At 39.4% G+C, this 51,596-nt stretch overlaps 2 protein-coding genes and 1 non-coding gene across 5 annotated transcripts; 2 read left to right on the top strand and 1 right to left on the bottom strand.

The window, feature by feature from the left end:
- Positions 1–1,298: 1,298 nt before the first annotated feature.
- DENND10 (DENN domain containing 10) lies at positions 1,299–14,006 on the bottom strand. Of its 3 annotated transcripts, none has more exons than XM_072870519.1 (9): positions 13,752–14,006; positions 10,209–10,405; positions 8,891–8,970; positions 7,173–7,321; positions 6,872–6,983; positions 6,404–6,504; positions 5,118–5,225; positions 4,426–4,520; positions 1,299–3,711 (listed from the first exon to the last, which is right to left on the bottom strand). In XM_072870519.1, exons 1-9 carry the CDS (start codon positions 13,780–13,782, stop codon positions 3,535–3,537), a joined length of 1,050 nt encoding a protein of 349 aa, XP_072726620.1. In that variant the 5' UTR covers positions 13,783–14,006; the 3' UTR covers positions 1,299–3,534. The 3 variants fall into 3 exon arrangements, with proteins under 3 accessions (XP_072726620.1, XP_072726619.1, XP_072726621.1); XM_072870518.1 differs by lacking the exon at positions 13,752–14,006 and adding an exon at positions 10,998–11,074; XM_072870520.1 differs by lacking the exon at positions 13,752–14,006 and adding an exon at positions 10,998–11,071 and having other exon boundaries at positions 10,209–10,484.
- Positions 13,992–50,317, top strand: EIF3A (eukaryotic translation initiation factor 3 subunit A). The gene is made up of 22 exons (XM_072870517.1): positions 13,992–14,141; positions 17,958–18,148; positions 18,353–18,489; positions 21,648–21,811; positions 23,103–23,302; positions 24,331–24,539; positions 25,559–25,730; positions 26,780–26,884; positions 27,694–27,792; positions 28,510–28,626; positions 29,730–29,915; positions 32,694–33,041; positions 33,594–33,698; positions 35,515–35,628; positions 35,933–36,055; positions 37,059–37,212; positions 38,261–38,445; positions 40,227–40,315; positions 44,645–45,486; positions 46,838–47,012; positions 47,477–47,646; positions 49,032–50,317. The coding sequence occupies exons 1-22, from the start codon at positions 14,093–14,095 to the stop codon at positions 49,271–49,273; spliced, it is 4,176 nt and encodes a 1,391-aa protein (XP_072726618.1). The 5' UTR covers positions 13,992–14,092; the 3' UTR covers positions 49,274–50,317.
- Positions 28,170–28,302, top strand: LOC140656249 (small nucleolar RNA SNORA19). The gene has a single exon (XR_012044034.1). It is a non-coding gene; the product is annotated as a small nucleolar RNA SNORA19 (small nucleolar RNA).
- Positions 50,318–51,596: the final 1,279 nt, after the last annotated feature.

The raw sequence follows: 51,596 nt of genomic DNA, 5'->3' as shown, positions 1-51,596 counted from the left end.
AGCTGCTGCCCTTTGGAGTCTCCTCCTGACTCTCACATCATTCGGCAGCTACAGGGAACAGCCTCACCTGACCAAAGATGCCTCCGACTCAGACTCCAGCCAGCCAGCTGCCTGGGAAGGGTGCAAGGCAGTACAAGGCAGCTGTGAACTTCATGGCTTGTTTTTTATCTAGAAGTTTAGCTGCTTCAAATGACACCTCACAACACCCTATTAACAAATTATCATTAGTCCTTTCAGTGGCTGGGGAACCGAAGCAGTCAGAGGTTGAAATCAGAAGCAGCCCATAGTTCTAAGACGGATGCTGTCAGATGGCCTGCATCAATTTTTTCCAGGTTACACAGCATTGTATTGCTCTCAATCAGAACATTCCCCCGACGCTTGCCTGTGGGGGAAACAAGGCAGACCAGCTCATACCAGGGACTAAAGCCCCAGGCATGAAAGCATTAAAAACAGAGTTAGCCTTAAGGGACTAGCCCCATTTACTCAGCAAAATTACAACTGAAGAGAGTGACTGTTTATACTGCTCCCCTTTGCAAGCCTTTGCTTTGTTCACTATCTACCTTCTGAAATCTGCAAACGTAGTGCAGATGTTATGCGACAGCTATCACACTGACTGGTTCATACGGGCAATGAGCAAGGCAGAGTGCTTGGGGAGTACCTTTTGCCTCAACCGAGGAAGGAGCAGTGCTACAATTTTCATTTGAATTCAAGGCTTTCAATTATTCTACGTGCTGCACGCCTTTTGGAGGCATGTCTCTTAGCAGGTTGACAGGAACAATCGTTCACCATTTTGTATTTATCCAAGAACAGAAAGGCAGTAAGATGAGAAGACAGGAATGACAATTTCATTTTACATGGTCTTTGCTTCTAGGAGGAGGAAGAAAGGATGTCATCTGACACTGCAAAACCAGCGACTGCACACACAGTCTGCTTGTACACATCCTGAGGAAAGGGAAGTGAGAAATAAGCAGAAATCTTTCCCTGTTCTGACTTTCCAGATTTTTCTATTTTATTCTAAACCTTTTTGAGAAGAAACAAGTGTCAAAAGTCATTAAGAAGATGCAAGAACATTAGGACAATCTTTTGAAAGTACTGAAGCTGATGGAGGCCAATACAACTTTCTCAGCACTGACAAAAAAAATCAGCACAGATGACAAAACTGTTTGAATGTGTAGTAGTACATTTCTGACCTAAACATCAAGCTGTAGCTTAATCCTGGTATTGCAAAACTAAGAGCCAAGGCCTGTGACTCAGTGGTCACAACCATTCAAGAATACATTTACATAAATTAAAGAGTAGACTGTTCAGGATTTTTTTAATAGACATAAGCATGCTGACTCCAGTTCCGTAAGTGCAAAATTATATTTCATTTGTTTCACACAAACGTCAGAATACAAGATCTAACACACCACCAAGATTTTCAACTTAAACATTTCCAAAACAGAAAGCAAAGTAAGCATTCAATATTTAGTTCATAACTGAGCTTCTCTGCTTTCTGTGGTTGTCTCTAACACCCATACTACCTTAATGATATACCTTAAGGCTTTTTGTTAATAAGAAACTATGTGAATTTCTTCACAGTTACAATGTGATGTTAAGACAGCTGACTGAAAGCATGTTCAGGTTTTTCTTGGGTGAAAGACTTCTGTTTCGGTGGACTTTGAAGTGGGTCCTGAATGGAATTTTCAGCATAATTTTGCAGTTCTGCTATTCCGACTGTTTTAAGAGTCCCAAAACAGAAGCAGCAATACTAAAGAACCATTAAGAAAAAACATTAATGGGCAAATGGGGGGGAAAAAAGCTGCAGAGCACTTACAGGTAAACAAAGGCAATTGCAGTATTTCTCTCAGAAGTTTAAAAAAAAAGCACACCTTCTGTGTTCAGAATTTAAACTGCTGAGTAAGTGTTTAAAATAGAATTTTACACCCCTGAAAATAGGGGATTATTCTGAAGCACTTTCATTTACTGACTGTAATAACTAGCCATTTTATACATAGATGCCACATTCCTTATCCACATCCTAAAATAGATTTCCTTAACGTATGATACACAGCAAAAGGACAACCCTTTTTCAAACCAATATTGCTTGCACATATTGATGAGCTCTACCAGTTTCAGAATAGCAAACATCCAATTATTTAACAATATAAATATTGATTACTAAAGTTTTAATAAGTATAAAATCTCTATGTAAAACGACATGCTACAGCCTATCTGTACAAAGGCCAGGAAAAACGTTACTTTTTCTTATAACAAAGTGCTACTGCAGAATTGACTGATTTGTTGTGGACAGTTCTGAAGAAATACAGATAATTTGGCTCAGAGTATTTCCCTATAAAGAATCTAAGTTCTTCTCAGAAGATCACAAAGCAGTTAGTTTCAGGCTGCTCAATGAAAAAAAAAAAAAAATCTCTTTAGTTATGGCTACGCAACCAAGCAAGTATGCAAATTTTAATTGTCTCTCAACTATTTCCCAGTTTTCACTATTACTTCAAAAGTTTCCCTCTACATTTAGTCTACACAGAGCACCATCAGATAGTACTCGTGTTACAGCTCAAGCAGTTTAAGAGGTTGATGCTCTACCTGTAGTACCTGGCCGTTTGAACATTTCTAGTCCATTAGGCTTTAACTCATCTGATTTTCTGTCAAATGGATCAGGAATGAATGGCCAGGTATCTTCTCAGCTGAGAACCCCAACTTCTTAAATGACTCCAGCTATAAAGCAGCACTTGTCTGTGACCCCCCTAGGAAGCCCCATTTTAAATATAGTAATCCTGTCCTCTTTTCCCTCCATCAGAGGCATGGGACAGAGCGAAAGGGGGAAAACCTGTAAGGCAAGAGTCCAAAAGAGGTGCTCAACTCCCACTTGAGCTTTAGAATACCTCTTCCTTTATATACTAAGGCTACCACGTCAGATTTTCCCAGACATCCTTTTTTACCTAGACACTTTCAAGTAGAAAGAAGAGAACTTGTCCATTTATTTGGCATTTCCAGGTATCAGGCAGTCCAGAGCAAGAGCCATATCTGACAGGCTGATATACCTGGAAGCCCAGAATGAGCACTCAGACCAACTGCGTGTTCAGTGTATCCCTGTGCAGAGACTAGCACATCCAAACTGCGTTGGTTTTACAGCACATGTGCTGCGGCCCGTGTTCCAGACCCCAGGAAGACAAGTCAGAACAAGAATAGAGTTGTCCGACATCTGGAACCTGCAGGACAAACGGCCACTATAATAATGTCTGGCACGGCCTGGACACACAGGCACATGCTACTTGTATATGCACCCACACTGTGATATGAAATACGGGTGCCATATATACAAAATTATAGTTGGGGAAGATAATGACACCAGGAATGTTCCCAAATATGCCTCCATATGGTCCACATCAAGCTTCGATATTCTGCATTATATCATGGTAAATATGACATTCACTCTTATACCTTTAATTTTTCCATATAAAATATCAGGTATTCCTATCTGTATGGCAAAGACAGTATTTTTGAGTTGGTCCATAACACTGAAGTGCATCAAAATCAGATTTTAAGCATTTGTTCAGCAGCTGCTAAATGAAAAAGAAAGTTTTCTGTAGCTGGTGGAAATCGCTTTTGTTTCAGGGCCTCAGAGTTAAGGGTTGGTTTTTCATTGCCATCAGAAACTTCAGTAAGTGAGGCTAAAGTAGCCAAGATTTCTTTTGTCTTCAGAGAAATATCCTTGAAGAACAGAAAAACAAGCAAGAATGAACACAGTCTTAGGTATTATAATGTTTTAACATACACTTATTTTTAAAAAAAAAAATCAATACAGAACAAAAAGAAAGTAATGATAAATGAATAGTTCATTTTAAATAAAGACCCCATTTATTTTAAGGCAAACTTGCAACAGCTCTTCAGTCTACTCTTGTACGATGTTGAATAAAGGGAGCACTGCCACTCCACAGGCTCCTCTCGCTGGCCTAACTGAGCTCTTTTGACTAAGTCGCTCAGTTGTGAAATGTCTAATAATCTATTAGATAGGGGAGGAAGTGAAAAAAACACCATCATCATAAAAATCAGGCTTTATAGCTGAGAAGCCATATCTCAGTAGGGCTTTCACAAAGGTAGTGACAATACTATTGACAAGGTATTCAGCAAAATAAATGCTTTGTAGAATAGAACTGGAAAACTAGTTTTACTGGAATTCTTATAATCAATACAATTTCTGAAGTTTCTTCAGCAATGTGGTTACCCAAGGGATAATATAAACCAATTATGTCATTCTTAAAAACCTGTATGAACAATAAAAATGCTAATTTGTAAAACAGCAGAGGGTACAAAAGATCAACTTATTCCAGGGACAATCTTCCTCCTACTCCTCCCTTCCACCAAGATTTAGTGATAGAAGTAATTTAACTAGATTTAAAAATAAAAATTAAAAAATATATTAACCTTAATGACTTGGCTGTCTGATTTATCTGGATCTTCTGCAGATTGAACAATTAGTTGTCCAATTTCTTTGTGAAGTTTTCCCATTGTCATTGCCTCTGAGTAAGGAGGAAAAAAAAAAAAAAGGCACACATTCACGTAAAATTACCATTTCTATGATATCTAGTAATGCATCTGAATAACAAGGCAAAACAAGAGGTCCTCTTCATGACTGCCATTTGAAATCTATCGGTAAAAGCAGCAACCTGAGTATCAACAGCCATGCCAGCACAGGCAAATTGTCTACCTCTAAAGCAGCCCCAAGCAGATGACAAGGAACAGCAAGATGACAAGCAACATACAAGCTTTCCTTTCAAATAGTCCCCAATCTCCAAGTACTTAGTGCAATGTTTTCCTAAAGACTCATGTGATACCTCTGCATTCAGCTGAATGTCTCTTCCATGCAATTGTCTAACACGGACGTCTTGAAATCTCAATTGTACATTTGTTGGAAGACGAAGCACGTCTTTCCAAATTCCAACTTTCACCAGTCTTCCAGGGTCTCAATAAAACTGAAAGCCAGAAGCTTACCTATTGACTTTTCAGAACCTGGATGGAAGAAGGATCAAGACTGTTCGACCTACAGCGAGGTTCAGCAATTACTATCAACTCTGGAATAAATGGCCTCTAAATCCAAAATATAAAAAGCAACCAACCTTTTACTACAGGGGAAATAGTGATCTCGCTATCTGCCAAATTCACATACACATCATAGAGGTCTGGTCTACTGCTCACTTCAGAGTCTGTAAATCCAGCAATGTAACCTAGAGAGCAGAATTTTGGCAAGATTACGATCTTCATAAACAAAACCAAAACAAAACCAAGAAATTGCGGAAAATCACAGTCCTAAAGTCTGTTCGAAGAGTATTTGACACAATACTCATTGGACCCAGGAGGTTGCTCTCTTGATATTATCAGTCATTTAACAAGCATGTCCAGCAGAATGCTTCACTTCTGAGGAGCTTAAAAATCAACTTCTAAAATTGCCTTGAACGTAGATGAGACGCTAACACTACATGCAATATAAAAAGGTTATCCATTTGAAATTTTAAACTCTCTTCCTACCTTGCTACTAAAATTATTCATTTGCAAATGAAAAAGTCGCTGAACTTCCTCTTTAAAAGAAATCTCCAGTCTGGAGTCCTTTGTCACTAAGTCAGTATTAGATTGGAACAGAGGAATAAAACCAGATTTTCTTATTTATAGCATGCCAGGTGAGCAAACTTGGAGCAGCTTTTCTCTGTGGAAGATGTGTAGTGAGCTGAAACAAGCACTGTTGGCAATGCAGTAGAAATGTTGAAGATGAGTAGTCTTCTTGCTCATTATTCTGTATAGAGAAGCCTCTTATTTGCCACATTATGCGTCACGCCAACCTTTGCATAAACTAAGGGCCTCTTCCTGGATTATGCATTAAGTACTACACGTACACAGCAATGTGTCACACAGATCAAACTCCTACACAGCTGGTACAGTCTACCCGTGATTAGGAGCTAGAGAGTTCACTGGCAGCAGTCAGAATAAAAATCTGGAACTTCAGTTAGGAACTGGAAAAAAAAAAAATCCTAAAAATTCAATTACTAGCTATGTGTAGAAGTTGGGAAAAAAAGTAGCTTATCTGAAGTGAGCTGCTTCCATGCAACAGTAAGACTTTCAATCCCTCTAATCACAACATGAAAAAAGTCCCAAAGCTACTTTGCATCTGTGATTTGGAGTAGACTGATGCGGATCCACCCAGAAACACCAGATTAACTAGTTCTCTTCGAACATACTTGTTTAGTTCATTTGCCTTTTCTAAAGAAAATTATGTTGTTTAACTTTGAACAATAGTATTAATAGCAAAGTAACCATTTTTTCCCCCAAAGAGCACTGGTGCAAGACCTTGCAGCAATAGAAACTGAAATTAAAATTTTCTGTATATTTTTGATTAATAAATTATCACTACCTGTGCAGGCTTTTAAGGCTTCCACTTCCCCCTCATTTAGATGTACATATGAATGAAGAATTGACCAGTCTTGTCGATGCCACACTAGAGCAGGCAAAGTCCTAGGGAAATTAAATTGGTACTTGACATACAGTAGATTTTTGCTTATACTAATTAAAGTTTCACAGTATGAAATGCATGTCATAAGAACGAACTAGTATGACTAGGTCTCATTTGGCATGCATATACATGAACTACAGAGATTTCTACCATCAGTACAAGCAGAGTTTATCACTCATTCTACAGTTACATTTCTCCGAGTTGACGAACATATGGCTAAAGCCTTAAGAGGGATTTAGCAGGATTTCAATAAACAGGTTTAAGAAAGATTTTTTTCCCATAGAATATGGGCATTTCTCTCAATGAAGGTTCAAAATTTGTTGGATTTTTGGAGGTGGGTGTGGAGGTAGGGATTGCAAAGTAAAGTACCTGGTAAACTCCTGGATAGCTTCTATTCTAGGATGGTACACTACAATTCTCTTCTTTAACATCAGTGCCGTATATAAGATAACTGTTTCCATTCCAAACTGAGATACTATATCTAGAAAAGAGGGGAAAATTATTTTATAGAAGATATACATGCTGATATTATCATTTGTTTTTTGAAGAAGCTTAATAATAACAGCACAGATAATACTGTTAACACTATTTACTTGAGTACACATGAAAACTGGATTGTATTTTATATTGTACAAAAGAAATCAGAATAGAGACTTCTGGATTAATTAACCTTTGATGGAACCAGCAAGGTAAGCCTTCCGAGCATCAAAATCCTTGCTGAGGAAAGATCCATTTTCTTCACTTTGGCAGATCCCCTTTGTAAGGACTGCAATGTAACTCTCCATCATTTTAACTGGACTTCCATGCTTCAAGTAGATTCTGTGTGAAAAGAAAAATGTCTGGTATTTTGATTGCAATCGGTACCCGCAGACATATGGAAAAAAAAAAAATCACAATATGACAAATAGCAATATTATTGGCAAGAATTCTTATTTTGGAAACCTGGTTGAGGTTTTAAATACTAAACTAGAAGTCTTTCAACATGCACACAAAAACATGTCTGTCTCTTAGGATAAAAGACTACCTTGTATTTTTGAGTTTCTTATTTTATGAAAGAACCAACATTTACCAACATAGAAACATAGCACAAAGGTGTAAGCAGGTGTCCAGACTAAGGATTCTTTGCAGACTTGGAAGGTACTTGCTTTATGAAAAAGCAACTACTACAGTAACTCCTGTTATTACATGCAGACCATGTAACTAGTTAGTTTTTCATTTTTTATCCAAGTATCATTAGACATTGTTCTGTACTCTTTGTTAAATGATGAAAGAAAAATATAAAGGTGTCCTTGATACTCATCAAAAAAACAAACACACACACACACCCCCCCCAACCCCCCAAAAAACCCAAAACAACCACACACCAACAAACCCCATGCACTTTTAGGTGTCTTTCAGACAGCAGAGAGACACCATAACCTATTTTACAGGATAAGGTACTTCAGGAATAGCACTGAAACTCTCAACTATCTGTTTTCCATATTAGCTATAGTACAAAGCTATGTCACATTTGAAACCCAATTATCATGTTTAGAGGAATCCATCCTGGATTTGAAAAGAAGTATTAGCTGACAAATCAGCATTAATATATCCACAGCAAATCTAAATATTTCATATATCAGTGAAAAAGAACAATCTCAGGTTTTCAATACCCTGCAGAACTGGTAAGCCTGACAGCATTCCCAAGTCTGTGACACAATAACCTCACAATTGCATCCAGTTAGCTGCAAAATCTCAGGGAATACTCTTAGTATCAAGAACCAGGACTTAACTAATTTGGGAACTGAAGGAAAAGCAAAGAAAGATGCAGAGAGAGATCATGAGAATTGGGATGTGGAGGAAAGTGAGTAAACCGGACAAGGGAAGGAGAAGATAGCAGTCTAGTTGGAAGAAGGGAGACGACAGAGCCACAAACCTCAAGAGGCAGAGGGCTTTCATTTTCCTAGAGGAAAAGCAAAAATGTCCCTGGGTGCTGTGCTTAGTTCAGAGAAGCTGCAAGAAGCATCCGTAGTAGAAATGTGGAGGGATGCAAGTTGTCCACCATACACATGGTGACCTTTGGCTATGCAGTTCTGACCTCCTCCCAAACGTTTATACTTTTTAAAAGTATGTTCTCAGAGAAAATGAGTGTGTGGGTGGGTGGTGGTGCGTGTCTGGAGAGGACACATTAAAACCAACTGGGCATCAGACATTCACCCAACACTTATTGCATGCACTCAAGATAAGCTCAAATCAAGGGTTTATATAATCTGATTGACAGTTTGTAAGACTGAGTTTCCAGCAGGTTGTTAGACCAAATGCAAATACAACACAATGGAATTTAATCTTTAGCCTTGGCAACATCTAAACATGCACACAGTACCACCTCAAAACAGCTTTTATACAGACCTACAGAGTATCCTCATGAAGGCTGCATATTTCTCTGGATTGAAGTCTTTGGCTGTCAGAACAATGGAGAAGTGGGTCACCTGGGTAAGACACATGCACAGAAAAATACACGGCTTATTTAATGACCCCATAGGAACAGTCTTTTTCACGTTACTGAACTCACTGCAGTACTCTGACAAGGTGTTTCAATTAAAAAAAAAAAAGTGAGTGGTAGCAGCAGATCCAAGTTACTAACTGCAGAAAAGGCCTGGTTAACGGATTTCTGATGTGACTCATTTCCATTGAGTCAGCTCTAGTACATACTATCTTTGCTTGATCTACTCTTATAGAGTTGCCTTCCTTTAATCTCATGAGATTATTTTAAAGGAGAGAAAGGCATTTTTCTTCCCCACAGCAGGTAAGAAACTTCCAGAATTTGTTGCCGAAGGAGGCTGTGGAGGCAGACAGCATTAACATATTTAGAAAGGGACTGGAAAAAAATTCACGGATAGCAGACCCACAAAGAGAAATACTCCTTAACTTCCTTAATCAAATGATTGTGGGCTGGGACAGCATGAGGCTGAAAGTCTGCAGACACTGGCCAGGCTCACGTGTCCTCCTTAAATCAGATCTCCCACCACCACTGTCAGAGACAGCACTGGGACACGTTATTTTTTTTTACACCTTTAAGGTTCAGAGGAGATGTAAGCTTGGAGCGAGGAAAGGCAAGCAACATTCTGCTGTGAGCATACAAAATTACCACATCATCTTTCTGCTTAACAATATAGCATGCAATATCAGAACTGAATAAACTTAACAGACAATTTAATGATCTTCATAACAGGGAAAGTATAGAAGCATATTTGCAGTCTTCCAGTTATCAATACAGTGGAGAAGAAATTACCTATATAACTCAACCCTTTGGAAAAAAAAAAGGCATCAAGTTGTATATGAACAAGATTTTGGACACTAAGAAAGACCCTCTGTAGAGCTTTTTTGACAAAAAAAAAAAAAGAGAGAGAGAGAGAAAAAAATTGCTGAACTTGAAATACAAAGTAACTACAAATAAAGGCATGAAATAGCACTTCCATTTTAATACAAAGAATCTAAGTTGGGTAATGAGTATCTCAATCCCTCTGCAATTCCATCCAATATATGTCTTGGTGAAAAACTAAACGTGTGGACTGCTGGGGAAGAGCCGCATCTGTGAGCACACAAAACCTCGAATCCTTTCCCTTCCTCATGGCACACAATGGGAAAACACTGCTTAAACTGCCAGAAGAAGCTCTGCAGAAGTCTTCCCTGCAGTCTACTGAAAAACCAGCCGGCCAAGTCCTACCTTTTTCAAGGCTGGAGAATCTTGAACTTCCACAGTTGTGATGTAGAACCACGACCTTTTATACTGGCCAAATACAAACGTATGAAGCAGTTTATTTTCATCTGTAAGGCAGCACTTTCGCAGCAATAGACTCCTCAGTTCAGCTGTTACGGACGGATAACACCAAACCCACAAAGCATCTCCGTTGGTGTCTTTTTCTATGGTGGAAAGATGTTCACTGTGAGAACGTCAAACAGCAGCAAGGAAGTAAATCGATGGGTTAATCAGGTTTGTTTCCTGGAATCAGATTAAAATTCCACCTTACCCTGAGCCTAGACATCCAGTTCTGCCGATACGGTTTAAGCCGTAGGGCAGCACTTGTGCTACAGGTTTTATTTTTTAGATGTTAAGAAATATCCACTCTTGACCTGCTTCACGAGGTCAAAAAAGCACCAAGAGTTTGAATACACATTCATATGAGAAAGGTATTGACCAACAAGCGCCCAGATCAGCTCATTTATGCTTTTCCCTGCTTTTCCTATTTCTGATTTCATAACAGAAACCTCAGAAGCCGTGAATTTAAGACACTCTGGACGAGTTGTGCACGGTTTAGCTCTGTAACAAGCAGATCCAGACGCCGGCCTCAGCGAGCAGGCACAACCGCAGGCTGGCAAGCGCCGGGCCGGGACAGGCCCTGTGGCGGCAGCTCGGCGGGCCACTTGGTAACCGGCCCCCCCCGCCGGCCCCGAGCCCCGGCCCGGCCCTCCCAGCAGCCCCCCGCGCCTCCCCCGGGGCCGGGAGGGCCCTTACCGATCAGCCCCACGGCCAGCAGCAGCTCCGTCTCCGGCTCTGCCATCTTCCGACCCCAGCCCCGCCGCCCCGCCGCCTTCCGCCCGCCGCAAGCCCCGCCCCGCCGGGGCCCCGCCCACCCGGCTGTCCCCCCTCACGCCCCGGCCGCCATTTACCGCGGCGGCGGTGCCTCCGGCTGCCTCCCTGACAGCCTCTCTGGTACTTGCCAGCCTGTTTTCCTGCAGTAACTGGGGAAAAAAAAGCCTTTCGGAAAAAAAAAAATAAAATCATTGCCTTTATTGTTTCGCTTTGTAAGTCACAGGGCACAATCGACGTGAAATGTTACAGAAAAGGAGGTGGCCCTGCTGGCAACTGCTTCCCAAAGTCACGGCCAGAAGCTGCACCCCTGAACAAAGCCCAAAATACAGGCCTCCCCAGGCTGGCTTGTGCCTGAAAGGCAGCCCGAGTAAGGTGAGGAGTGTTCATAAAGCACAACGGCTATTCCTGAATAACTCCATGCATCGACATGTTTATTTGACAATTAAAAGATCTCATTTTCAAGTTTGGACAAACAATGGTACCTGAATACCATGGAAGCCATAGTGCACAAACTCTGCTAATGGCAGAGAGCAGCCACTGATTAGGAGGAAGAAAGAGGTTAGGAAGGAGAAACTTCCAAAATACCTGGCATAACTACAGGAGCATCGGGAGCTGCTAAAGACAATGCGCAGCCCTGGGGGAGAGGCCGGGCCCGTCAAGGGTAGGCTATCATGATTTTCATAAAGGCATAAAGTTAAAGCACACACATTTAATATACTTAGCTACTGTGTAGAAAGAGAGATGAGGAGTCAGACCATTAAAAGCTGCTCCTGACACAAAATCGTCTGATTCAAGACTGGAGGGCTTTCAGGAACTTCAGAGAGATTCAAAGAAGTGGACTGGGCTCCTGAATAGCAAATGCTGCTATAAAAGAGCACAAAATACCAGGCAGCACGCCTGCGGTCCCCTGCCAGAGTGCAGATGCCCCCCAGAGAAGGCTCCAAGGCCTGAGGATAGGCACTGGCTCTGGCCACACGGCACAGGCAGCCTGCGGATGCTGGGAAGCTGCCACCAGACTGGGGCGGTGCCTCTGGTACCCATCTGACAGACTTTTAAATTAGTTTATTTTATGAAGACAAGAAAAGGACTTGTTCAGCACTATAAATAACTTAATGAAGACTCTACTGAATGTATAACTGTGGCTTGAAACAGAAACATCTAGGCTGCCAGAGACAGTTCAGAATGCAGATCATACTAAAATACCATCATATAATCAATAGTGTGGCCTGACAGAGAACGCTGTGTACAGCACTGGTCACTGGATCTCAAAGAGGTACCAAGGGCACGAGGACATGGAGAAACTCCCAAGTGAAGAGAGCCTGAAAAAGCAAAGTTGCTTCCCCCCCCGCCCCCATTTTTTTACTCTAGAACAGAGGCTCATGCAATAGAGTGGAAAGGGATCAGTCACATGCATACACCGATGGTGCTACAGCTTCCATACAGTGACTGTGTCTTTCTTGTTCTTAGTTTTAACTATTTTTCTGTTTAGCAATAAACTGTAATTACAAGCCAACATCAAAAGTAATTTTTTACATGCATGTATAATGGTTATGAAACTTTCTGGTGGCCATGCAAGATGGTGAATGTGAACAGTATGCAAAAAGAAACCAAGCAACTAGTATACAGAAAGCAACGTACCAAAACAGAAATTGAAAAGACAAGAACAGGTTGTCTTCAGTCATCATCAACAGACTTCCCCATCTACCTACATATTTTTGGAAAATCATACTTAGATATACTTAAGAAACCAGTGTGAGACAGCCAGATCTGCAAAGGGTCACAGCTACAGTCACGATGTCATCAATGATCTAGCTGCAGAGGTGCACATTTCTGCTGGGAGACTGAAAAGCGTACTGTGTTCAATGCCTTACGTGGAGATGCACTATTCTGCTGTTCACTTATCCAAAATATCCCATTGGTCACACATTCACTTGCTGCTGTTGTTGCTGCTTTTATAGGACTTTTGTGTATAATTCACACACTTATACAGCTTCCATTGTCTCTCCATATGCCAATAAAAATTTTCACATCAGTAGTTTTGAAAAATACACACTGGCACTAGTAGTTATCACATGTACCCTCGTATAGATATTGCTATTACTACTGTGCTTAAGACTTAAGAGGAACAGCTGAGTTCCTCTGAAATAATTGCCCAAATTCTTAAGATCAAGAATGAAATCTGCATCTGACCATGACTACGTGCACACAGAAAGGCCTTTCTGCAAGTTCTTAACTGCCCCAAAGTACAATTTCTGAACCGGCTGAACCAGTTGTCAGGAGCAAAGCCTCAGCACACACGATGCCTTCTTTGCCAAAATGTTCTGCATTAAATTCAGTCAATCCAAAAGCTCAAGGCTAAGTTAGCCAAACGGCTTCGTGGAGCTCCACAAACCGGCTCCCCGATTTGGAGGGCTGCTGCCACCGCTGAGGGTCTGATCAAGCCAGGGTCTGCCCTGAACTGTCGGGTACGCGGGGCTGGCGGCACCCACCCCCGGACAACTCGCTGTGACCGGCCGCTGCCTCTGTGGCAAACCCAACCGGGTTCCCGCACTGCAACCCCTCCTTCCCCAAGCCTCCGCCGGGATGCCCGGCACAGCACGGGACGTCGCTTGGGCACTAACAGCGGAAACCAGCCACGCCGTTAGCCTGAAGCACGGCTCTCGGCAGAGGGCTCACCGAGCGCCCCGGTGCTCGGGCCGTCAGCCATCGCGGCTCCCGCTCCGACGGGCACCGGGCTAAGCCACCGGGGGCGGACGTTCCCTGCCGGGACCTCTCAGCGACGGTGCGCGGCGCGGCCAGGCGCGGCCCCGCCAGGGCCGCCCTCCCCGGGGCCGCCTCACGATCGCCTCATGGCCCCGCCGCCGCCATCCGCCCCGCCGGGAGGGGCTTCCGCTTCCGCCGACGTCAGCGCGCGCGGGTGACGGGCCGCCCTCCTTTTCCGGCCTCGCAGGCTGCCTGGCTGGAGCACGGAGCGAGCTGCCGCCGCCGCCGCCCTGTGAGGAGAGGCCGCCGCCATCATGCCGGTGTACTTCCAGCGGCCCGAGAATGCCCTGAAGCGGGCGAACGGTCAGTGCGGGCCGCCCCCCCACCTCCGGTTCGCCTCCCGCTCCCTCCGCCGCGGCGGGCAGCGTGTGCCGCTCCTCTTCCCCGAGCCGCGCCCGGCCCTAGAGCCCCTCTGCCGGCCCCTCGGTGCGGCGCGGCGCGGGGCCTCGGCCGGCGCCTCCCTGGCGCTGAGGAGAGGCCGCCCGGGAGCGGCGCGGCGCCGCCTTGCCGCGAGGAAATGGCCGAGGCCTGCCGGCGTCGGCCGCGCCGCATGGCGGAGGCGAGGCCCGGGCGGCCGCGGGGAGCGGGCCCGGCCCGGCTCCGCCTCCCTCTCCCCGGCGGGGCCCCCGGCCGTCCGCGGGCGGAGGCGGTGGGCAGGCTCTGGGCGAAGGGGGGGTCGCGGCGGCGGGGGCCTGTACTGCCGAGGGCAGCGCGGCCCGGGCCCCGCGGCGCCTCAGCCTGCGGCCCAGCTCCCGCGGGAGGCGCGGCAAAGCCGGCGCCGTGCCCGCGGCCGGGAAGGGGCTCTCCGCTGGCCGGGGGCTTGGCCTGAGGTGTCCAGCCCGGATCTCGCACCCGCTCCGGCATGATTTCAAAACCGGTCTGATCCCGGGCCCTGTTTTTCCATGTGAGCTTCGTATTTAGTAGTCCCATCCTTCATGTGACTCTGGTGAGAATGCAAATGATTAAACCACTTAAGTGTTGCACGGGCTGATGCATAAGTTTACTCCCGGAATAGAAACCAAGGCGGACTGCTCTGTAGCCGTCTCTCTCTGACTGCCACATATAAAGCCGGACTGGTTATATTTACAGTTGTCCTCTTTCAGGCTAAATATAGGGCTTTGACGCTTCTTTTTTTTATAGTATTCTATTTTAAGCACTTAGCAAGACCATTTAGACCCTTCATTGTCACAGAGCTGATTGCCAGATGACACTTAAAGACATGCAAAAATTACAGATGATGTACAAGTCAAAATGATAGCTGGAGAGGCTGCTTAGTCCGGGGACTATACATAACTGAAGTATTTGGTATTTTAACAAGAAAATGTTAAATAAAGTACTGCACGTTCTCGAGATTTCTAATCTCAAATTCATTGTAAAATCATTCCCACAAAGCTAAAAGACAAAGATAAAAAGATGAAAGATAAAATCAGCTTCAATCAACTTCTAAAGATGAAGTTGTATTTTAGCAGTCCTTTTACTGGAAAAGTTGCACATACCACAGTATATAAACTTTAATTAAACTTCAGAATTCTTGGATAGAGCAAGTTATACTTATTTGGTGAGCAAGTCACATTGCTGGAATATTGACCTTAAACTGTTTAAATCTGACATTTTATTGTTGCTTTCCTGGTATTGAAGAGCAGCTTTAAATTCACATGTCTTGCACTGCTGCAAGTCTGCTAAATTCTAACGAACTGAAGGAGTAGAGTTGAACTGAAGGGAGTGTTCTCTAGACGAAGGCTAGCAATCCTGAGTCTTGGTAGACTGAATGGAAAACATGACAAGCCATGTCAAGTCTTGCAGACTGCAGGGGCTCAATCTCACCATGTCCGAGTATAATAAAGGGTGAGAAGTCATACCTAAGGCAGGTTGTATGTCACAGGAAGCAGTTTAATGTTAAACTGATGTTTCAAATTGGAACATTGAGTGCAGTTTCCAGAGTTTCAGTGTTTGTGTTTCATACGTAATGCTTAAGTGAGCATTTAGAAGCACTTTATGTTTCAGGTTCTCAGTGACCTCAACATACAGAGATGATGTTTAGAAACAAGAAGAGCTTAAATGATTGTAAATATGTACAGATATGTGAGAAAGGCTGTTTTTCCTTACAAATGATAAATGTAGGTCAAAGCCAACCCTTAGCTATTGTTAATATTTGGCGTTGCTTTGTAGTCAAGGGTGTAATGCAACTTTTGGAAGTGTTTTATTGTTGCAGATATTGGGTTTGCTGTCTATTAGAGATGCTGGGTAACGCATGACATTTTGTCACCTTCTGTAATGACATACGTTTTCTTAGATTGAAAATTTAGCTTAATTGGGGATTTTGGGTTAGCAGTAGATGAGTTGTCAATGTGTATCAGCTAGTTCATGTCCTCTCAGAGCTTCAGTTGCTGTTTTGGATACCTTTTAGCATTTGAAGTGGTATAACAGAAAAAAAACAGAAAAAATGTAATTCTGAAAGTTATTCAGGGGCTAAGGCTTTTACATTTTGTCTGTTACAAATCTTTGTTTCCATAACTTACAGTTCCTACTGCAAGGCATGGCCATGTGTGCTGTATTTGACTCTTCAGGTTCACTTTGTGTGTGCTTTACTACGGTGTCTGTTAAATTGGCCTTAATTATTTGACTTACTGGTAAGAACTTGCTTAACCAGAGTTAATTAAAAGTTTCAAAACAATATGAATTAATTTTGTGCTTTGTCCAGTTCGTTATCGACCACTGAGAGTTGTGGTTGGAATGGCCTGGCATTGTTGCAAGATTAAACTTGCCTTTCAAGTTTATTTTCATAAATAAAAAATTGTAAAGCTGAGCAGTAATTGCCTCAAAAACAGCACTGAGAGAGAATAACAGTGTAAATTATGGGATGGAGGATAGCTTTATTAAAATTCCCTGAGTAAAAAAAAATACTGCTGAATACTGTCACATTGTAACCTTAATTATCTTTAAATGTAACAATATGTTTTTTCTATAAAGTAACTCGCTCATCTTACGCAAGCTCATTATTTACATAAACTGAGCCCCAAATATGTGCTGTTGTGGTCTTTAAATTAAAACAGCCCTGCTGCTTTCAAAATACATCTTTTAGCCATGTTTAACTTCGTTTCTAAGATTCTAAAACTTAGAAGCTCTGTCTGATGTCTGAGCATCTTGAGGCAGCCCCCTACTTTAATCCTTTTCTGCCCTTATTTCTTTAGGAATGTAGTGATTTCCAAAGTACTTCATGGAATGTACTGACTCCACCCCTCATCCTTTAAGAATACACACATTTTCTTTTAGCTGTACTCGACTTCTGTTTATCTTTTAAACCTGTTTGCTTCCCATTCTCAATGTTCTTTTGGCTTTTCTGCAATTAAGAGTGCCTTTAAGTGTAGGGCCTGTGTGTATGCTGGTAGCTGGCAGTGCTGCTTTGGTATTTGCTCCTGGATGGTTTGCTGTATTTTGTACTGAGCAGAACGCATGGTATATCATAGATGGGAGTTGCTGTGATGCTGAGAGATCCTGTTAATAACAGCAGCTGCTTAGGGAATGAATAAACCAGCAGCAAGGCTGGTTTAAAAAATGTCTGACCCTTCAATTGGACCGTAGCAGCTTTTAGTATAACTGTTCTATAAACTGAATCTCTAGACTATTCTGAGTTTAAAAAAAAAAAAATTAAAACAACTTTTCTGAGTGAAGTTTCTTCCTTTCTTGGCTTGAGGGCAGGACTTTTTTTTAGGTCAAATTTACTGGATGGTTTGCACCTTGTTGAATATTGGTAGGTGCTGTACTACAAGCCTCGTGGTGTGTATTTGTTGTCCTTCTTGTTGAAATTAGCTTTAAAAATGGTTGTGTATATTTTATTAATATGTATGAAGCGCCCAGTCATGCCTTGGTGGATGGAGAGACATCTGCCATCCTGAAATTTTCATGTTGATGGAGAGGTCTGCATTCATTTGCCAGTTATGTCAGTGAAAAGACTGCCACTGCAGTTGCATCTACCAACATTTTTGATATGGCCAGCTAAATCAAACCATCAATGAACATTGGTTAGAGTTCATTAAATTCTAAAAGTTTACAGTGTTAAGCATAAAAACATGCATCTTCTGATTTGCAAGTCTTTTGCTAATTGGATTTTACTTTCAGAATTCCTTGAGGTCGGCAAAAAGCAGCCTGCCCTTGATGTTCTCTATGATGTTATGAAAAGTAAAAAACACCGAACATGGCAGAAAATCCACGAGCCGATTATGTTGAAGTACCTGGAACTCTGTGTGGATCTCCGCAAGAGTCATCTGGCAAAAGAAGGACTGTACCAGTACAAGAATATTTGCCAGCAGGTATGGCTTTTGAATTTTATTTTTTTTTTTTAATTTGTAGCAAGCATGCTATATGTCAGCTGATATGATCTGAAAGTAACTGATTGGTCTTGAGTTAGAATTAATCTGCCTTTTAGATGTTCCCAGTTTTGTAGCATTTACATTTTAAATATTTGCTGCCTATTGTGGGTGGAAACATCTTCCCATTTTCTGCCTTTGATGTAGGTGAACATCAAATCTTTGGAAGATGTTGTTCGAGCCTATTTAAAATTAGCTGAAGAAAAAACAGAAGCAGCTAAGGAAGAATCCCAGCAGATGGTACTGGACATAGAAGACTTAGATAACATTCAAACTCCAGAAAGGTAGGCGGCCTGTCTTTAAAATGTAGCACTTCACAGCAAAGTATCCTTATTTTCATGAAGGATATTAGCAATTCAGAGAACGGAGATAATAAAGATGGTGGATTTGAAATGGAATACTAGTGGTGCTCTAGAGGTTCTAAAGGTAGGAAGAAAAAATAGGAACAGTATTTTGCATTGAACAAAATCCTAAGTCCAAGTAAAGAAAAGTAAAGAAAGTAAGTAGTAAAGAATAGAAAACGTAGATACAGTAGGAGCGGTTCTGGGAGTCAGGTCACCACTTTCTAGGGTCTACTCAGATCTGCATCTGTACTGGGATTGGAGAGTTTTTTATTGAAAGCTGCTCATTATCAGTTGATGTACAAATGCTATTAATTATATTAGGCCAATTTAATTCCTGTATGTGATAACCTCCAGTCTTTCTGACCACACTGTGCATGTACGAACAAAAGGTAATGTTACTTTATACTTGCTTGGGTAACTGATAATAGAAGGAAGGGCATAAAAAGTAAATTCAGAGTGTTATAATTAATTGTATGGCTAATGAGAATGTAGAAGGAATGGAAAAAAGGTTCTGTAAATATATCTGCTTTAGGTTGTGTATAGGCCTTCACTTAGACCTTGCCTAAGCAAGTAGTGCCAGGTTAGGATGAAGCTACTCTCCAGCTCTGCGAGAAGTCACCATTCTGTTGCAGAATGGTTTGTGGGAGAACATCGTAATCTGCTTCAGGCAAAATGAGGTTAGCTCCGATTGTGTATTTATGTTCTTCAGATGAATCTGTTGATTTAGGGAATGCTCATGTTAACTCTTGATAGTACAGCTATGTATATAATGACATCTGTGGAAGAGGGGTGACAAGGTGGGGGTGAAGAGATGTTTTAAACTATTCCAGCTGAGTTCGGAAGAGGCCATCTGTCCATATCCTTTAAAAAAATAAAAAAGTCTAGGGAATAAATTAAAATTTCTGTAAGTCAAACCAAATTAAAACTTGCAGAAGATATTAAAAGAAATAACAAAAGGATCTTCAGCCATAAGTGGAGAATTCTAGGAAAAATGGTAGTAAAATTCTGAGGAGGTGAGTTGAGATTAGCCATCCTAGGTGTGGTCTGAAGATGAAAGCAATACTTTGCTACTGATTTTTGTAAGAATATTAATTCTGGAATAAAAGAAATAAATAAGTTTTTAGAGCATGGAAATTACCCTGTCTGAGGTGAATGGAAAAGTCAGCTTTCTCTTCATGTTGGGTGACAGCATAATTTCTATCCTGGAGTTTTAAAAATATCAGCAGATATTTTGGGTACTAAAGCTCTGCAGATACCCATCTGAGCAGACTGTGTTTTCTCATCCATATGTAGGACTGAGTAGTGGTCTGATGAGTTGCTGATGTGTTGTTATCTTGATCATAATAACATTCAGGTCTTTAGTATGAGTTTTGAAGGAAGGAATTAGTACATAGAGTTAAAAATAAGGTAAAATTCAGCACAGGCTTGCCAAAGGGTAGATGACATCTGATTACGTTAGTATTTTATTTGGTAATTTAATTTTTTAGATTCAAGAAATGCCAGAGATCTGACCTGGGGAAAAGTAAAGCTGTTGATACCATATCAGAAGGGATTTTTGCAGTTGAATTGAAAGGGAACTAAGACATTGCCCAGTGAGAAACTGATGACATGTAATGACGAAAGGAGATATGAAGCAGGAGTGAAGTTAGTGGGAATTCTTTCAATTAAAATCTTGGCACAGAAACTAAAAAAGTCAAGGTCGTATTTACTGATTATAGAAAATTAGAAGAAATTATTAAAGTAGAGGACATTTTGTCTTGTGTAGGCGACTGTAAGGAATAGAGTTATAGTAGTCCTACTCAGAAAGACATGGAGTAGAAGTGTGGATTTACATGTTAACGGCAAGGCTTTCTGGTAGAAGTTGGGAACTCATGGGTCGCAAAAAATGAAAAGATTACAGACCTGTCTTCAGTAGTTGTTCCAGCATGGCTGTGCCATTCATGTCACTTCCAGTGTTTGAAATAGTCTTTGTTTCAGAAGAATCCCACTAATAGTTAGACATGGAAGATTGACTGCTCTTTTCCTTGTTCTCTTTTATATAACTGAGGACTAGAAAATGTGTCTTTTCAGTCATGCTTCTTTATCTGAAAAACCACAGTTTCTTTAGTGTTTTTTAGGTCCTATTTTCTAGACTCCTCATACTTTTCTGCTGGATCTACTGCTTGATCTGTTGGAGAAAGCACTGGTGAAATGTCATCTTTAATACTGTATGTAGTAGTAGCGCTCAAGGAAATAAATTAGAACTGGAAGCAGTGTAGTAGAAGAGAGTTACAAGACTTGAGAGTTTATATTGCAAGCATAGTTCAAAAAGGGTTTTAAAAATTAAGGCTTAGGGAAGATGATTCTTTGTAAGTTTGTCGTGCCAGGTGGACTGTTTAGCAGAAAGAGATCATGTAGGCCATAGCACTGAATTTGTCTCAGTGTTTTGGGAATCCTTTCCAATCTTGTGTTTCTGTGAATGAAGGAATGCAGTTACGGGCCCTAAGTGCAAGACTATCATACCTTACTTCTGACATCTTTAAGCATCTTTTTCATGTCAGAATTTTTTAATGATTTGATACTTTAATGTAAGTATTCTAGCTTTCGATATCTGCGGACAGTTAAGGCACACATTGCTTCTGTGTCATATGTCAACAAGCAGTGACCTCTCTCTGGCAGCATTGCTGGTGACTAAAAAGGAAGTTTCAGCAAGTAGGAAAGTATCTGAGTAGACAGTGATATTTGAATCTAACAGAGGTACAGTGTGCAGCTCCCTGGTAGAAGAGGGAAGGTGAAAATCCTGGAATTAGTTTCCTTTGGCTTACTCATGTGAAGGATGCAAAAGCTCCTGACGTCTCTTATCTCTGGAGCTTGTACATGTCAGTCATATATGCAGGGACCAAAGTTTGAAACTTAACAGCAAGAAAAGTTATCTACAGCCTTTAAAGGAAAAGGGAGAAATCTGAGGGACCAATTTGAAAATAAGCAATAGACTGTTCAGCAGCAGTTAGCTGTTCAGATTCGTCCAGTCTCATCTTAGGTCTTGATAAGAAAAATTGTTGAGAATTGTGGGGAATGAAACACTTTTTTTTTTCCTTACCCCCCCACCCCGACCACAGTGTTCTTTTGAGTGCTGTAAGTGGAGAAGACACTCAGGATCGTACTGACCGACTGCTTTTGACACCCTGGGTTAAATTTCTATGGGAATCATATAGACAATGTTTGGATCTTCTCCGAAATAATTCTCGAGTGGAACGCCTGTACCATGATATTGCACAGCAAGGTAGGTCGAAAAGATGGAAACTTAAAGTATAATGAGATCTAGGACTTCTATATTACATCCTGTAAAACTAGAAAATTAGTTTATTTCTTATTTGGAAATTGCTTCAGAGTTGGAAAACGTTAATCTCTTATGCATATGTATGTACACACATACTATCCTTAAAATTACAGAGGTTCCTTAAAATTACTGAGGTTTCTGGACACTGATCTTTTCTTGTAACAGAACCTGCAAGGAAAAAGTTATTTTTTCCTGGACATACTGAGAATATGAGAATTACTGGTGCTATGTCTTTATTTTTTCTAACTTACTGATCAAAATTAGTAGTGTTTTCACTTTGTTACCCAGAATGGCAAATGTGTCTTCCATTAATTTATTCTATGTCAGCTAACTTCAAAAATTAGTGTGCACAACAGGGTACTGTAAAATTATGATGCGCTATCAGATGTAACTGGCAAAATATTATGGGGAAGGTAATAGGAAGAAGTCTAATCTGATTCTTTCTGGCATTATTCTGCAAAAATTGAATTTATAAGAATGAATACTTACCTGTTAATCTTTTCTTAAGGGTGAGAGATGAGTGGAAAAATGTTTTCCTTTGTATGTGTAACTTAGGGCTCTGTATTTTTGAAAAAAGAGTCTGTTAGATTTTTAACTCTGTATCCAGATTGTGCAAGTGCATTAGGAAAGATGACCATCAGATGAGTTCTAGGTGCTTTTGTGTAGTTAAGTCTTTGTGCTACAGTGTCAAGGCTTCCTTTTTTGCCTGGTTCTGGTAGAGATACTTCAGAATTTTCAGAGACAGTGGCAAAGCAAAACCAGATTTTTGAGAGGAACTACAGGATCAAAGACAATTTTTTTCTGTGTCATTTCCAGTCATTTGAAAGCTTCATTTAACTTTGCCGTATTTAGATGACTTGAGAATTTTTTCCCACATTTTACAAAGCCAAAACGTGAATTCACGCCATTCACAGAATTTTATTTGCACTTAGTTCAAAATAAAAGCTAGAACCACTGCTTAAATTAGAACATTTTAGAGAGTCAAAGTACTCCCTTTGCTCCTTAAACTTAATTATGTAGAAGCATCTTCATTTTTTTGAGGTCAAGATGGAAGTGCTCTGCATTGTCACTTATTCATTATGCATGGCAGTTAGATTGCATCTTGTTTGATATGTCTTTGGACTGTAAATGAAGATTCTTTAAATGTACTGATTTACATATTTGAATCCCATTTAGAACTACCATGAAGTCACCATTAGTGAGCATTCTTAATTAATACTGTTAATTTTTGCAGCCTTTAAGTTCTGCCTGCAGTACACACGTAAAGCTGAGTTCCGTAAACTCTGTGATAACCTCCGAATGCATTTGGGGCAGATCCAGCGTCATCATAACCAAAGCACAGCAATCAACCTCAACAATCCTGACAGTCAGTCAATGCACTTGGAGACCAGGCTTGTGCAGCTTGACAGTGCTATTAGCATGGAGCTGTGGCAGGTATGCAGCAGGGCTCCTGTAATCACACTGTAGTCTACAGCCTTTCCAGAATCTATTCCACGCAGATCATGTTTCATGGTATATACTCCAAGGTAAAGACAGGATAATAGCTAAAGAATAAAGTTTTAATATCTAGAATGTGGTACTACATGCATATTGGAATACTTAGTCTGATGTTCCTGGGATTGCTGTTTTTGCATAGCATTTTAAACCAAGCTTCTGCGGGTAGAAGTTAATGGTAAAGTGGATGGAGTAATTCTGGGTTGTGAAAATAAGTTATTGATGATGACACCTTCACCTCTGCCATCTTGCATTCTCATGAGCTAGATCACTGGGAAGTGGTTGGTAAATGTTAAAGACTGCTATTAGGCTGGGGCCCCGGCATCGCTGGTTGAATTATGTTGGTGTCTAGTCAGTGAGGGCACTATCAGAGCAAATTTTTCAAAGAGGTGCTTTGCTTTTCCAGCCTTTCTAATGTTAAATTCCTTAAAAGGCCAAGGTCATCGTTTTTTGCTTTTGTGAATTTGGAGAATGTTCTCTGTTGTGTTTTTTCCATTTTAGGTATGTAAGTAATTACATGTAAGGCATTTCCAAGATTATATGTATTTTTAGGGAAACTATACCCATTTTTGATCACAAAAATTATGAAAAATGTTAAAACCAGTAAATAGTAGGATTGGTATAATAGTAAAATAGTAGAATTTTTGTTATTCTGTAGGTGGGTTCCCCCCCCGCCTTGGTTTGTAGCTTGAAAATCTGAAAGAAACCAGTTTTCAAATAATTACGTGAACTAATCGTTAACTACCAAATTCTAAGTAGATAGTTAATGGATTTGCAGCATGTGCAAGTAATTTCTTTATTAGGAAAGAAGTATTTCATTTCATGTAGCTTGCAAAACTGAATATCACAGCTTTCAGTGGTATTAAATGTATTGTAGTCTTACAACTTTTAGTGAATGTATATTTTTTTCCCTTTTTTGGGTGTTGCAAAAAACTTTCTAAAAGTAGTGTGTTTGGGTTTTTTTTTAGGAAGCTTTCAAAGCAGTGGAGGATATTCATGGGCTATTTGCACTGTCAAAGAAACCACCCAAACCACAACTGATGGCAAATTACTATCACAAAGTTTCAACCGTCTTCTGGAAATCGGGAAATGCTCTTTTTCATGCATCCACCCTTCACCGACTTTATCACTTATCAAGAGAAATGCGAAAGAATCTCACACAAGAGGAGATGCAGAGGTGGGGAAAGATATTTAATGTGATCTTAAATTCTATTTTCAGCCCCATAGGTTCAAAAATAAACTAAATTGTACCCCAAAAGAAGCAGCTGACATGTATGGCTATGAGCAGCTCTGCTTAAAGTGGCCAGTACTGATTGCCTCAAAAGAAACCTAGAGCAAGAAGGCTATTTTACAAAGCTACAGTGTAGAGAATGTAAGCATCAGGATCACCTTATTTAAGCTACCTTCTCTGTTACTGACTGGGAAGCTAAGCAAGTTGATAAGTATCTGTGTTTTGCTTTCTTTTTCTCTTCTGAGTGCTGGTACTTACTTTCAAGATTTCATTATAACTAGTATACACTTTTCCTTGATATATAAAAGTCTGTATAGGCAAATGGCTTTTAATTTTTTGGTAACAAGTATGATACTGGCAAAGCTTTTGAGGCATGCAGAATCATTGACTGCATTAACCTCTAAAGTTCATGTTCAGGCCTTTATAGAATCAGAATCTGGTAGGAATAAATACTCTATGGAAATTCTTACATTCCTTTTCATCTGGGTACTAAGGTCAGAATTTAAATGTTTAATGTCATTTGTATCGTTACATCAAAAGGTGCATCTGGCTTGCACAGTAAATTTTAAAAATCAATGTAATCAAAATGACTGGTATGGATTTGCAGCTAAAGTAAGTTTTTAAAGGTGCTGCTTTCTGCTGTTTTCATTATTTTATAGTACTTTGATATTTATAGAGGCGGCTTACATTTCTTTTATCATTGCTGTGTATATATACATATATATATAACACACATATGTAAGTAATGAAAAGATGTTATCAAAATCTTTCCCCTGGTTCCTGAAGAACATTGCATTCTGTACATTATTGTGCAGTCGGTGTCTTTTTCTCTTATTGCTGGTATTTTTACACAGTTTTGCATCATGAATGCTATGCATTCCTACTCTTGAATTGGCATGTATATGAAAAGGAATTAGTTAGTGTTCTCTTGCAGTTCATCTTTTGCGGTTATACTTTGTCAACAGGATGTCTACTCGAGTCCTTTTGGCCACTCTGTCAATTCCTATAACTCCTGAGAGAACTGATATTGCTCGCCTTCTGGATATGGATGGCATCATTGTTGAGAAACAGCGACGTCTGGCAACCCTATTGGGTCTTCAGGCCCCACCTACACGTGGCAGTCTCATTAATGATATGGTAGGTAGTGGTGTTCGGATGAGCAGCTTTTAAACATTGAGTCCTCTTTTTGGACCGTTTTCCTTCTAGAGCACTGTGCTTAGTTATGGGACAGCAGTTTAAAAGTTAAAACAGCTCTATGGCTAATTGTATGACTTACAGTATAGTGTTAAAATTTCAGATGCACAAGAAGGACTGTTTGGACATGGCAGCAATAACGGGAGGCTTGAATACTAGTGTGCACTAGAGGGTCAGCTTCAGTATTGTCTTTCTATGTCACCCAAGCAACAAATGTCATTTTGAAACTCTGAGGGGTCTGAAAAGGGTTGTGAGCTAGAACTTTGGGGGTTTTTGCCCCACTTCAAGGTGTGTATTAACTGAACCAAGTGTTTATTTTTTTGTTTTAAATGTATTTTGGATAAGCACAGGTCAGATATCAAATAGTGGACCGTAAGGACCTAAGTGATTATGAAAACTTCCTTGTGTTTAATTTGAAGGGAGGCTAGATTTATCTTCTTCAGACCTTCCCAGATATTCATAAACAAAGTAGGTATTCAATCATATTTAGGTATTTCCAGAGGATGTTTGAATTTCTTGCAGTCATTTGCATGCGTGCCTAAAACTTACATTCCAGGTTCATTTTACAATTTACGTTTATTCCTTCCTCTGGTACCTCTCCAGTTTGCCTTAAAACCACAGTTTCAAACTTCAGAAGTTTACTCATGAACTGAGATGTGTGGTTTTAGTTTGGATGAGTGCCTACCTCTGTGTAGTAGGACTTGTGTCTTAGAAATGGCTAATAAGTTGAGGGTGGTAGTCTAGTCTAAATATTTGTCTTGTTTATATGGGGTTTTTTGTCTGTTTTTCCATTTTTAAATACAGTTAAGTGGTGTAGCATAGAGTTATTGTCACTGCAATTAAGAATGCTGTAATAAAAAATAAGTAGTCTCCTATATTACAAGGTACATGTGGTGCCTATTTAACTTCTTGAATATAAAATTCTTAAAGTATAACTACTTGTTAATATTGTATTTATTTTGAGATCTTTGGATTTTTTTTGTTGACTGTAGGTAAGGTTCAACGTAGTGCAATATGTTGTTCCAGAAGTGAAAGAACTTTACAATTGGCTTGAAGTAGACTTTCACCCGCTCAAGTTATGCAGCCGTGTCAGCAAGGTGAGTTTAGCAGCTCTGTGTGTATAGTAATTGGTCTTAACTAGTAGTCTGTTTTCTGAATATTGATTTGGGGTAATACCAACTAGCTTTTTCTATTGCCAGAATTTTCAATGGCAGGCTTTATTTGGTCAAATTCCATTACAATGACATGTACGTAACATCTGATATACGTAGTATACCAGATTATTGAAATAGAATGAAAGTTCATTAAGGTCCCTGGGGTGCTATTCAGAGGGCCCCCTGTAAAGGTGCAGAGTTTTTGGAACGTATCAGGAGGTCTTACTGGTGGAGATGATGCTGAGTTAAATTTTGTTTAAAGATGCAGAAATGAGAAAACTGTGTGTGCGCACACATGCATATGCATGCAAGTGGGTTGTGTGGGAAGTGGAAAATATACCAATTACTGTTTCTACTATTAAAATGTAGAGTATTGGGAGGTAAAGTAATGTGAGAGCTATCGATTAGGTTAATGTAAATTCTGCAATTGATGAAGCACATCATGTTCTTTTTCTTTGATAGTGGGAACAAAGATATTTGAGGTGCTAAAAAGAACTTGAAGGTAAATTAGCAGTGTGGTAAATGTTGCCAGTACTGTCAGTCGCCTTCATACAAAAAATGTTAGCTATCCATTATAAATAAAAGTGTTCTGATCAAAAGGTACACTTCAGTAAAATAATGTAGTATCTGGACAGAGGTGCTGTTGTTTCATGAGCTGTAAACCGGCAGTATTTAAGAACCATGCTTCGTACTTTAATGTTGAAGTTTTTAAGGGTTGATGCAGATAGAGTAACTTTTCAGAATTTTGATAGGTTCTGAACTGGGTGAAAGACCAAGCTGAAAAGGAACCTGAACTGCAGCTGTATGTTCCTCACCTGCAAAACAATACCATTCTTCGCCTTCTGCAGCAGGTATGAGTAAAGAAAATGTATGTTCATAAGTATACATAAGTTAGAAAATGGAAGAACATTTGGAAGAACATTAAGTTGGGAACTTCTATGCTGAAGTAAATTTTTCCCGTCAAATAGAAGACCATTATGATTTTGACATACTTGTTTCCAGTATATAACCTGTATCTTCAGGTTTGTACATCATTTTGGTACAGCCGTAGTAGCTATACTTAATAGTGGTTGCATATGGTGGTGTAATCTCTTGCCTAGATTTCCTTCATTACGAATCTATGATGTCTTATTTAAGGTAATTCATCGTTTCTTAAAACTCTTTTTGGAGTAAGGTCTGGGTGGGATATTTTGTATTTGGGTTTTTTTGTGTCTAGGTGTGTTATAAAACGCACATTTCATTGACCTGCTTTCATTACAAGTGACGAGCAGTGTTATTTCTGATGTGCTAAAGAAATAGTTGAAGGCTAATTAGCAGCATAGCTGTATGTAGTTACTGCTGCCAGTCTCCTTCATACAAAGAAGCCATTCAGGAATGGCATTTAATCTTAGGTTAAGTTTGTATACAGTACAGAAATAGAATCCTGAAAGAGTGTTTGTAATTGTATTAATATGTATACATTCATTTATTGACGATTTAGTAAGTTAGCTTTAGAGCCCGTGCAACAACTTTTATTTCTGATCTCTTTTTAATGAGGAAAAATACCTGATGTTTCTGTTCACATACAGGTGGCCCAGATTTATCAAAGCATTGAATTTTCTCGTCTGGCTACCCTGGTTCCTTTTGTTGATGCTTTCCAGCTGGAACGTAATATCGTTGATGCAGCCAGACATTGTGATTTACAAGTAAGTTCTGTAAAAGGACTTCTATGAAATGATGTGTGGATTCATGTGTATTACATTGGATGAAAACTAACTGGTTGACATTGAACTCAAGGAAGACAATAGATTCTGATAGATGGAGATAAACTAGGGTAAACGATGTATGTGACAATATATTAAGAACTGACGATTATTTGCACTCTGGTGTGTATTTTTTATTTAGGTCAACAACCATTAATGTATGTCCAGTAGAAGTAAAAGTTGAAATAAGATTTGTTGAAACTTGCCCTGAGAGCCCCAGTCGTTTAGTCCAGAATAGCCTGAAGCAAGTCTAACAAACAGGGATGCGAATTTCTGACTATGCTGAATTAGTTGTGCAAGACTGAAGAGCTAGCAGTCACTGATGGTGTTTTTTGTCGAACCAAGTGACTGAAGTAAAACACCAATGTTTGAAATGTGCACTGGTGTCTGAGATGTTTCAGCTGCTGTTGAAGATTGCATTGTTGGTAAAGTTGTCTGTATTAAATGAATGACAGCCTGTAATGAAATGTTTAAGCTGGTGATGAGATACAAGTAGTTTTTACTTGAGATTGGTTAGTAATTATCCATTTAGGTTTTTAGTTGAGACTGCTTGGTAATTATCCATTTAGGTTTTTAGTTGAGATTGCTTAGTAATTATCCATTTAGGTTTTTAGATAAAGCTGAGTTAATTCATTTAGGATAACACAGAACTTCAGCTTATATTTTAGATGTGTTGAAATTGTCTGCCTTAAAATCAGGATTCTTGTTTCACATATTGCTAATGTGGAGGAAGAGGCAAGAATGATTTGTCTTGCAGTGCTCATTTCATAGAATCATAGAAAGTTCAGCCTCCTCCAGTGATTTTTTTTTTTTTAAATAAGCCATGACAATGAAACAAAATTTTATTCACAGTGCTATTTTTCTTCTTCTAATTTGGCATTTCTCTTAGTCTAGTCTAGGAAAAAAAAAATACATTTTTTTTTTAGTATTTTCTGCTTAGAGCTTTTGTTGACTCATATTGGTCATAGGCAGAGCGACAGAGAAATTATTTAAAAGTAATAAATAATACAAGCTTTTTTCTTCTTATTACTGTTTTTTTTTCAAAGGTTCGCCTTGATCATACTACTCGGACACTGAGTTTTGGCTCAGATTTGAATTATAGTACTAGAGAAGATGCTCCACTAGGCCCTCAACTACAAAGCATGCCTTCTGAGCAAATTAGAAATCAATTGACTGCTATGTCCTCAGCTCTGGCTAAGGCTCTTGCAGTCATTAAGCCTCCTCACTTACTGGTAAGTCATTTTAAATCTTCTGAAAATGTTGACAAACACACACAGGGTTGTGTGATGTTTATCTGTTGCCCTTATGCAGTCTTTTGTTATTTTTTTGCTTGTCTGATCAACTGCTCATTCCAGTAATCTATTTTCAGTGCAGTGGTAATCAATATTGTTACTGCTGTCCCCTCCCTTCAGAACAAATAATTGATCCTTGAGGTGTTAATACATACAAATGTAGTGTAGCATTAATGTATTTATTAATGACAAAGTATCCTTCTGCATCTGTTACACACTCACCTGTTCTAATAGATCTAAATTTTCTGGTTTAGCAAGACAAGCTTGTTTTGAAGTTGTGAGATCATGCTTGAATATTACACCAAGGAGTTACTTGGTTTACCGTTCCTTGATGTAGGAAAGGCACTGAGCTATCTAATGATTAATTTAACGTGACATTGCAAGGATTTGAGTAGGTAGCAATTGGTGCTTTTGTACACTTGTTTATTTTCAGAAGTGTGTTGCTCTGGTTTTCAGAGCATTGTGGTAACTATCTATGATCTAGTTTGACAGTAATTATGGGCTGCATTTATATACTTGTGGATTAAGGGGAAACGTAAGCTAATAACTCGACACTTCATACCAAAGCTTATATTTTAATGAATGTGTTTTCTCAGATTAGATGTACTTTTTAATTTCATTTTTTTCAGCCTGGTGGTAGTCAGCTGTTTGTGCTTGTGAAGAAGTCATTCTTAAATGCACTCAACTAGGTAGTGTTTGGTCATAACTAAAATCATGTCAAAATGTACACAAGAGGCCTGACTTTAAATTGCCAGCCTTGCATATATCAGGTCTAGGATATACCACAAAATAACTTACCCATAGATGGGCCTACAGAGCTAGGATTTGTTTAAAATTTTGCATGCATTTTTGAAAATCCAAGAGCTTGGTTTCTTTATTCTTCCTGGAGAAACTGCTGTTGTGAAGAAACTGGAATGTAACTTCATAGTGGAATCTAAAAACATGAACAAAAGATCCCACAACTCAAGAACTGACCTGTTCTTGTCACTCCCTGTCCTCCTCACTGGGGCTGTTGGCTTCAAGGTCGGACTCACCGATGAGCTCACGTTTCAGGTTCTCCAGAGCCCTTTGGAGCAAGGTGTAAATCACTCTCGAATTTCCAGCATGCTTTGGTCATGGCAAGCTAAACCTTCACTTCTTTTAAAAGAGCAGTGGTAATTTTTTCTTTTGCTTTATGTTTATGAAAGGTTTCATAGCAAATGCATCAAATAATTTTTCTATATGGAAAAAAGGCTGATAGCAAGATGTCCATGTTAGATTCTTTATCCAGGTTGAAATACTAAGTAATATTCTTAAAATATAAACACACAAAGTAAGACTGTATCATGACACCTAATGCTAGCTTACTTATGTTAGCTTGAACATATATTAACTCTTTTATAGTGTTTAAGATAAAAATATTTCCACGTAGGTTTTCCCCTAAAAAGATTTTTATTAGTGATTGGTATTAGACAGATGGATTGTTAGTTTGAAAGAAAAGACATGCTTTATCTGTACATTCATAGATAGAAATGACAAATAGTCTTATACTTGACATGTTAGTACAATTAGCTGAGTAAGACATAAATGCTAGTAATTATGCTTGTAAAATTGGAGTACAGTATCAAGGTTAATGTTGATCTGTGTGGTTAGAGAAGCTACAGAACAAGTTGATATCCTTTTTTCCTTCGCTATTCAGATCAAAAGTTTTCACTTTTTTCAGGTGCTTAAAAACTTAATTTCTGTCAAATTTGTTATAATTCACAAAATTGTAAAATTCATCTTTTCATTTTTGTGTTTCTGGCACCTCCGTTTAAGTGCTTGCAGATCTGCAACAAAGTAGGGATGTTTCAGTGTTTTTGTTGAATGCCCTAGAAGTGACAGACTACTAAAAATACCTCTGAGCTAGCTCACATTTCAAAAGCAGCGTGACTGAGGGAGCGTAGCAAGCTGATTGGGCTGCAGTGTTTTGCTGCTTGCTGGACTGATTAAAATGGGCAGCTCCCTGAGCTGGCACAGTTTATACCTCTTCATGTGTACAGCATGAATATCCATGAAGAATTGTATAGGTACTCTGGAGGAGAATGGTGGGGGGTGAAAAGGCTGCTTAAAGAATAGTCTGTATGCTAGTGTCTAGAAGTCTAGTGCTTTTTATAATTTAATTAAAATGGTTTTATAGGCAATGTTTATACCTAAATTGTTGACTTGTCAGTTTTTTATCATCTCACAGATAGTGCTTTGTGTCAATTAGGATATTTTTCTCTTATGTTAGTGTGTTTGGAAAAAAAAAAACTTTAAAAACAAGGGAGCTTTGGTGAAGTACAGTACATGTGGTGGTATACTTGCTAACACATGCTGAGACAAACAAGATTGACACTCCGCCCCCCCCCCAACCCTCCCCCCCCCCCCCCGTTAGGGTCTTACATATCACTAACATACAGGTGTGCAATATTTTTGGACAGAAAGAAGTGTGAAAATATCATATCTAATATGTGTTGCAGAATATTGTCTGATACAGACAACTTTTTCCATTTGCACGTGGTTCTAGTCAGTGAATACTAACTTGTTATGCCACTTGGATGAGTGATTAGATTTGTCATTACAGTTGTATTTCCATGCAGTTGGCAAGTTTAGAGAATAAAACTAACCTTGAGTTTTCTTTTGAGAAGCATTTACTATGCTTTCTGCCTTTTTAGAGAAGGTACTTACATCATTGTCTTATCCTTAATTTAAATTCAGCAAGAGAAGGAAGAACAACATCAGCTGGCTGTCACTGCCTTCCTAAAAAATTCAAGGAAGGAGCATCAGCGTATTCTTGCACGTCGTCAAACTATAGAGGAGAGAAAAGAGCGCCTTGAAAGTTTAAACATTCAGCGTGAAAAAGAAGAACTGGAACAACGTGAAGCAGAATTACAAAAAGTCCGGAAAGCTGAAGAAGAGAGACTGCGCCAGGAGGCGAAGGAAAGAGAGAAGGAGCGTATCCTGCAAGAGCATGAACAAATCAAGAAGAAGACTGTTCGTGAGCGCTTGGAGCAGATTAAGAAGACTGAACTGGGAGCCAAAGCATTTAAAGATATTGATATTGAGGTAGACAATTTATTATTGAAGTTTTGAGTTATGTTTTATGGTTTTGGTGTTAGATTGCTAGGCTGCCTGAATTTCATGTTCTTTACTAGTTTTATACTGTAACTGGTCTTATAAACAGTCTCTCTTAAAAATGAGACAGGCAGTTTGACACTGAAACATTTAATTTGCTCAACAGTGTAAGTAAACCTTAATACTGAGTTTGGATAGGACCTTTTTTACCTAGAGGAATTAAGTCCAGCTGTTTTGGTTTTTTTCCCCCCCCTTGTTGTTAAACAATATCTGAAATGCAGAATAAACCTCCAGATCCCATTTTATGGTACTTGGACTGTGTCGCAATTAAAAATCAAGCTACAAATCCTCTAGAGAGCTTGAAAAATAAAGTACAAGTTATCCAGAAGAGAGGAAAAGAAACCGAGAATGTTTCTGAAGTAAATTAATTTAAAAGTAAAGGGGAAAACTGCAGAGAAGCTTAAATAAATAAGCAAACAAACCGTATTTCTGACAGAAAAAATGTTTGCTTTATTTTGTATTGATAACTTTACTTGGTTGTAGGATCTTGAAGAATTGGATCCTGACTTCATTATGGCTAAACAAGTTGAACAGCTTGAAAAAGAAAAGAAGGAACTCCAGGAACGTCTGAAGAATCAGGAGAAAAAGGTACAAAGTAGGAAGGGACAAAAACATAGACAAAACCACGTCTGTACAACACTTTAGTTACTGATTGTGAACTCCTGTATTGATACATATGTGTATATATATATACACACTCACTCTTATATAATATTGATGTTGAAAATGTTACTGTATGAAACTGAAAAAAGGTAAATGTGTTAAAAACCAACTGAGTTTCTAGTATCAGTGCACAAATCTGTTCTATTAGTAGAGTTGATTTGAAGAAGGACCCTTAAGCTATATGTGAAATGAGTCTTAGTTGGGGAGACTTGTAGTTGGAAAATCTTCAGGGAAGATTAAATGTTCACAGAAGGTGAGGCCATTACAGAGAAGCTACATTTATTTAGTTGTATTAGTCCTCAGTGAAACAGAGGAAATTCCACTGCTAGAGCCCTTCTAGATGGCAGAAGAGTAACTGCCTGAAACTTGGGTGAGTATAAAAGTGTGAGGAACATGTTGTCATAGTAAATAGAAATGTATAGCCTGGGCAAAATGAAAGTCAGCCAGGACTTCCCACAGTATTCAAGAATGAAACAGAGGTTATATGATACAGTAGGTAATTCAAGTCACTTAAAACTGGCTTGATACTAGAAAGATGCAAGTTACTTAAAAAGGTTCCAACGAGGATCTTTAATGCTGTGGGCCTGTAAGTCGGAGCAAAATAGTAGAAAATTTAGCAGTAGAATTAGTCACCACCTGGGTAAATATGACCTACCCAGAAGGGTCAGCACAGCTTCTATGAAAGAATTGTAAGCCAGGGCTTCCTCTTGGAGTTCTCTGAAGCTGTCAAAACAAACATATGAGTAAGGGTGATCTGGTTGGTGTAACTAAGTTGGATTTTCCAGAAAGCTTTTTACAAAGTTCTTCACCAAAGAAAACTTATCAGGTGTGGAATAAAAGGAAGAGTCTTTGAATGATGTTTAGTTTAGATAGATATACTTTATGTAGGGAAAGTGGGGAAAAAAAATATCCCCCAATCTTTAGCTTTACATATTAAATGATGGGCTCCAAACTTAAAGTTCTTAGTCAGCAATGAGAACTTGGTGGTTCTGCATCTCAAGCACTGTGTGCAGTTCTAGTCTTTTTATCTCAAAAAGGATGTGGTTGAACTGGAAGTTTGAGAGGAGGCCAGCAAGAATTATCAGTGATGTGGATTGGCTTCCGTGTAAGAAATGTCTATGTAAATTAGTACCCCTACATCTGAAAGACTTCTGAAGAGAGGATGCGGTAGCAGTCTATACGACTGTACCTGTTGTAACAGCTAATGATGGGAAGCAGTTGTTCTTGCACTGACTGCAAGGGTTAGTGAACTAGGAAGCATCAAATGAAGTTAGTAGGAGCCATGTTCAGAACTATTTGTAGGGAGAAGGTGGGTCTTCATGCGCTGAGCCATAGACACACAGGAGTTCTTTCCAAAGTATGTTGCTGTATATGAAAAGCTTCTTTGAGTTCAAAAGGAGAAGAGAAATCCACCAATGCCTTCTAAATACAAAAAAACTTCGATACAGGAAATCCCGGGAGCTGAAAATTGATGAAGCTGAGAGAGTACTGTATATATGCCTGCCTCTATTCTTGCATCTTTGCCTAGGAGTGCACTTAGTTGCCAGTGGTAGAGGTAGGTTCTTGGTTAGGTAGACCTTTGATGTGGTCCAACATGGTTGCTCTTATGTAACAATAATATATCAGGTATATTGGAGACGCCTTCAGATATTGGGGTTTTCTTTGGGGGATGCTGAAGATTGAGTCTTCCAGATTTGGTATTTGCATTATGACATGCTAAAGGTATGTTATCTGTATTTAGATTGACTATTTTGAAAGAGCGAAGCGCTTGGAAGAAATTCCTTTAATAAAGACTGCATATGAAGAACAAAGAGTGCATGATATGGAGCTGTGGGAGCAACAGGAAGAAGAAAGGGTAAGAATTTTTTGTTCAGGTGATAAAATCCATTAGCAATGAATGAAAAATAGTGGTTTCGCACTGTCTTTTTTTTCCCAGCTCCATTCGAGGGAAGAAGAGAAAAAGTTGGTATTGAATGAAATGTTAACTTTGCAATTTCATTATGCTAGTGGACAGCAGTTTCTTCCAGCTTGGATCTGAAAGAGGAAAAGATAATTTCGAGGAAAAGTTAATTTCTCTTTCTTGTGGCTGAAGTAGATTGGATACAAATATATAGTAAGATTTTTACTTTGTAATACTCTTTATATTATCCGTTTTTTAGATCACCACTTTGCAGTTGGAGCGTGAGAAAGCCCTTGAGCACAAGAACAGACTCTCAAGGATGTTGGAGGATAGAGATTTATTTGAAGCCAGGCTCAAAGCGTCACGACGAACAGTTTACGAGGTACATGAGAGATGGTATTATAATAAAACATTCCCCTAAAATGAGGAACTAAACTCGTGACCCAGTGATTCTTCATGAAAACTAGAAACAAATTAGTATCTATAATGGCTCAGAATTATGGAATTGTTTATTTTCTGCTTTGACTAAAAAAAAAAACCAACAAAAAAACAAAACCAAAAAAACAACTTGCATCCATTCTTAGGTATTATTGCTTACAATTTTTGACAAGTGTGGAATAGTTTATATGGAAAATAGTTATGTAAAAGGTAGTTAAATTATTTATTTCAATACAGCTATTCGTAGGAGATCATTGGGTAGCATATGAGCAGCCAGTGCTATCTGTACATGTACTTGGACTGACTGTGGTGATGGGATAATACTGACAATAATATTGAAGCCGAGAAATAGATAGAAATAAGTGTCAATTGCTTTTTTTAATCCTTTTGTTTGAATCTGGAAATTATTTTGATAGTCCAAGTATTTAGTACTTCAAGTTATGTTTTATGTTTGCAAAATTTAATAACAAATTAGACCACGAGAGCAGGGAAAGAACTGTGCCTTTGTTCCTTGCTCTCCATTTTTAAAATTCTACATTTGCTGAGGCTGTTTGTAGCTTTGATTATTTGTCTACGTTGCAGTAAGTACTGGTTTAAAAAAGGGGGGGAGAAAAAGATGTATTTTAACATGTTAAGTAACTGCATATGATTCTTTGCAACATTATAGATAATTTTAGGTAATGTATTTACTTTCCTGAAAAAGCAGTTGAGGGACTAAAATTGTGCATGCTGATTGTCTTTCTTCTAAGTAGGAGTATATTCCCTTATGTGAAATTTATTGCAGAAAAGGTTGAAATGGCAAACAGGTAGTTGTTTTTCAGTGGAGCAAAGTTAATATGTTGCAGTTGGTTTGTGTTTCTGTGCAGCTTTATTTAGCAATTTGTGTAACTGTCTAGCTCTTAAACATTACAGTTGTGGTGGTTTCATGTGTATTGTTTGTATTTCAGGATAAACTCAAGCAGTTCCAGGAACGGTTAGCGGAAGAGAGGCGTAATCGTTTGGAGGAACGCAAGAAACAACGCAAAGAAGAGAGACGCATTACTTATTATAGAGAGAAGGAGGAAGAGGAGCAAAGATTACGAGAAGAACAGCTGCTTAAAGGTATAATTGAGAACATGATTATTTTATCTTTTGCATCCTTGACCCATTCCAGATGTGTACGCAGCTAAATTCTGGTTTCCCTTTTTCACTATATTGGAGGAAGTCTCTTCATGTTCAGTCAGCGGTGAAGGCTGTGTTCATTGCTGTTAGATACCGTACCTTTACTTATTACCTAATGCACCTTCTGAATGCTTATGCGTGCAGTGTAGAGATGAAGGTAAAGCTTTATAGGAGGAAGGGAAAATGAAAGCAAATGAGTGCTTCCTGCCCTCCCCTTCTCCCAGACATGAATAGAGGAGGAGATAAAGTAAGGGAGGCGAATGAGAAATTGAGTCTTTGATTTTAGTCGTTTAGTTTGAGTTCTGGCCACTTGTTTGTGCACATTCTTAAAGAGAATAGAAAGGGAACATTGGTGTCAGATCAAGAACTAAAATGATAAGTGACTGGCACACCTTTCTTTGTGAATTGCTTTGTCTGGTAGCCCATTTCAAGGCTTTAAAAGAGAAGAGGTGATAGGCATCCTGTAAGGTAAATTTCTTTCCTACTCGTCACTTGGCAGATGAAGATTTTATGTGTCAGAGTTCATAATCATGCAATATTTAAAAATCAAACCCAACAAAACCCAAGCAGTCCTGAATATCAAATTTCTGACACTGCTAGCTGATATTTTTGTTTGACCATTTCTAAGGAAGGGATCCTCTACGATGCTTGAGGTAGTTACTGATATTTTAGCTGGCACATTTGTGGTCTGTACATTGAATAAACGTGCAGGTACATTTTCTTTCCTTCCTCGCTAGCAGCTGTTGTTCAGGATGTCAGGTTAATGAATGTATCAAGGTTTTCTTTCCTATTGCTTTGGAGTTAGGATACTTCCAGAAAACAGATTCTATGGTTAAACACATCCTGTGAAATGCTTACTTACCTTTTTTTTTTTTTTTTTTTTCCTTCAGTCAAAAGGGAGAGATTGTATTTTGTAACCCTTCTGTGGATACAGCAAAGTAACGGAATTTATTGTGGTAATACCTTCTATTTATTTTCCTAATTGCAGAGCGTGAGGAAAAGGAACGCATTGAGCGTGAGAAACGTGAGCAGGAACAGCGTGAATACCAGGAACGTGTCAAAAAGCTAGAAGAACTGGAGAAGAAAAAACGTCAAAGAGAAATGGAGATAGAAGAAAGAGAGCGTCGTCGAGAAGAAGAAAGGAGAGGTCTGGATGACCCATTTTCAAGAAAGGTAGGCAAATACTTGCAGGTTTGTTTTCTTTTGGACTGCTCCTTCTTCTGTAGATTATTTGAAAGAAGATGGTAGCATTGTAAAATCATAGGCTAAAATTTTTTTTTGTAAGTTGTAGCAGAAGTGGCTAATTTAATAGTTAAGTGATTGTCACTTAGTTTCAGCTTGGTATCAGGGATCTGGAGTCTGTAGTTTACTAACAAAGTGAAAGAAAGACTACTAAGATCTCCAAGCTGTTTAAAAACTAAACAAATAAAGACTAAAATAAATATTGAATAAAATTTTCTTTAACGCAAAAGAGGAAAGCTATATTGGAAGCATGTGACTCATGCCAAAGCCAGGAATTAGAGTAGATACTGAAGGAAAATTCCAGACTAAACATAAAAGCATAGTTTTATATTTTACAAGAAATATGCCATAACATAAAACATAAAAACAAGAGGTGTGTGCAACTTTCCATTTACAAATATAAGTATTGGGGAAACTCATTATCCCAATCTAACAGGAAATAAAGCGAAAGTTATTTGCAAATAAATGTTTAATGATTTAACAAAATGTAAATGAGTACCACGAACATTCTATGCTCCCACTTTTTCAGAGCTTATCAATAAGAGAACTAGTTTTAAATTTCATCCACTATAGCCATTGTCTTTGTTTAATGCATACTTAATTGAGTAACACTGTGAAGATAAGTGATCAGAGCTTGTATAAATTGTTTTATTTACCTGATAGACTATCATCACTGGTATTTTTCACAGAAGAGGTACTCCTAGCCATGGGCACTTGATTATATGGAAAAGCTGACTCAGGTTCTGAGAAAGATACCTGTACCACTTGAAAAATGCCATTTGCAGTTTTGGGATTCTTTGCTCACCCTTGTTTGTTGGGGTCATTTCTACAGTCAGGTTGTCGAAAACATTTGAGTAGACACTCATGGAGCGGTGGATATGTGAGATCTTGTGCAACCTGTGTATTTCTCCATATTGAAGTGTAGACTTTGACAAATAAAAACACTTTTCAAAGAGCAGTTTAAAACCAGAAGTTGTGTGAGTGTGAGATCAGATATTTTATATGGTTTGCCTAATTTGCTTCTTGTGGTGGAATTAAGGAATAAACAGTTGTGTTAGAAATAGTTTAAATGGTTTGTCTTTGTCCAGCAATGGGGAGAGACATTTTACCTTTATTTAAGAAAAATACTCATTATTGCTTTGCCCTGCATCTAGCAACCTGTGTGAATCACAAATACCTCACTTGTTCTGTGCACTGAGGTACCATGTTAATGTTGTATAAACCTGGAACAAAATGGTCTCTGCTACAGAGAGCTTTCAGTTTGTTCAGTTACATTTTCTGATCTGGTTAGAAAGCACAAAACCAAATCATGTTTTGAATTAATTCCTACTGTCATTAAGCAGCAAGAAAGTGAAACTGTTAAAACTGTTACCACCTGTGTTAACACCTGTGTTAACAGGTGGTAGCTATGGCTCACTGTAGCTATTGTTCATGCACTTGTTCATAAACTTTTAGTGTATTTGCATGAATCCTACCCTATTAGTAAAGTATGTGTCACAAAGGGGACCGTATTGTTTTTAAACTCTGCCAGAAACAATAGTCAGTTAAGACTGAACTTAAGTTACTCAAACTCCTGATAGTTCAGTATTCTCCACAATGTAACAAGTGAGTTTTTAATGACATAGTATGTTCTGAAAGAAGTAAAATATATGTTGAAAATCTTCATTTTAAAGCATTCAGAGAGAATGTTCTTAATTTCTTATGACATACAGGAATCTCGGTGGGGTGACAGGGAGTCTGAAAGCTCTTGGAGAAGAGGTGGCGAGACAGAATCTGAGTGGCGACGAGCACCAGTGGAAAGGTAATTGTTGGTTACTAAGAACCAGTTGTATTGGGCTCAAAATGTGTAGGCTCTTTTTTTATTGCTACTGCTAACTCTGCGCTAACTGAATAATATCTCATGCCTTTACACCTCTGAAAGTTACCTTCTATTAAAACATTGCTTTGTAAGGATCTCCAAATGAGAGAGAGGTTTTATCTTGGAACTGCATTCAGATAACGTTCCTGTTTTATTTAGCTTAGATATGTGGAGACTACCAGACACCTTCTGCATCTGATAAACAACTTGCTTACTTGGTTTCTTTCTTAAATTAAAAATTTCTGTCCCATGCCAACATTGGTGTCAGTTGTATAAGTACAGAATGGGGAAGGATGACAAACAAATGCAGGCTTCCTGGATGGTGAAACTGTTTGGGATTTTCCATGAAGAAAACTGACAGTAATGTATAAGAATAGTAAAGTCAAAATTCAGAGTCTTAAACTATTTAACTCCCAGAGTGAGTCACAGAACAGAAAATATGTGCCATAGACTAGAATACAATTCTGAAAGACTGTATTGAACAGAGAAGGAGGGATTTCTGAAAAAAGAATACTCTGAAGGTACTTTGCACTTTAAAAAAAAAAACCAAAACCCAAACAAAACAACAACAAAAAAACCAAATACTTGTTCACATCTATATATTTTAGGGGGTTTGGATATGTTCAGTAATAATGAAGACTGTTTATGCAGTTGTAGAAAAGAAGATCTTTAAGATTAGTCGATCCCTCTGCTCCACAACAAGATGAACTGTGCCTAAAATATTTCTGATGCACGTCTAGTTGTTCTTAAAAGCCTGCGCTGATGGAGATACCACTGCTTGTTCCAATTGGCAGTATGTTTTATTGCTAAATTAGCCTTCCAAGTAGATAGATTTTTATAAATGTCTAACCTTAATTTCCAGTGCACCAATTTAAATCCATTAGAGCTTACTCTGACTCCAGTGTGTGAGCAAATTAATTTACGCGCTCTCTCTAGTAATTTCTTCTAACATATTTGAGGAGTATGATCTTTTGATAAACAAAATAGTCTTTCAGTCTTTCCTTAAAAGCTGTGTTGCCATTCTTGGTAGTGATCCACTTTCTCATGAATTGCAAAATCAAAAATTGGATGAAACTCCTGGGTGAAGCCTTTAACTACTAACAGATTGCAGAAGTGTTTAATGCATCTATTTATATGCTTCAATGTGATTTACTCCCCCCCCGAATGATACAGGTGCCCCATATTCATTTTCTGAATAAGTGTTGTCTTAGTCATTTCTCATTCAACTTGTAGAAATTGAGATGAGTGACTGCTGAGGAGTTAAAATTAGGTATATTTTGGATGATTATGTAGCATGTTCAGTAAAACTTTCCTTCTCTCTTTTACTAAGAGGAATATACTGAGAAATAGTAAAAGAAAATACTGAGAACAATCAAAATTAATCTCTCTATGGAATTTTAAGTAAAACTGAATGTTTCTCCTTTTTTTTTTTTCTTTTTTGCCAAACTTAGACAATAGCAAAGTAATAAAAGTGATTATGCTCAAACATAACTGCAGAAGAAAGGTGTAATTCTGCATTCTTTAGAAGACTCCAGTCTAACTTCAGTTGGAGGTTAACCCTAAAGCAAAAATATGTTGGATACACACACAGCAGTGCAATCCTAACTGTAATTGAGTAAAATAATTCCAAAATGTATTTCTGAATCAAGTGATAAAGGCAGTAACATAGAGGACAGAGCATCAGATTTAATTTGCAGCATGTATCTAGTTCTAAGTACAGCTATTGGATATATGCATTAAAATGTCCTTATGAATGCTAGTACAAGGAGAGAAGCTATAAAAGGTGTCTCGCAGACATTAATTTCTCATGGAAATGGCACAGTCCTGGCGTTGCATGCTGTATTGGTACACAGGTCCTTACAGTCACGGAGCAACCAATTGTACTATGCAGCAATCCCTAGAGTACTGGATTCCAGGTGATCAGCATGTTCCAGTGTTCTCAGTCTTTTCCATACCATAGTTTCAGTTACAACAAAAACCAAGATTATAGAAAGGCAGAAGAGTCCAGCAAGAGCTGTCTGTCTCTTGGACAGCTAGTGGCTTTATTATAACTAGACTGCGAGTATTTGCTTTGTTCCTTCACTGTGCAGGAAAGGTAGTTATTGTAAGAAACAAAAGAGGAAAATAAAACTAATGATCTTTCTGTGGTAGATGTAATAAAATTTTATAAGGAAGAGAAGGAAGTCAATCCTGATATAAAAAAAATATTACAAATACTGCGATTGCAGGAAAAAGAGGTTAACATAAAAGTGCTATGTAGGAGTTAAATTAAAAGCCAGTTGGTTTAGCAGGAAAAGTCATTTTATGGTGGTACCTCTTGTTCAAGTCATAAACCTGTAACAGTGGTAGACACTATAGTGTGAACTTCGCCAGCAAATTTCTGCTTTATTTGGGAAAGCTGTCCACATGCTTTTAGCTCTTGTAGATCTGTGTGTAGGGTTTTTAGAGGTTATTGAAAAATGGGTTATATAATAGAAACTGGATTGCATTACTACCAGTGACTGCCATTGAATAATATTCTTAATATTCATGCATCCCTCTGTTCTTATTAATTTATCAGATGCTGTTTGACTCTTAATTTCAGTAACCTTTTAAAGTGGGAGTTAGGATTTCTAAGAGGGAACGAAGGACAAAAACTGAAATATGAACACTAAAGTGAGAGGGAAAGAAGGACAAAAGCTAAATATGAACACTAAAGTTGTCAAATGGGAAAAGATATAAAAATAACAGAGGAATAATTCCATCTGCAAGGAATAGTTTAAAAATTAGAGTAGTAACAGTTTAAAAATTAGAGTAGTGACAGTTTAAAAATAATAGTTAAAAAAAATAGATTTAAAAGTCTTAAAACCCTTAAGCAGTACCTGAGTATGAATGAATTAAATACTTGTTCATTTGATGAACTTTATAACCATTTCTCTACATGTTTTTTACATCAAAATAATCAGATTTTTCAAAGGAGATTATCCAATTTGAGTCTAAATGGAAGTTAACAATCTCCATGTCTTGTTTTTATTTCACAGCTCAATGATAATTGCATTCTCCCTTACTCTTCCAAAACTAGGAAATACACTGCTCACAATTCCTCAAAAATCTTGAGATGCAGAGTTGTCACGAACTGTTGCCTCTTTGTTCTCACCTCTCAGAGTCCTACATCTGTTGTTTTGTAGCAAGTTATTGCTGTTCTTTTGTTTACATTTTAGTAGCATAGTGGATTTCTAAACCTGTGGGGTTTTTTGTTTTGTTTTGGTTTTGATTTTTTTTTTTTTTTAATACGTGAGATTCAACTCCAGTTTCTCTTCTCTTGCCAAGAAGCAGGCACCAGGACATCTCTATGATTTACTATTGCTTGTTTCTTCTTATTGCTGAGTAACTAGCTTAGGAAGGTTAATTTCCTAAAATAAAGAAATTAATCTGGTGACAAAGCCAAGGCTTGTGTTTTAAATATATGTGTAAAATCCGTAGACATTAAACTAAATGGTGTGTCCAGAGAAGTGACAGGAGTGGAAGGCTCTAACTGTTGTTCAGCAGTGTCTGATCCTTTCAGTGTTACAAATTCAAACATATTTCAAAGATGAACTGATGACTCAATAGCCCAGAGAAAATTCTCACCGATTCTTTACTTCCCACATACATCCTAGTAAGGAGAGTCCGTGCAAGCACTGACAGCCTTCAAGAGCCTGGTGCACCCTGCCTGCTGTCAGGGAGTAGCAGTGGATTGAGTCATGAGTTTACTGCGTTGTCCTGCTGTATCTAGTTGTGGATGCTTGTCAGTGAGGGTATTGCCAATCTGTTGGGCTGGAACTGTGCCAAAGCATATGAAAACAGGGATTGGACTGTAGGGTTGGCATGTGCGTGAAGAAGGGGGATACCTACTTGATGGTTGTGGTTTTTTTAATACTGGTTCTTTGAGACTTAGCTTGAGTTTGTCAAATTAGGCTTGGTGTAAAAGCCAAACCTCTTATATGTTGTGTTGCACAGATAACCAACAGCAGACTGTAGTTATCCCCTTCAAACTGTAGTTTTGAAGGAGATGATAAACTGTTCAGTCTTTACTGAAGCTGTAGGGATGGTGACCTACCACTTTCCCATAGCAGTGAAGGCAATTAAAACATGTGCATTTGAAAACTGCAAGCTCTGTAAATGTGTTTGCAACCACACATCAAGTGGATACGTTCAGAAATGGCCTTGAGGGGTTCAATACTGTCAATCTAATACGTAAAGCTTTCCTGGATGTCAGCTTCTACTTTTTGCTCATTCCCTATGGTTTTACAGAGATTGGCGCCGAGGAGAAGCAAGAGATGATGAAAGATCTTTCCGGCGAGGGGATGATCTGCCCCGACGAGGAGATGATCTGCCCCGACGAGGAGACGATCTGCCGCGACGTGGTGCTGCAGAAGAAAAGGAACGTTCCTCTATGGAATCAACAGAGGACAGGCCACCTAGGCGTGAAGGGGATGAGGACAGGCCACCTAGGCGTGAAGGGGATGAGGACAGGCCGCCCAGGCGTGGATTGGATGAGGACAGGCTGCCCAGGCGTGGTTTGGATGATGATAGAGGGAGCTGGCGGGCTGCAGATGACGACAGGCCACCCAGGCGCGCTTTGGATGACGACAGGCCACCCAGGCGCGCTTTGGATGACGACAGGCCACCCAGGCGTGCTTTGGATGACGACAGGCCACCCAGGCGCGCTTTGGATGACGACAGGCCACCCAGGCGTGCTTTGGATGACGACAGGCCACCCAGGCGCGGCTTGGACGATGACAGAGGCAGTTGGCGTGCAGCGGATGACGACAGAGGACCCAGACGTGGGCTGGACGACGACAGGCCGCCCAGACGGGCTTTGGATGATGACAGGCCACCCAGGCGTGGGCTGGATGATGACCGGGGCAGCTGGCGCGCCGCAGATGACGACAGGGGTCCCAGGCGCGGGATGGATGACGACAGGGGTCCCAGGCGCGGGATGGATGATGACAGGATGTCAAGGCGTGATGATGACAGGGGACCATGGCGTAGCGCAGATGATGACAGGCTCTCCAGACGAGATGATGACAGGGGTCCGTGGCGTAGCAGTGATGATTCAAGGCCAGGTCCTTGGAGACCATTTGGTAAACCAGGTAAAATATAATAATATAATAATCTTCCCTCCAAAGCATGTGTTAACCTAGTAGATAATGGATGTAATGTACTTGGTGCCAGAGATGGGAGAATCAACTCTGAAAATGTCTGGATTAACTTGGTTAATGTGGACACTCCTTTACTTAGTATAATTAAGCCTTTTAATTTGGTTGAATTTAAAAAAAAAATAATGCAGCAGTGTTTATTGCTTGCCTGGAAGATGGCTAAATGTCACATAGTAATGCTGGTAATTTACCTGTGTGCAAAACCAAAATATACAAGTTGAATGCTCTGATGGGAGAGAAACATTCTCACTAGATTAGCACACCTTGGTCTCTTTCCCTGCCCCGTCTATGTGTCTGAAATTAACCTCCTTCTAAGGAGGATTTTGATACATCATTCAAGTGGGTCTGGTTTGGATAAGCTTTTTTTGTGTACAAAGATATTCCTATTTTTATCATTCCTTTTTTGCTTTTGTGTCTACCTTTCTTGAAAATCCTGCCTTGAGCAGGAGTTTGGACTAGGTGACCTTCTGAGGTCCCTTATAATCTAAATTATCCTATTCTTACATAGTTTATTTCTAGTCTTAAGTCTTGTTGATGGTGACTACTACAAGTGTTTCTGGTTCTTTTCAGAACTGTTGGTGATGTTTAAATGTTAGATATTATTTTGGTTTCCTGGTTCTTTTTATTCAGATTTATGTATTCACAGGTGCCACATCAACTTTTATAGACGCTAATTCTGTAATCCAAACCCGTAGAAAAGTTATTGTAAATCTTGATACTCGCACTCCAATAGCTTTCTCCTTTTTCCTATTTAAAGAAAAAGCAGGCTGCGTAATAAAGAATTCCCATTCATAAATAACTGAATGATATTGCAGGATGTGCTGTGTAAGTAGATGGTAAGCGATAGTCATATTTTGAAGTAGTGCTTTAGAAAGCAGTAAGTTCTTAAAAAATTTGCTTGCCTAAAATCTCCTCACTTGTAGATTTTCACAAAGGAATCTGCTGAGCTACCCCCTTTACTTCTTCCTGCACTTGTTTTGCACAAGACCCTTGAGGAGTTTGTGGTTTCTGACTGAAAACTGCAGGGTGTAATCAGCTCTGCTAAACTGTTACAGGCAGTCGTGATAGATGAGATATATATTACTGTCGTTATATTAAGCAGTTTCTACAGTGTTTTGTCTCTGGCTCCCATTCAACCTGCGGGCTTTTTACAAGCATCTTGAGTTGGATCCTCAGGGATCAAAACTTGAAAAACCAGTTTCTGTGAGGGAAGTAAAGGATTCTTTGTCTACAGAGAGATCAGAGGTCAGTCACAAATTCCTTTGACTGTGTTTCTTTCTTATAGGGGGATGGAGAGAACGAGAAAAGGCTCGTGAGGATAGCTGGGGGCCTCCCCGAGACTCCAGACCTCCAGGAGACCGTGAATGGGATAGAGACAAGGATCGCGATGAAAATGAGAAAGACCGTGAATTTGATAGAGAGAGAGATTTTGATCGAGATGATCGCTTCAGGCGTGCCAGGTTTGACTTCTCTGTTTAAATACTTCTAGAATGTTTCTGTTAAAAATAAAAAAAAAATGCCCTGCTGATAAAGAAATAATGTGACATCGCCAAGTGAAAGGAACAGTGGTTGGTTTGTATGAAATTAAGCACTTTAAGGCAGTAAATGGATAGTGGCATTTTGGGGGCTTCTTTGTTTATTATTTTTAAGAAGACGTTAACTGTTTACAGGAGGAATCCCAAAATGCTTTACTGCTTATATATATATATATATATATATATATATAATTTTTTTTAAACCTGTTATCAAAAGAATTTCATGTTAGGCTCCAGAAAAACAGAAAAGGGTTTGGAAATATGTCAGTATATTAAATAGAGACTGACTGGGCCTGAAAAGATCTGTGTTGTGTTTTATTATTGCTTCTTTCCATAGCAAAAGTAAAATCTTAACGTTTAGCCTTATTTTATGTTTTGAATGGCAAAAGGGATGATGCTGGTTGGAGAAGAGGGCCAGCTGAGGAAACTTCTAGCTGGAGAGATTCAAGTCGTCGTGAAGAATGGGACAGAGGTGGTCGTGACATGAGAGATCGACGAGCTGATGACAGAGATCCACCCCTCAGAAGAGGACCACCACTCAGATCTGACCGCGAAGAACGTATGTTTATTTTAGTGCTCCTAAAGGCTTACATTCGTTATAGGGCCTTCATATTACTCTGACAGTGCTAGGATGTGGTAAAATGGGAATAAGTTGTATTTTCAGCCACTTAAACTCCCTTTGCTTAAGCAAAGTAATAGAAAGAAGCTTTAGTGTAATTGAGAATTTTTCCTTGAATCTTAACTTTTTTTAGTTGCACTCTTTTCTATCATAGTAGCATTTCACATCTGCAGTAGAAGGAGAACATCTTAAGTATGCAGTTTTTATAGTAGGATTATGTTCAGGGTGAATTAAATTCCTGTACTTAAATTATCAAGATAGGTGTCCCAGAAGGTAGTTTCTGGCTCATTTCTTAAAACCGTTAACATGTGAGGGAAAGATTTCCAAACAAGGCCTTGTGGGTTTCACACTATTAATGGTGAATTGATGGTGAATTTGATGAATAACCTATTTTAATTACATACATTAACCTGTTTTAATTATGTACATTTATTAGTCCTTTGCTGTGTTCTAAAAATACAGTAACAGCAAATACATTTAGCCTGAGATACCACGTCTTCCAGTTCTGGCGTTCTCAGGTTCAGAATCTCACGTGGTCTGCCCCGAGTCTGGGTGCTCCCTGCACGTGGGAGGGTTCTGTCAGGCAGGTGGTCTCGGAGGGCAGACTGGAACAGAGTATGTCATACGGGACTTCAGCTGGCAGAAAGGCCGAGAGCTCTCAACGGGGAGATTTGTTGTTTTTAATCTATCAAGAAGTTTTGGGATTTGACTGTCTGGTTTGGTATTTGACACAGCTTTGTTCACATGTAGCTGGGATAGAATTCTTAACATCCTTTTGGTGGAAATGAACAATTTTTCATATAGTAAAGGATGGTGAATGCTGTTACCAGTGGAGTCGTGTAATCCAGTGCTGTTTATACCTCTGATTTCAGTAGGCTGAATAGTAATTTGCTGTCTTTTGAGTCAATGAACACCTAAACATTTTCCACAAGTGTTTTTAAGTTAGGATTTTTCTGTTTTCAGGGTTCAGTCATTTCTAAGGAGAGGCTTTTGTGCTTTTAATTCTGATAATGATATAAGAATACATTTTTACACCATAAAACCATGTACATCAATAGAACATTCTTATTGCAGTTGTTGTGTTTTAAAGATGACACTTGGGTTGCTCACAACAGTCCTGAATCTGAAAAGAGGCTTGAGTAGTTCCTGTCCATTACTTCACTATGAAATTAAACTGTGCATTTGGCCGTCAGCATCATATTACCTCTTGGCAAGATTGAGAATCAGTAAATCAGACTGTCAGTGCCGGGCATATTTGTTTAAACTCTTGCACGCTGCTGGTGGAGCATGACAAAGGTTGTTTTATTGTCTTTCTGTATTTGTAGCAAGCTCATGGCGGCGTGCTGATGATAGGAGAGAAGAACGTGGAGAAGAACGTGAACCAGTTCGGCGATCAGCTCCTGCTCCTGCTGCTCCTCCAGCTTCTGCTCCCCCACCAGCATCAAAAGATCGAGAAAGAGATGGGGAGAAGGAGAAAGGTTCCTGGAAAACAGAAAAGGAGCGTGAGCCCCTTCGCCGTACTAAAAATGAGACAGATGAAGAAGGGTGGACCACTGTACGACGTTAAGTGAAAATCACAGAGTTTAACCAATGTTTTAGCTTTGATTTGATCGAATCCACGGATTATATTTGTGCTTATAAACGTTCTGGATTGGAATTCTTTAACAAATGTTTTGAGGTAACACGAAAGCATGAGCTTGAATTACTTACTCATATAGATTGATCATGCACAAAACTCACAGCAGAAGGTTGGAAATTGAATGCCAGTTTTGGAAATTTCAAATGATGCTTATTTCATGGGTCATTTGTTGCTAAAATAAAAAGAAGCAAGCCCAACAGCTGTCTTGAGTAATGCTTCTGTCTCGCACCAAAACAGGCTGACCTTTTTATTTTTAGTCTTTCTTAATTTGGAATGGGGTATTATCGTCACAGAACATGCATTTGAAAACACCTCTGTTCACACAGTGGAATTATTGAAAAAGCAGAGCTAAATCAATTTCCATAATTAGCCAAAAAAGTAGAAAAAATATAAAAGCCCTCTTTTACATAGGTATCTTTGAGGGCAGGCGGTTTCCAAGAGACATATTTTATCACTATCTAAAGTCAGTAAGTTGTTTAAATTTGAATTAAATACAATAAACATAATGAGCATTAGCTACACTGGGATATTTTCTGTAGATTACTTGAACACATAATGCCTATGAGGCCATTTTGCAGTCATTGTTCCAGTAATGTATACTGCTGCAGTGTACAACCACAAAACTTCAAGCTTTTACAATTTAAGTGTTTTGGTAAGCATATGGCTATGTATTTTCTGTTGCCAATATCACAACTGCTTTTTCCATTACTGGATAATTCATGCCTTTCAAGGATTTATAAATATTGTCATATTTAAAATGTGTGGTTTTGGAGAAACTGTTGAATTTTCCCCCAATTCTTTGTCTTCAGGGTCGATTCTTTCCCCTTCCAAAAAAGTGATTTGTAGTAATGGCTGTGTTGACTTCAATTTTGGGGTGCGGTAACAACGATTAACTATCTGGTCATACTGGAGCCAACACAGAACTTGCTGCTGTGTGTTTCTTCAATGATAAATAAACAACTTAAGGAATTAGCTGCTGCAGTGTCTTGACTTTTCAGTAACTTCCTCCAATGTACGTTCATGCAGAACAGCTGTTGAACAACTCTCTTCTGTATGCATACCTGTTTCTGTACCAGCTGAGGGAGAATGTGAGAACACCTCGGATGGTTTCTTCCTGAGAAGCCTGGTTTAATTTTAATGTGTGTGAACACAAGTTGTAATACTCCTCTTGGCCTTCTCCTGTCCTCTTCTGAGCTTTCCAGGTCCTGTTTGCTTCTCAGGAAAAACTTGCATCTCACAGTCATCTTTGTGCCGTTGGAGCCTGTCACTTCATTGCTTGTTGAGTTCCTTCAGAACAGTAGTGTTTTCTAAACAAACAAAAATGTTTCTTTGTGCCTCATACAGTCCTATAAAGGATGGAACCAGACACGGCAGCTATCCAGTAACAGAGCGTGCTTTCTGGATTTGGGGTAGTGGGTGCTGCTGCTGTTCAGCTACCTGTTGCTGTCCTTGCTTTCTGTGTCACAGGATTACAGGATCATTCCTGTTAAGAGAGACCCCTGGAGCTTGCCAGTCCAGCTTCTTGCTGTGAAGTCAGACTGTGTTACTCAGAACCATGTTTCTCCTATGTGGTCTTGAAAACCTCCAAGGATGGAGACTGCACAACCTTTCTGGGCAACCTCTTCCAATGCTTGACTGCTCCCACAGTGAAAAAGTGTAACACTCTCTTTTTGGCTTCTACCTGTTGTCTCTCATCCTCCTGCTCATGCACTGCTGTGAAAAGCCTGACTTCATTTTCCCGTAACTTCTTGCTGGCTGCTGTTGGTCTCCCCAAAACCTTCCCTTCTCCAGGCTGTTCAGCCCTACTCCCTCAGCCTTTCCTCCCAGGCAGCTGCTCCAGCCCCTGACCATCTTGTTGGCCCTCTGCTGAGCTTGCTCCAGTTTGACATTGTCCTCCTTGTATGGGGGGGATATGGGACCCAGAACTGCATGCAGTAGTCAAGATGAGGTCTACCGGGTGCCGAGTAGAGGGGGATGCTCTCTTCCCTTATCTACAAGCTGTGGTCCTGTTCAAACAGACCGAGATCTGCTGGTTCATGCTCAGCTTTATGCCTGCCAGGGCCCTGGAGGCATTTGAGCCACCCCCCAGCCTGTCACTGCAAGGGCTTCTTCCTTGGCAGTACAGGACGCTGCCTTTCTCCTTGTTGAATGTCATCAGGCTCCTGCCCAGCCTGTCTCAGTCCCGCTGGATGGCAGCCCTGCCCCAGGTGTATTGACTGGGCCTCCCACCGTGGCGTCCTCCACAAACCTG

Source organism: Ciconia boyciana, chromosome 8 (genome assembly GCF_034638445.1).
Source record: "Ciconia boyciana chromosome 8, ASM3463844v1, whole genome shotgun sequence".
In the NCBI taxonomy this organism is placed as follows: Eukaryota; Metazoa; Chordata; class Aves; order Ciconiiformes; family Ciconiidae; genus Ciconia; species Ciconia boyciana.
This window is presented reverse-complemented; position numbering and strand designations above follow the sequence as displayed.

Bases quoted from the DNA above. Each gene is read 5' to 3' on its own strand.
- DENND10 (XM_072870518.1), bottom strand. From the start codon at position 11,043: ATGGCAGAGCCGGAGACGGAGCTGCTGCTGGCCGTGGGGCTGATCG. The intron at 10,406-10,997 runs GTAAGGGCCCTC...TTTCCACCATAG, and splicing joins GCTGGCCGTGGGGCTGATCG to AAAAAGACACCAACGGAGAT. The intron at 6,505-6,871 runs GTACTTTACTTT...TAATTTCCCTAG, and splicing joins GCTATCCAGGAGTTTACCAG to GACTTTGCCTGCTCTAGTGT.
- EIF3A (XM_072870517.1), top strand. From the start codon at position 14,093: ATGCCGGTGTACTTCCAGCGGCCCGAGAATGCCCTGAAGCGGGCGAAC. The intron at 37,213-38,260 runs GTATAATTGAGA...TCCTAATTGCAG, and splicing joins AGAAGAACAGCTGCTTAAAG to AGCGTGAGGAAAAGGAACGC. The intron at 40,316-44,644 runs GTAATTGTTGGT...ATGGTTTTACAG, and splicing joins CGACGAGCACCAGTGGAAAG to AGATTGGCGCCGAGGAGAAG.